General features: G+C 33.0%; 3 protein-coding genes and 1 non-coding gene across 4 annotated transcripts; 1 reads left to right on the forward strand and 3 right to left on the reverse strand.

Moving 5' to 3' along the window:
• Positions 1-10,770: 10,770 nt before the first annotated feature.
• Positions 10,771-12,642, forward strand: LOC122292791 (arogenate dehydratase 3-like). Its single transcript, XM_043101299.1, has one exon. The coding sequence runs from the start codon at positions 10,916-10,918 to the stop codon at positions 12,212-12,214; it is 1,299 nt and encodes a 432-aa protein (XP_042957233.1). The 5' UTR covers positions 10,771-10,915; the 3' UTR covers positions 12,215-12,642.
• Positions 12,643-24,646: 12,004 nt separating this feature from the next.
• On the reverse strand, positions 24,647-24,727 carry TRNAL-AAG. The gene has a single exon. It is a non-coding gene; the product is annotated as a tRNA-Leu (tRNA).
• A 9,004-nt stretch (positions 24,728-33,731) lies between these two features.
• LOC122291094 (protein FAR1-RELATED SEQUENCE 5-like) lies at positions 33,732-34,589 on the reverse strand. The gene has a single exon (XM_043098740.1). It carries the CDS (start codon positions 34,587-34,589, stop codon positions 33,732-33,734), a length of 858 nt encoding a protein of 285 aa, XP_042954674.1.
• A 54-nt stretch (positions 34,590-34,643) lies between these two features.
• Positions 34,644-36,906, reverse strand: LOC122291095 (putative protein FAR1-RELATED SEQUENCE 10). The gene is made up of 2 exons (XM_043098741.1): positions 36,814-36,906; positions 34,644-35,448 (listed from the first exon to the last, which is right to left on the reverse strand). The coding sequence occupies exon 2, from the start codon at positions 35,436-35,438 to the stop codon at positions 34,644-34,646; it is 795 nt and encodes a 264-aa protein (XP_042954675.1). The 5' UTR covers positions 35,439-35,448; positions 36,814-36,906.
• Between the last annotated feature and the right edge of the window lie 27,279 nt (positions 36,907-64,185).

Consider the following 64,185-nt stretch of genomic DNA (forward strand, 5'->3'; position numbering starts at 1 on the left):
GTGTATATATTTATATATCTTTTGTTTTGAATATATATATATATATATATATTTGTGTATATATTTTTAGTCTTAAATAATAATAGAAACATAAGCATTTTAAGAAATATTAATTTTGTAACTATGTGTTAAACAAAGAGATTTTTCTAAAATAACGATATCATGTTTCAACTTCTTTTAAAAAATGTCATCCATTTTAGATAAATAATAAAAGAGTACGTAGTACGAAAGTTTTAAATACCATAACGGTTAAGGCACTGGAATGAAATATTTCGATATCGGTACCGTTTCAGAATAGTCAATATATGAATAAATTATATATATAAATGTACATAAATTATATTTCAAAATAATATTTTATATATAAATAAATTATATATAAATACATATATAAAAATTATAAATAACTTAGTCTGAATTGGGAGTAAAAAAATGAGCTTAGAATTTGAAAAAATGAAAAAAAATAAAGGCCTAAATATCGGCTGGTACGGGCTAAAATATAGGCCGGTACAGGCTAAAAATATCAGCCGATATTTAAGGCGATACAAGACAGATATAATACTTGTACCGGACTAATGGCCGGCATGGAATAAACCGACCAGTACGGTACGGTATTTAAAATATTGCATAGTGCTGCTATTATATATATGCCGCTTAGATTTGATCACCGGATGTGCTCCTTAGTGCAAATTATATTTTTTTATTTTTTGTTTTCAATAATTTTTAAAAATCTTGAAACATTTTTTAATAAAAAACAATACACAAATAGTTATTTTCTTAACTATTAAGTAAAAAAAATTAAAAAAATAATTGTTAAGTGACATGGTATAATTTTTCTTAATAAAATAAAAAAATAAATTATATTATAACAAGAAATATTGCCTTATAATTGTCATTTTCCTTTAGTATGTACTCTTTCTTTTCGTAGGAATTTTCTACATCTAAGCCGCCTTTAAGGCCGGCGACTTTGATCGCTTTTAAGTCCCTAGAAACATGCATGCATGCATAGATCGATAAGTAAACTTTTTGACCCATTAATGATGACCGTTGATTAAATTTCATTCCTGAGTACTACAGGCGGCGCCCACCGACGTACTGAGAATTTCAACTTACCCCCTTGACATCTCTCTCTCTCTCTCAAAAGAAATACCTCATATGTGTATGCACGCGTGCGTTAGCCGTTAGGTGAGAGTGTACGTACATACATAGGTTATTGATCATCATGAGAACAGTTCGGAGACATTCATCTTCTTACATTAATCTTTCTTAATAACGTGGTCAACTAACTGCCAGACCAATGCCTCACACATGCTGCTGCTTCAATATGAAATTTTGAATGTTGGAAGGGAAGATATATAAAATGGAGAAGTGCGCATTGATTGAGTAACTAGGAATTAATATTACGAACAAGCCTGAGCATGTATGCAAGCTTTATAAATAATGGAGGGCGCGCGAACACATGCATGCATGAGGTAGGGCGCCGTCGTTGACTTGCAAGTATCGTGCATGCAGTCTTCATTTGTTAATATCTAACCCTTTTTGTTGACTAACTGTTCATTAATTAGTCAGCTTCCTAGCTCGTCTTCATAATCGCCTTATATCTCATCATCTCGATCTGCTTGTACGATATATACATCATGATGTGTGGCCATGCATGCAGCTGCGCGCCCTTTAATTATTATTGATGGGTCGAATTGAAACAACATATATACGAATTCTCAGAATAGTTGCCTTTTTTTTTGTCATAAAATATTATATATGTATGTGAGGAAACACACGCAGAGGCATATATTGCCTCTATTAGTGGTTTGCTGAAACCGGCCGCGCTTGTTCGAGGTTTTTCCTCGAGCTGCTTAGAAAAGATAGCAACGATGATGGAAGCTTGAGTAGAAAAGTTCAATATAAGAAGTTTTTCGATCTAGCATGTTCAAGTTCTTGTCGAAGATTTTTTATTTAAAATTTTGAACTAAATACTTTCAGAGATTTAAAAATATAAACACAATACATAGATTGGTTTGATGCAGGAATCAATTCACACTATTTTTACATAACATTCAGTTATGCAAGGTTTACAAATTAGATTAATTATATTTATATTGATCTAATGGTAGAAAGTGTTTGATTACAAAAAATAAAGCAAACGCGATCTCTCTTTTAATATTTTTTGCAATAATTTTTTTTTCCCATGATCCTCACACAATACATACCATGCACACTTATTTTTATTATTTTTAATTTTATTCTTCCTAAATTAATTAATTTTTTTTTTTTGGGTTTGTTATTCATCATGTTCATACACTATATACCATGCACACTCATTTTTATTATTTTTAATTTTATTCTTTCTTATTTCTATTATTTTTAATTTTATTCTTCCTAAACTAATTATATTCTTCTACTCATCATCCATACATTACACATTTAATAAAAGAAAAAAAATTATGCTTAGTATATAGTGTGAGGATGATAGCAAAATTTTTCATTTTTTTTTTTATTTGTGTCGTCGCACTAAATTAATCGACTATCCATCACTTTCTCATAATAATAAGACTTGAATGGATGTGCAACTTCATTTTACACCCACCAATCATAATAAGACATGACGAACTCTACCAAAATGAAAAATGGAGCTACGTGCAGTGAATCTGTCCCCCCCCAAACACTATAAGAAAAACGGACAATTGCGACTAATTTATAACAACGAATTGCCCATTTTTCTTGTAGTGAAAAAAAAAATCCGATCTTATTTCTGTTCCCCTCTCTCTCCTCCTCGCGCCCATCTCTCTCCTCCTCCCCCACTGTCGATCTCATTTTCTCCCCCGCTCCTCTAGTTGATTGGAGTGGCTAGTTTCACATCCTGATTAGGTTAACAACATCTTTGATTTTTCAGGATATGTAATTGCCTATTTTCAAGTGTACGGCAGAAAAGGAAAGCCATATGAATTTACACTCTCTAATGAGATACAATCACATTAGTTGTTTAATTTCATTACCATAAAAACAACTGCAGCGGAACATAAGCTTTTTGTCTAGCCTGTTTGCTCTCTCTCTCTCTCTCTCTCTCTCTCTCTCTCTCTCTCTCTCTCTCTCTCTCTCTCTCTCTCCATTTTGCCTGTCAGGAGTTACCCAAAAACATCCCAGGTTGTGATAAAAAGCTCTATTTTTGCTTAAAAAACACTACCGAAGAAAAAACTCCATTAATAAAATCCAGATTGTTTAATTGAAGAGTTAAATATATATCTTATATTTTTTTCTTTTTACATTAACATTCATATAGAATCACGTTTAAGAGAGAGAGAGAGACTAATATAGAATCAAGTTTAGGAGAGAGAGCTTTCGTGGAGAGAGAGTTTTATGAGAGTGAGGAGAGAGATGACTCAGGGAGAACAACACTTGTGTTATCGGTTCTACCGTATAACACTTGAGATTGCTGACATATCTCTCTCTAATTGGAGGATGTAAATCTAAATTTACATTCGTCATATCTTATGATTTTCTCAAAACGGAAAAGCAAGAAATATGAAGGTGCTATTTAAATAGTAAGTTGAGATAGAATGAGTTGAAATAAAATTTAAAAATTAAATAAAATATTATTAGAATATTATTTTTTAATATTATTATTATTTTAAAATTTAAAAATTTGAAAATTTTTTATTATATTTTATAAAAAAATTTAAAAAAATTATAATAATAAAATGATATAAAATAATTTTATTTTTCAAATAAAGCTAATTGCAAAAGAAGTAGACATTTGAAATTTCCATCGCTTCAACGAAAATCAGCTTTGAGACCAAACTTTCTTAGCTGACGTAGGAGACCTGCGAAATGGTGCACGTGCATTTAGTCAAAGTGGTTTTCGGAAAAATCAATGGGAAATAGACAAACACGTGCTCTTTGTAACGCACACAAGGTGTCGAGGAAGTGGCAGTTGGGAAGAAATTTCTCCAATATTTCCAAAAAGTAGAATTTTTTTTTTTTTTCAAAAAAGAAAAAGACGATAATTTCAAATTCTATTAATTATGTTTACTACCTCATACATAATATATATAAAGCTTTAACACTTACAAAAATCCAGAAACTGGAGCCTGGAAAAAAATCAACTTCAACTACAAATAATAATTAAAAATGAGTAACATTAATCTTGATTTTAAAGTTGAGCATTTTTCAATTATGTAAATTATTTTAAGGTATGATCATCAACCAATAGCTTGTCAACTTGACGCGTAAATAAATTAAGAAATTTTGTTGGATTTAATTATATATTAATGTTAAGGACACCACGAGGGTTTTTGCTCTGTGTTTTGCTTAATTATTCGATTTAACTGTTGTCATGATCATGATTTTGATCATTGCATGTTTCATGGTATTTGTAAAAATTTTAAATGCTAGTACATGTGTACGTAATTCACCAATACGAAAATAAAAATATAGAATTCTTTCCTTCCCCATTTTCATCACCAAAATAAAAATGTAGATGAGCATTTTAGTCTAACCAACTACATGAATTCATACGCCATAGTGATCCCTACACTTGCCATTTTATTATATATACATATATACACACACATTGTTGGGAGCAGTTGCCACATTAACAAAATTAGGATAGTGGAAAGTGTTCAATGCCACTATGAAGCCTATTGGGCTGACCTAGGTTACAAGTTGGGCCATTAATTTAGGGTCTTTTGAGAATTTGGTCTATTGTCAGAGTCCAATTCATCTTAATTATCGAGAGAATAATTATTTGAGAGTCTTCTCGATAAGGAAAGTTATCCGATCATTTGAATATAAATAAACTTTTCATTCTAAGACTAGAATTTCAAATAACGGATAAACTCATTATAATATAATAACAAAAGTCTCACGAGTTTTATATATACAAAAAATTCAAATACGTAAAGGCTATATGATTTGTTTGATAAAAAAATTTTTTTTACTGTGATTACTGATTTAGATTTGATATGCATTCTCAAAATTTTTAAATTACTCAATTTTTTAATTGTAGGTTATCGTATGTGAATAACAGTAAAACACGTACATAATAGATAGGGTCGAGATTCTTTGCAAGGTTGGCTTCTTCAAATTTAGCGTTGGAAGTGTCTCCCATTGGGACCACCTGACCTGACAATTGATTTATTCTTTGCAAGTAGGCGATTTGAACTGGCCAACGTTTTGAACCTGGCAGACGACAGGCCATGATATTGAATCAACATATACTATATAAATTGTATTATGAAGTAGTGATTTTGATTTGTCAAAAATACTTTATTATTTTGTCCTCGGCGAAAGGCTGTTTTTTTTTTTTTTTAATTGCAAATGAAACACCATGAATGGACAATCCCCAAAATATTTATGATCCCCAAAAAGATTTAAAAAAAAAAAAACTAAGAAATAAACTTCTTGTGTAACACAGAAATTTTTACTGTTATTATTTGAATGTCACATTTCTCCTCTTCATCTTATCCGAGACTTTAATGTTAAAAAAACAAAAAAAAGGGGTGTGAAATCTCCAATGATATAGTCTTTGTTTGGCAACCAACTAGTTTTTAAGACTTTTTAATATTTCTCAACTTTTTTCATAATTTCATTTTCAAATATTACTTAAATTTAAAAAATTATTTTATTTCAAATTTTATCTAATTATTACTCGAATAAAAAATTTGATATGAGAGAAGGCATCTCCCTCCCCCCAAACTTTCTTTCTACTAAAAAAATTAAGGATTCCAAATCTGATTTTTGCTAGAGGGCCTCCACCCCTCTCCTTCCTCCATCATGTTTATCAAAAAAACTTATTTTTTATTTATTTTTGCATAGTTTTATTTTGTTTTTTTAAGTAAAAAAATATAGATTTATAATTTTTCGACAACTCTCGAGAAACATGCACGATACAAGTAAATTCCTAGGTCGAAAATCGTTCGAATGAAAATGGTGGTTTTGCAAAAATTATCGTGTGTGATTCTCACACGCCATCACATCTACGCATGGTCCTCATGCGCTACCATTTTTTACAGCTCTTCTCGACACATGTGCCAAATTACTGAACTTGTCACTACTAGACATTTCAATATTGACATTTGTAATTGAAAAGATATAAGTGTTGCCTTAAATGGCCGTCACAGATTCCAAAATCTATCGGAATTGGCTCAAATTGTAATCCTTTCTTTTTTGCATCTATCTTATTACTTTCCTTTTGGTTTCATTATTGTTAATTAAAATAAAAAGAAGAGTTTGTCTTTCATATGTTTGTCTGTAGAGGTTGAATCATTTCTTTCTATGAAGACTGAAGTTGAATCTTTATTTAGATTGAGAGTATTGTCTATTAGATGTTTGTCTGTACAGATTGTTAGTAATAGTAAAGACCAAACTAGCCAAAAAAAGAAATGGTGTACTTGTTGAGCTTCAAATGCATTATTTTGATTTATGATATTATATTTCATATGTAGACATTCTAGAATATATCTGATCATATATGTAATTTCTTTTGAAGAATAAACGATGACAATTTAATTTTCTTAAAAAAAACATAAAAGTTAATATAATTTTTTACAAACTTAATAAAAAAATAATTAATATAATTTTTTTTTTAAACTTTATCTATCTGTCGGCCAAAATTCATAGGACGGCGGTTTAAAGTCCTAAGCTGAAACAATGTACCGGGCTATCCTAACAAGGAAGATGTCTCCGACACTCAACTTAGACATTGTCACCTTGCCTTTCGAGTTCTCATTCCTTGTCCGCTACATCAGTGTTCCCCGCCATTCAGTGACCCTACTTTCCTCGCCCATGGTGTTCGACTTAACCAATTGGGCTTGCACGCATGGCCTCCCATCACATATAGCGGCGGCCATTCGCCGTCCAGCTTTGACATTTGGGTGTGCCTAATACAAATTGTACTTTTTTTTAAGACATTTTTTAAGCATATTGAAACATTTTAAAAAAATAAAAAATACCAATATATTAATTTTCAATTTTTTAACTATTAAGTAAAAAAATTAAAAAAAAATACATGAAGAATCAAATTAAATGAATAAATTCAGGTGACATAGTGTCATTTTCTATAGCTAATTATAACATGCAAGGTCTCTATTACTGATATGCATATAAGACTTGTATTTGCATGAATCCTAAAATTAATTATCCAATCTCGTACATCTTATATCAGTTCCACAACATGTAGTATGTTTTACACGCCGATTTGATAGTGAATGACAAAACAACACGGATCCTAGGTACATAACATGTTATATAAAACCTTGTGTTGCATATACAATAACGAAGAAGCGTGTCAGTCTTCCAACAACCTTCGTTTTGTTCGTTTCCCACGCATACTTCATTTAAAAGGTTAGTCAACCCTCATGTTTCTTGGAAAGTCTATAAACACAGTTATTTCATTTTAATGCTTTCTTTTGGGGAATACACACATATATAACGTGTACAGTCGATCATTCTCATGCAGATGCAACAATCCAAATACGCAAAATGTTTTTGCTGTTGACAAGCAAATATTATTTTGAATTTTATTTCCATCGCATTAGATGTGTGGCATCAAGTATCGACACATTTCCCTTAAATTATTGTACGTTATGTGGTCTCTCATAATGTATAAAGTTTTAGAAAATTAGGGAAAGCTGCAAATAATACACGTGTATATCTAAAGCTCTAGGTAACGCTCCCAACACGCAATCGAAAGTAGTAGAATCGTCCAGTGAGTTTTACAATGTTTGTCACTACAAGATATGATGCAATAATAATAATAATAAGTTTTTTTTTTTTTTAATCCTATCATAATTATTTTGTCAATGAATTGTCACAGCACGAAAGTTTAATTTCCACAACAATTAATCCAACCTTTTAGGTTAAGTACCCTCTGTTCATCTCCCTGCAGTGTTGGCAAGTATTTCCTTACGGGTCAGGGTAACTTAACATGATCAATTACTTTGGTGTGAACATATCCAAATGGAAATAGTGGAGATATCCATTTAATATAAAATATGAGGTATTTTAATAGGAAATGATTTATATAGTCACAGAATGTGTAAATCTCGTACATGAGTTTCTTTGAACAAAATAGAGTATAATGTGTGAGACTTATATTTATATCATAACTGTATATAACTTTACTCTATTTTAATTATTGTATTTTGAAAAATGAAGTTAATTGAACGAAATGATTAACATGGATTTTTTATTTTTTATTTTTTATTTTACATCCTTTAGATATTTCTCCAAATGAGAAGCGTGGTGGTGCATGGAAACATAGAAGGTTCGAATTATAAAAGGTGTTTTCTTCAATGGATTCAAGTTCCTAACCATGGTGAATCTCGTGATTTTGTTAAGGAAAACATCAGCATTAAGAGTTTGGGTACTCGAGAGTCGAGTTGTCCAGTTTAGAATATGGTAACAAAAGTATAAACATAAATTTGTGGTGACTAATCAGCAAATGTTTATAAATTTTTTTAATGATTATGTTCTAAAATAAGAATATTTATGGAAAGTAATATTATTTTTATAAATTATTTATAGAAATATTTTTCATTTAATACATAATTATATAAATAATAAAAATGATGATATTTCTATAATTTTTCATAAAAATATTTACAAAAATTTTATAAAAATTCTGGATCAAGTAATGAAATCTTTAATACTATCGTATTATTAAAAGTAATATAAAATATAGTCTTAAACTGTACAAATCACGTATATTTTATTTAAAAAAATAAGATTTATTATTAAAAAATTAATTTTTATTTATAACTTTTATATTTATTCACATTTAAAAAAAATATATATACAAAACTTACCCCTCTAAAATTGCAATATCATTTCTTTATTACCAAACACATGCCTGAAAATGAAAGAAGCACAAGATCAGAAAAGGTATGGTTTGAGAGCCGAGATGTGGGGCCCTAAACAACAGAGGCTCCACTATGTTTGTGCCATGTGGCTCCAAAACAATGGATACGGCTCCCCAAAGTATGGGGGCTCAGGGCCATCTCCTGCTCTGCTCCTCATCCAACTTCTCCAATCAGCACTAGGGCTGCCCCTGCCTACACCCTGCTCCTTCTGTCCCTCGTGTCGGATCCCTCGCGTATCAAAAAAAGGAAAATACCGTTCCTCCTACCTAAAAAAGTCACGACAAAATCCATCAATTAGATTTTTTTTTCTTTTTTAAATAGATAGAACAAAATAATAAATCATATATTAATATATAATGTGAGAATAACAAACAACATTTATCAAATTCGGAATATTTTAGATACATATTATTCTTTAAACATTATTTAAACATAAAAAATTTTTAAAATTTTTGTTTGATTGGCGAGAAAATATTAGATAAGAAATTAAGTTAAAATTTTGGCTTGAATTTCTGAGTTCCCTACTTTACATCATAGGCTATATTTAATGTAAAGATGCAATATTTCTTTTAATGTTTTTGGCTGTAGCTTGTCCAATCAATTTATATGGGTTTTTTTTTAGCTTAACTGGTTAGCGAATTAGGTTGATGGTTGCAATCTTTTTTCATTAATATATGACTTGATGTGATTTGATGGCGCTCTATTTGATATTTTTTTTGGTTTAATTATTATCTAATAGTATTATTTTTCTAAATTTTTAAATAAAACATAAGAAAAATATAACTTTTTTTTTTAATTTTAAAATAAAAATAATATTCAAACTTTATATTTAAATAATTTTTTAAATTTATAATATTCTTATTTAATTTTTTCTTTCTTATTTTTTAAAATTTAATAAAATATTTTAACTCAAATTATTTTATTACTATTCACAAATATAAGATATTCTAAAGATCCAAACAGTCATTTCTAAGTTCTTTTAGAAATTGTGAGTGTATTATGGGATTATGTTAATAATAAAAAAAAAATTCAAATAAAAATGTATTGATATATGGAACTGAAAAAAAGAGAGAGATAAAAAAATTGTGAAAGTCATAAGGAATAAGCTTTAAATAAGACTAACTTCATGACGCTGAATTGTTATACTTTGGGACCATAAAGGAACGAAAGTCTAACGTTTGGCAATAGTCCAAAGATTTTAAAACATAAGTAGGTAGCCCTATTATTCTAATTACTACACCATTTACTTCCTAATTAAGCTTTAATCGGCCTTATCTACAAAGAAAAAACAAAGGTTGTGCAGTACATGAATGTAGACTATAAAAGAAATAAATAAGCTTTATGCCGTCCTCCTCGTTTTCCTTTTTTTTTTTTTTTGCCTTTTTTGTATTCATAGACCAAAAACGTAGAAGCAAGAATTGGACATATTAAACAAGAGAAATAATTTATACAATTTTTTTAAAATAATGTAAATTTCTACTAAAGTTTATTTCTTTTTAGAGAAAATAGACGAAAGTTTATATAAATCTTTATCTAATATTAATTAAAATTAAATAAAATAATTACGTATAAAATAATAAATTTTATTATATATAATTTTGTATACTTCTTGCACATTTTAATAATGTAATTGATTAAAATAATTATTTTATATTAAAAATTTATACCATCAATTGCATTAATAATTAATAAAGTGTAATAAAAATAAATAAAAACTATACTTATAATTTTTTATAAAATAATATATACGTAAATGGAGAAGAGACTAGAGGGAGAGAGGTGGTAGGTAGGCGCGAGATTGACCGAACCACCTCCGCACACGTACCATCCTCTCTCAAAAGCTTTATGCTTTTCTCTGCTCCTCATTTTCTCTATTACTCTAAAATTATTATTATTATTATTATATAAACCCCCACAAATCCCTCTCTTTTCTCAGCTTGACGTTTCTCAGAACGAGAACTCCAAGCTTTATACCCCCTTACCTACTCCCCGCCTTCTCTCCCTCTCTCTATAGCCTCTCTCCCTTTCTCTGTACAAAGATTCTTACGCACACTGTCGCCATGCATGCTATAGCTCCCCCTTCCTCTAATAATTTCAATTGCTTTACGGGTACCGGAACTCGTCCGACGCTTGCCCGTGTTCGGCGTCGTGTTATCCAGAGTGTTTACAGGTCCGATGCCCTTAACTTCCCCAATGGTGTCGGTTTGAGCAGAGCAGACTGGCAGAGCACATGTGCCATTCTCGCCAGCAAGGTCGTCTCCAAGGAGCAACCCACCGATAAACCCGACACTGGATCCGGTGGCGCCGACCATTTTCCCGCTGTAAATGGCCACAAGTCAGCAATTGATCTCGATCTCGTTCCCATCGAGACGGTTGACAACAGCATGAGCAGTACCAGCAACAACAAGCCGCAACCGAAGCCGCTCACCATAACGGATCTCTCCCCAGCTCCTATGCACGGCTCGCAGCTCCGCGTCGCTTACCAAGGCGTTCCCGCAGCTTACTCCGAAGCCGCCGCCGGAAAAGCATACCCGAACTGCGAAGCCATCCCTTGTGACCAGTTCGAAGTTGCTTTCCAGGCCGTGGAGCTTTGGATCGCGGATCGTGCCGTCCTCCCCATCGAGAACTCGCTCGGTGGCTCGATCCACCGGAACTACGACCTCTTACTCCGCCACCGGCTCCACATAGTTGGTGAGGTTCAATTACCGGTACACCACTGTCTCTTGGCCCTACCGGGAGTGCGGAAAGAATACTTGAACAGAGTGATATCCCACCCTCAAGCCCTTGCCCAGTGCGAGTTGACCCTCACCAAACTCGGCCTCAACGTGGCACGGGAGGCCGTAGACGACACTGCTGGAGCGGCAGAGTTCATCGCCGCCAACAACCTACGCGACACGGCTGCGATTGCGAGCGCACGCGCTGCCGACCTGTACGGCCTGAACATCCTGGAAGACGGGATCCAAGACGACTCGAGCAACGTGACCCGGTTCGTGATGCTGGCCCGAGAACCCATAATCCCAAGAACGGACCGGCCATTCAAGACGAGCATAGTGTTCGCGCACGGGAAGGGGACGTCAGTACTGTTCAAGGTGCTGTCTGCATTCGCGTTCCGCAACATAAGCCTGACTAAGATTGAGTCGAGGCCGCACCGGAACCGACCGATACGGTTGGTGGACGATGCAAACGTTGGGACAGCGAAGCACTTCGAGTACATGTTCTACGTGGACTTTGAGGCTTCGATGGCAGAGGTTAGGGCCCAGAACGCGCTGGCGGAGGTGCAGGAGTTCACGTCGTTCTTGAGGGTGCTCGGTAGTTATCCCATGGACATGACTCCTTGGTGCCCCTCCCGGGGAGAGTAGCCAAAACCTTTTTTTTTTTTTTTTTGGTTATATAAAAAAAACATAAATAATAATTTCTCTTTATTTTTATTTTTCAGTAAAATGTTAAATCCCATTAAATATTTTGCACAAGGGAAGGGATGGGAAGGGGTTTCATTTTACATAATTTTATTCTCTTGAATTGATGAATATGGATTGATGGATGGGAAAGCAGAGCAAAGAATTTGTTTGGTGGGTAGATATAAAGTACATGTGTGCATGTAAGGTGAACTGGTGGTGAAGGAAGATGTGGTTTGCCACTAAATTTGTGTGGTGGTTATGTGTAAGTGTCAATGCCATCACTCCAATCATTTCATTTATATGCAAAATGTTTGGGATATTGTTAAAAAACCATAAAAGAACTTCACATTAGCAAAAAAAAGGATATTAGATAAAGATTTGACATCTCACTCTCTATCTCTCTTTTTTCTTTTATTTTAATTGACAAGGAATATATTCTACTCTTTTTTCATTATTAATAAAAAAATATTTTACATTATTAAATTTTCTTATTTTTGTTCTATAAACTCGTTATCTTATATACAACTTATTAATAAAATATAAATTCGTTTAAGATTTTTCTAATTTTTGTTTCTTTTAATGTGTTTGAATTTTTTTAAAAAAATATTATTTTATAAAATAGTTGTTGTTTAGTTGTCATTGTATACTTGCTCGAATCCATAGCTCTCCTTTTGTTCTATTTTTCCCATTGCTTTTTAGATGCCATCATCTCCCATCGATGCTTGAGGGATGGGGACTCGTATTCCCTTTATCCTTCATGATGTCCATTTCGTGTAAGGGATATGGTTTTTATTTCTATTCTTCTTATAAGGACTACGTAGCTAGGCTTGCAATTGAAGTATATGCAACTTTCAACCCCGTTTCCTCACTATCAGCTCCATTTTTGGCTTTGCGGCCATTTATGTGCGTGGAGACTACCAGTCGAGTGGGGGCATCTGATCCCACTGACTTCATGATTGGGATCACTTCATGCCTCTCTATTAAGATACCTCCATTTATCTCAAACTAATTATAAATATTAATTTTTTTTTTTTAATTTTATAAAAAGTTAAAACATATGACAATCAACTTCATACATTCAAATACATCTCAATAGACCTACAAAATCTACTCAAACATCTTAACTCATTATTAATTATTTACAGGACAACTCAAATTATTTGAAATCATCTCAATACCAAAACGCAATCTTGAGATGCTTTTGTTGCAAATTATTTCAGCTCAATTCTTTTGTTTTCTTTAGGAGTCTTGGTGACAATTAAGTAATTTTTTTAATGGTAAACCTTTCCAATTTTGTTCATAGAACAATGTCTAATTGTATAGCTTCTTTTGCTAAGACATGAGTTAATGTGATTTTACTCCCATGTACATAATGCACATTCCACTCAGGCCAAACATGTAAGAAAGTCTTCATTTCTTCGACGATGTTTCCACAGTAAGTAAAATCTTCATTTGTGTCATTGATTGCATTAACAATAACCTATGCATCCACCTCTAGTATCACTCTGTTTTCCTCGGTGCAAAACTTTCTGCTATAGCTGGTTGATTGCTCCACATTGCCATAGCATACTACCATCCCCCTCTCATCTATAATAATAATCCCTATTCCCATCTTCCTTGACTTAACATAAAGTGTTGCATCCCGTTTAGCCTTTACACAGTTCTGTCTTGAGTCCTTATTCTCTATCTGCATCAACATTTCCATTTTACAAGTAACTTTCAAATTTTTGTTCACTTAGTTTGAACTTTCGGGTCATGCTTAAAAACTCTATAAACGACAATTTACACAATACGATGTGTTATTGACGATTAATGTGGTAGTCTCTATTTTCTCCACAAACATTTCCTTATAATATTTTCTTTCATCCCAATATTTTCGGATCGATCATTTGTTGAAAATAATAAAAAATATATATATAAAAGTCAGGACAAGGACAGACCCCCAAAAACTTCTTAAAAATTCACGAACATAACTTATCTGAAAAATGAAACACATCATAAATTTTATATAATTATGTTGGTATTTTTATGAAAGAACTTATGAAAATAAAATCTATTTATAAAAATATTTTCAATTTAAAACATAATTATATAAAATATTATAAAAAAGTTATACATGTATCATTATTCACTATTATTAAATGAGTTTTACTACTCATCTTTCACACACAACACACGATATTTATTTATTTATTTTTTCTAAACTAATTGATTTATTCTCCTTATTATTCATATGTCATACATTTAATAAAAAAAATAAAAAATAAAAAAATATATGTGATGTGCGGTACGAAAATTATAGTCAAATTTATCATTATTAAATTATTGATAACAATTCAAATAAGAAATACTTTTGAATCCAAATTTAGATGTCGAAGCAGTGTCTCGAATGTGTTTTTAGTGATATTGTAAATTTTTTTATTTTTTAAAAAATATTTAAGAATATAACAAAATAAATGACAAAAAATAAAAAAAAAAATTTAATTAGTTGGATGAGTTTTCAGACTACATCCGCGGATGGACGCAGCACCACTCAAATCAAGCGGGATGTTGTTGCCGCCAAGTTGGGTGCGTTATCAATGTAGGGTTGGTAGAGTCTTTTATGTGGTGCAGGTTGAACTTGTACCTGACAAAATTTATGATGTAATCCGTACATTTATATTTAAAAGGGACCTACCTTATGTAATAATAACAATAATAATAATTGTTTATGTAAATGTTAGGAAAATAGGATTAGCACAAAGTATTTTATTCAAATATCAAGACTGAGCTACGAAAAACTAATCATGATATAGGAGGAGATAACGAGATGTTGGTAGGTGGCAAAACCATATTTTAGGATTAAATACCGACGACTTTATTTATTTTATTTTTATAAAAACACCTTCTTAGGATCTCAAAATGATCATTTTACTCCTTGGAAATATTGACATTATCAAAAATGTTACTTGCACTCTACTCCTAACAAATAATCAATAAATAAATGAATTTGATTAAATAAACTTTCAAATTGATATAATTTTATGTGATTTATTATATCTATTTTAAAATTTTGCTACACATTATTTTATACTATACATTATTTATATTTTAATTTTTTTATTAAAATAAATAAATTATTCTATTTATTATCTATATATTATATATTTATTAAAAAAATAAAAATATTATACTTAGTATGTGTAAGGGTGAATTATTATAAAACTTGAAGTAGCGTTGCTCACCAACCAGGGGTGAAATAAATTTTTAATTTCAAATCCGGTTGCTGCAACCAAAAAGTCAAGCCTTATTTCTGTGTTTTTTTATTTTTTATTTAATGGCGAGACAAAGTCGAACAAGTCAAGCTGAAGACCCAAGACTGGGCTGTATAATACCTATTTATTCATTGAACTTTTTAATTTTACAACAACCATGCACAGCATGTTGAAAACCACAGCATTTTTGGCATATTTCAATGGCTTTCTACCGCCTAAAGACCCACCGAACTATATCAATATGTGTTTTATTACTCATCATTTTCGTATATTTATTATAATAAATAGTAATTTTTAAAGAGATTTTTTTCCCGAGATTTTTATTTGATAGCAAATAATTATTTTTTTACGGCGGGTGTAACTTTTTTGCAAAAAATTTTAATTTTGACATTTTTAAACTTTTATTTCTGACAAGTACAGGTAAAAAATTGTCGTTAAAAATTAAAAATTATGTATGATGTTGTAATGTGAGAAGATGACGTATACATATATTTTTTTTATAAATTTATATATATATTCTCATAAATGTCAAATCTACTATTCCGCATGTCATTTTCACCACCAACTTTTTTTCCCCAAAACATAACAAAAAGAGTAGTGGAACCCCCCATTTTTATCCCGTTTATACCTTTAATAACACCCAATTCACACACAAAACCATCAACCTTTCTCTCCTCCAATTTCACTAATTAATTAACAAAGTATTTGAAATTTAATGGCATCTTTATTAAAACTTTAGATTTAGATATATAATTATTTTTGAAAGATAAGTATTATTACTATCTCATTGATATAATTTTATTAGATACGATATCTTTTATTTTTTTGTCTTTTTGATTTGAATTTCTTCTCATTTTTCTTTTGACATGACATCCTAAATGGATTAGAGTTTTAGATCGATTGAGAAGTTGTTGGCCATCGACCACTCAAACTTAATTATTTATTAATACATGGAACACGTCACTAATCTAAAAACATGTTTTGCATCGATGTGGTACTGAATTATAATAAGAAATAGAAGTCTATGTAGAGACATGAATGAACTACACATAACAAAATGAATACATGAATAAAGAGTTTAATGGGGTATAGAGGAAGGGTTTTGGTGAGGAAGACATGGGGGGAGTGTGGTAGGTGAAAGACGTGCTTGTGAAGTGCTAGTCATGTTTGAAATTATAAGCTACCACACTAATTCGGCTAATATGACGACGCCGTTTCCCACCAAACGTAGTTATTTCCTGGCCGGCCCCTCATTCTTTTATCGCTAATCCTTCTCTTTTCTGTGCCCCCACACAGCTCATTCATTTGTCTCTAATCCTTCTCTTTTCTATACACCTTTCTCTAATCCTCTCTGCACCAATATATATTCTAATTCTCTGTCACTTTCCACACCCTTAATTTTATGCTCGGGATCCCACTCCTACCTCTCTTTTCTTACGCTAAAGGAAAACGAGTTCTTATTGTAGAATTAAACCAGTGTACAATAAGAAGTGAGTTAAATTCCACAAGAAATTCTGACACATCTAAATGGTAACATAAAATCATATCAATTTTCAAGGTTGATATTTTTACAAAAACAAGAAAATCCAACAATGGTAGAGTAATTAGAGGGTCTTAGACTCTTAAGTAGGGGTGAGCATCGGCCGGTCTGGACCGGCAAAACCGACCGGACCGGCACTGTTTGGGCCGGACCGGACCGGACCGAATTGGGTCCGGTCCGGTCCGGTCCCATTTTTAAGGAACCGAAAAGATTCGGTCTGGTCCCGGTCCGGGAGTTTTTCACCCCGGACCGGACCGAATAGAAATAAAAAAAAATATTATTTATATATATTATTTATATAATAGTTTTATATAATTAAATTATTAATTATATAATTATATATGGTATAAAAAAATATTAATAGTCTAATATAGACTATAGTTATACGAATATAGTTATACTAAATCACTATAACTAATACTTCAACAATAGCTATAGTGACATATACTAATAGTCTACTATTAATACTAATATACTATTATATAATTTATATAGTTATACTAATCACTATAATTAATACTATGTATAGCTATATAGTATATTTATCACTTTAATTAATATAATTTAAATATCACTATACTTATATTTAATGAATATATAAAAATCATTATAGTTAATACTTATATAGTTATACTAAAGTATTGATTTACCATAACTAATATTACTAATATATAGCTATATTAATGGTCTAATACTATTATAATTTGGGTAGTTATACTAATCATAATAAGTTAATAACTAAATCACTAGAAATATAACTATATATATTTAGTATGAATGTATTATTATATTATTTAATATATAACTATAATATATAGTACTAGTATATATTAATATATTATAAGAGTTATAGTATAAATATAATATACTAAATCACCATAATAGTAACTAATACTAATATATAGTTATACTAATAGTCTACTATTATATAATTATACTAATCACTATAATTAAAACTAATATATAGCTATACAATATACTTATATAGTTGTACTAATACTATTAGTCTATTATATACTCTAAAACTCAATTCTAATATAGGCTATATAGTTATAACTAATACTAATATTTATATTAATACTAATGATGTAGAATATAGTTATACTAACTAATTGATTCAACATAACTAATATTACTAATATAATATAGCCAAATTGAATTATTAATAGTCTAATACTAATACAATTATATAGTTATACTAATCATAAATTCTTAATAACTAAATCATTATACGTCTATAACTATATATATTTAGTATCAATGTATTACTATATTCTTTAATGTATAACTATTAACTATAATATATAGTACTAGTATAACCGATCAAAAATATATATATATATATATATATATAATACTAGTATATATATTAATGTATTAACATATTATAAAAGTTATAGAATAAATTATACTATATCATATATTTGTAAATTTATAATAGTATTAGTATAGTTAGCTTAATATATAATATGTTAGTATTAAATCACTATAACTACATAGAGTATTAGTAATAAGAGTATTACTATTATTTAATATAGTATTACATATAGTATTACTATCATTACATATAGTTATTAGTTATAGTATTAGTACTAGTATAGTTATTAATACTAGTATAGTTATTAGTACTAATAGACTAATAGTATTAGTTATTAGTATTACATATAGTTACATATATAGTTATCACTATTACTATTATTATATATAGTTATTAGTTATAGTATAGTTATTATTACATATATTTATTAGTTATAGTATTATTACTAATAGACTAATAGTATTAGCATATTACTAATATATATATATATTAAATATATTACAATATAATTACATAAATATTAAAAAAAATGTCATTAAATATTAGCATATTACATAAATATATAGTTATCACTATTACTATTATTACATATAGTTATTAGTTATAGTATAGTTATTATTACATATATTTATTAGTTATAGTATTATTACTAATAGACTAATAGTATTAGCATATTACTAATATATATATATATATAATACTATATGTATATATATTAAATATATTACAATATAATTACATAAATATTAAAAAAAATGTCATTAGATAAAAAAAAAAAAGTCAACCTTGGACCGAATGGACTGACCGAACTGGACCGGTCCTGATGGAGTTCGGTCCGGTCCAGGGTGGAAAAATCCTGAACTGAATAGGTCCGGTCCGGTCCACAAAACCTCTCCGGACCGGACCGAACTCACCCCTGCTCTTAAGTTACCCCCCACAACCTATAGGACCCAGATTACCTTTTGAAGTGCTATTAAGGCGGCATCCACTTCAATAGGCTTATTACTTCTAGCTAGGAAAATATTATAGACACAAAAATCCCACAAGGATATCCACAAACTGGTATTGTACCACGCCATTTTTTTTTTATTCACTTCCTCTTATCCCCAATCTCTCTCCCCCTTTCATTTCCCAGAGCCCCTCAATCAGAGCAGTGCCAAGTGCCAACCGCCACCATGGTTGAAAACCGAAGCTCTCTCTCTCTCTCTCTCTCTCTCTCTCTCTCTCTCTCTCTCTCTCTCTCATATTTAACCTCTCTTTCTTCTATCTCTAAATATTTATTAATTTAAAAGTTGTGAGTTTTACGTATAAATAAATATTGAGTTAAAAAATATTATGAGTCTCACTTATAAAAATGTTTTCAATTTAGATGAATTTAATAATTTAAGAATTAGGTATTTAAATATTAGATTTAATTGAGTCTAATTTTCAAATAGAGACTTAGAGGGCAAACTCTACAAGATCCAGAAAGCTACCTCTATGTTTAGGGCTTGTTACCCAGGGCAATTAGTCCAAAAGAACGGTGAAGTGGACAGGAACCGAGAAAGGAACAATGGAATTGAGTTTGGGGGGTTTGAGGAAGGGGGTAAGGGAGGAAGGACGGGGACAGAAAAAATGAAAAAAAAAAAAAAAAAACCTGACATGTCACGTCAGACTGTGGGATCGATCCTTTTGTGCTCTTAGCAAGACTCTTAGTTCTAATGGTGGAACTGGAGCATGAAGGGACTCAACGATAGAAGCATTGGATTGGGACATCAAGGTTTGGGCTTAAGAAGGGGAGCTTAGGTCTCTTGACCACTTATTGATTTTGTGAATGAGAGTACTAATAATTTAGTGTGACTATCTTCAAAAATTGCTTTATTTCTTGCTAGCCAAATCACTCAAACAATGAGAGATGACAGTAGCGAGAGACTAAATTAAGAGAGAAATAATAGTTACAGTCGTGAATACATAAGTGCCGTATAATCATTTAAAAAAATGAATAAATATGAAATATGAAAAAATAATTAATTTTTTAATAATAGATTCTATTATTTTTTAAAGCGACTGTATGACGTTTGTATATTTTATAATTGTACATAAAATTACTCAAATTAAGATGGTAAAAGAGACTCACTATCAGATAATATTATTCTTCCTACGTGCTAGAGGGAGCATGCCTATGGCCAAAGATAGAAGTAAAATGAATTCTCACCCTATTTTTAGTCTGAGATAAGGCCAAAAAGAAAATGGAGATTCTGGTATCCTCACCATTGCTCAACCTAATTAAACAAGGGTCGATCTGCATTAAAGGGTAGAGCCACTAACATGTACAGCAAACAAGATCTAGGCACAACCCTTGTTTTTATATATATAGTCTTAGATGAGGAAAAATAGAACAAGCAACAAAGGACATATGGAATTTGCTTGACATAAGCAATATTAATCACATTGCATGCTAAAACTCCCTTAAATGGAAAATACAATCCTTAAAAAACTTCAGTATTATAAGAAAAATGAGTATTTAAGATGAGTTATTTACAATAAAAATGATAATTTGTGACAAAAATAAACTCATTATAATAAAAAAAAAATAATGTTAATTAACAATAAATAAGCAATTTGCTTATAACAAATCATAGTATAAACTATAACCTACATTGGTTGACATTGTGCTTGTGTTATACAGGAGAGGATTCGCATTAATTACTAGCCATGTGGGCTTGTCTGCATCATACATCAAACACCTTGCATATCACCATCATCATAAGTGGGCCTCAAGTTGCACTATGCCCATATTCACCACCGTCAATTTGGGATTAGGGGTGTCAAATCGTATTAACGGATTGTATTTATGTCGTGTTAAAATATACATATTATATTATATAGATCAACCCTAACCTAACCCATTAAGTTTATCGTGTCAAAATTTCAAATCCTAACACAATCTATTAACAAAACAGGTCGTGTCGTGTCAATCCGTTTTGACCCATTAATGAATATTACGAAATAAATTAACCAGACACAATATGACCCGTTTCAAAATATTTATGTAAATGGATTCAATAGACTTGAAATTAACCTATTTGACCTGATTAAATTTAGTATAATTTTATATAAATATTAAAATCACAATATTTATAAAAATTATAAAACTAATTATAAGTCTAAAATTACAATCCAAATAATAAAAATATCGAAATTAAAATTCTAACAATTTTACTTTTAAGTATAAGGATATAATTGTAATTTTAACTTTCTTAACGCGTCATAGAGAGTTATAACGGGTCAAAATGGGTTGACCCGTTATCAACCCGTTAAGCAATCGTGTCTTAACGGGTCAATCCGTTTTGACCCAAATCCGTTAAAACTAAACCCTAAGCCGTTATTATCATGTCGTGTTCGTGTTGGGTTAACGGGTCGTGTAACATATTGCCATCCCTATTTGGGATATATGAATCAGTTGAGGGAAAAATTAATTAAGGGCTGGTTTAGTTATACAAAATTAAATTATCTTATATCAATTTATTATATATAATTATTGTAATTTTTTTAAAATTTTACAGAAAATATAATAAATAATTTAATTTTTTCAAATATGAAAATAAAATTAATATTAAAAAAATTATATTATAACAATATTTTATTTGACTTTCAATAAAACATCTCATCTCGTCTTAACTGTATAACCCAAACGAGGCCTAACATTTCGCACCTTGAAATTGAGGCAGTTTCAGTGAGATTATTATTTTAGCATATGGGTTTGGGACCAACTATGTATGCATCCTAAGATTATGCCGTCTTTTTAATGCGCAACTTTGATCAAGTTTTTACACTCAATTGTGTCAAAATAAAAAATGATAGAGACAACTTCTTTTACGATTTCATTTTAAATGGAGAGTATATTTATATAACTTAGTTGTAAGGGTATTAGTACTTTATAAAAATATCATTCATTTAGAAAAGAGTCATAAAAATGTTGTAAAAGAAAACAAGGAAATGTCGTGAAAAAATGTTTTAATATTCTTATTATTACTACTAATACTAAATAAGGAAATCGTCTTTCTGATAACTGTTGGATCGACTAGGATTAAGCACAAAGAAATTATTAAGCTCTTAGGGTTTTTGAGGCTCTCCACATACCCGCCAATGCCATTATCTTCATTAGCCCCACGTACTCTCCATTTCAAGCCACATATGTGCCCTAAGCTAAGCAATGTCTCCCCTTCACGACAACCCATCTTTGCCTCTTCCCTCCTCCCTACAACTCTACAACTTTCAAGCACCACACCCTTGTATTTCTCCTCTGCCAATCTCCCTGCTTGTCCATGGGTCCACACGTTTCGATAGCATTCAAGACATTTGTATTAAGAAAAATGAGAATTTGTGACTGTTTGCAATGAGAATAATTATTTATTAGTAAAACAGACTCATTTTAACAAGAAATATACATTTTTATATAAAATAACTGGTCACAAATAAATAATTTTCTTATAAAAACTTGGAATTGCACATCTATTTTGGTTTTAGTTTCATTTTTTTTTTTTTGGACTCCCTACCCTCTATTCTTTTAATTATTTCAAATTATCGATCCCATAACCAAAAGATTAATAGGAATATTTGAGAAATGAGATGAAATGATAAATTCATGAATAGTAATAAAATAATTTAAATTAAGATGTTTTATTGAGTTTTGGGAGAAAAGAGAGTAAAAGTTAGAATATAATTTTTTAATATTCTTTTGTTTTAAAATTTAAAAAAGTTATATTCTTTTTGGTGTTTTGTTTAAAAGTTTAGAAAATTTGTAATGATTAGGTAAAGATTAAATGAAAAAGTTAAAAATTTGAAATAGAAAAGTGTTTGTATTTGATTGATGTTTGGAAAAGAAATTTTGAGATAAGATGAAATGAGATAATTTGTGTTACCGAACAAGGGCTAAGTGAAAATATAATATTTTTTTATGAAGTTAATTTTTGTGATTAAAAGTGACATATTATAATATATTAAATTAGTGGTTTTGAGTTTGAAATTGACTTCATGAGATTGTTCGATAATTGTTGATCAAGTATTTTCCTTGTTTGTTATCAAAGAAAGGAGAAAAAGGAATAAAAAAATACTTATCATTTTATAAAATCCAAATTTTTATAGCTTTATCAATAAACAAAACATTAACATAGGCCCTTTCAGAATATTTCTTGCTCTTCAGGACAATTTGCCCTGGTCGAGTTCAGATTGGTTTTTTCTTTCTTGGGTCATGAGTGTTCAGTGGACATTATAATATTTTAGATTATTCTTTGACTTTTCATATGTAGATCTACATAGTAAGAATAATGCTATCGGGCCATCTGTTCTTGATGTGGCACCACTATGTAGTTTATTAAAAAAATACAAACATAAAAAGACTAGAGAGAACATAGGTTTTAGTCTTCATCTGTGATGCATGTGTTGTGGCACTTGCCTGCTACAAATGATGTTTGGGCTATGGCTTCGAATGCCATTCAGAAATAGACGATAGCAGAAGATGACCTACTGAAGTTATGAGAAGAGTTGATAAACCAAAGCTCAATAAGGCTGAAATGGAAGAAACAATAGAAATTATGAGAAGTTTATGGATCAAAAGGAATATGTTCGTTTTTTAGAAGAAGTTTCTTGGTCCCAGCAGTGTGATCAGATCAGCATGGGAATGATTGAATGAATATCAGTTAGCTCAACAACCTTTAAAGAGGTTTGAGAGACCAACTAATGCAGAAAGGGGTGAGCAACGTTGGAAAACACCAAGGCAGAACTTGGTAAAGGCAAATTGAGATGTAGCACTTGATGTAAAGACAGGGAAGACGGGGATGGGAAGCATCATTAGAGATGAGAAGTGGGAGGTGATGGTAGCAATTTGTGATCAAAGAAGCAATGTTGGGCAACCAGCCATAGCAGAAAGTTATGCACCAAGGAATACGATGGAAACTTGCAGTGATTTGAACTCCAGCGAAGTGATTTTGGAAGGGGATACACATTTTATAGTTAATGCAGTCAATGATGTAAATGAAGACCTTCTTACTATGGAAGCATCGTTGAGGACAAAGAAATTCTTACACGTTTGGTCTTAGTGGAAGGTGCAATTTGTACATAGGAGTGAAAACACAGTAACACATACCTTAGCAAAAGTAGCTATACACTAACATGTTGAGAAAGCTATTGTAATCGTTTGCTGGAAATATTATAATCGTTTTTTAATAAGGAAAGAAAAGCTTGAAAAAAGACTGAAAAATTTTCATATGAAAAAAAAAAAAGGGAAAAAAGAATAAGATTGTTGAGAGTGGGATTTGAACCCACGCCCTTTCGGACCAGAACCTTAATCTGGCGCCTTAGACCAACTCGGCCATCTCAACGTTGATGTTATCGATTTCTAAATTATACATAATAAACTAATTAGGAAGATTTCAGCACCCACTCCCTTACCATGACGTTCTGGTCCTTACTTTTAGATGCGATTTATGAATTTCCCGTAATTCGTAAAATTTGTACGGAATGATTTTTCTGATTTGATGCTTGATATCATATAAAATAGGGTATGTTGTAAATTTATTTTATTACGAAGTAAATTTAACCGACTATATAAAATCACGTCAGTTAATAAAATTACTTTTATATAATTTTTTTTTATGACCATAACAGTACTCATATTATATATAATTTTAGAGTGTACAACCTTCACGAAATAGGTTACTATTTTAAAAATAGTAAATAAAGGGAAAAATGATGGCAGACAATAAAAAATATATAAATAAAATTTTATGTATAATTATTTTTGTATATTTTTTTACATATTTTATTAATATGATTGATTATATATTTAAAAAATTAATTTAATTAATCATATTAATAAATATATAAAAAAATAGCTGTAAGTAATATTACTATGTATAAAAAGAAAGAAGAAAAGTGAGAATGAATATGGGTTACCAAATTAAGGTTGAATGGATTTCATAAATATATAAAAGCCTATAAAACCTAACAGCTAGGCCAAGGCCCAAGAGCGGTAAATTAAATTTTCCTGAGAATCCACGCGTACTGATTCTTTCGCACTAACTTTATAGAAAAGAAAAGATAAACAAACGAACAGTGATTTTATTGGCCATGAGCCTGTCTGTGCACACGGAATTAATCCATTTGGGTAGCATGCAGCAGCATGTCTCCAAACTTTTATTTCATGACTATTGAGCATCTATGTTCGAAGGACCAAAATCCCCTCACTGACCCGGTAGGTTTTTAATTATGCGGCCCATTGAGCTCCGGGCCCAGAAAGATGGGCCTAAAGCGAACGTCCCAAATATGTTGTGGAAGTTGGTAACGATTTACATCGCCCACGGGAGGAGATAGTATCAAATTCATACCAGCTAAAATCTTCCAACAACCTCTCAAGAACCAGACAAAGTCCAGATAACGAGAGATATTCAAATAATGCAACCAGACTTGATTTCAAATAAGAGATCAGATTGTTGCCAGGCTCAAAGAGGCCCCTGCTCACTCTATTCATACCCATCGATGTCCACCTACCAAGTACGCGAACATTACCTCTTATCTTTTATGGAAAGGATTGAGCAACTCATTGATTTAGATATCGAAAGCATTTTATTATCTTTCAAGCCATCTCATATTTTCAGTTGCAAGCTCGTGAACAGAATTGTGAAACACGTCCAAAACATACGTATAGTCTCCCTAGGTTTGACAACACATGAACTGAACCGAATTTTTATTAATTTGTTAAATGTGTTCCTAAAAATCTTCAATTCGATTATTTATTTTAGACTTGAAAAGTATCCGAGCCCTCTAAAGCGGTAATCCAAGCTTCGTCTCTGCACCTATAGAGTGGGAAACATGATCATGGAGACAAAAGTGCCCAATAAATTGAGTGTAAAACGATTTACGTAATTAACTTTCATAATTCTTCTGATATCTGAGTGCGCTAAAAAAAATCAATCAAAAACGATTTCAACCAATAGATGCATTAATGAATTGTAGGGTGAGATTAATTGCTACACAAATGATTGCATGTCATCAAAACTTGTACATCCATAAATTTAGAAGTTAATGTGTCTATAGGTTGATTTGAGTTTGAGACATTTTAATGTTGGGAGAGCATAAAACAAAATTTTTTTTTTTGAAGACTATTCGTATGGGTTCGGACCCGGCTACCTAGGTATACTTGGCTTGGAACCCAAGTTTAAAACTCGAGTTGGGTTCCAGACCAAAAATCGGTTAAATTTAAACTTTTAAAATTCGAAAATTCAAGTTTCGGACCGTTCTGGATTTTTTTTAAAACAAATTCCTTTTTTTGTTATTAATTTTTTGTCAAAAAAAAAAAAAAAGGTAATGTTGAAAGGCATAATATTTTTATTTTATTTTATCTAGAAGCCTATATTTCAAGAAATCATGTTAAAAATCATAATACTAATGCATCGAACATTGTCCATCATAATAAAAATATATCAAAATGAAAAACTAAATTTTATGTAAAAAATAACTAAAGTTAAAAACTAATTGCCATTATAACTAAATGCATGCAAAAGAAAATATATACAATATTTATCATGTAAAATGCATGTAATACACAATACAATTCACTATATATTATATTTTTCTGTATGTATACATTATATTATAAAACAAAAATAATGACAAAATTACAATATATGAATTATACAATCAGTAGCATGGTCTTCCTTCTCTCCCATCATCACTTTTATTGTAGTATTCGAACTCAGTGGCTATTTGTTAGGGTCCAGATCTGAATACAGATTAAAAAAAAAAAAAAACAAACTACTCTTTTTATTTATTTTTTATTAAGAAACAAGACATTTGATCCACAACCTTGTTTTATAAATGACAGTCAAGAGACACCTTATACGCCATGTGTGCCAATTATACCAGCTGTGCCGACAGTCCTCTTTCCTGGCCAAAATTAAGCAAAAAGTACATGAAAAAGATAAAGAAAAATGAACCTCCACAGATTTAACCAAAAGACTGGTCATTACAGTAAGGAAAAAAAATCCTACATTAGTCAAATAAGGATCAAATCAAGGACCATAAAGATGGAGAAAGAAAATCGTTGGTAGATTATGTCTTGCGTTATGGGTTTTGTTACTCATTATTCTCACATATTATATTTATTTTTTAAATTATTTTTAATATTATTCTTCTTAAATTAATTGAAATTTTTTACTCACTATTCACACATTACATATTTAATAAGAGAAAAAAAAAATTATTATATGTGGTATGTACGGTTGATGAGTATAATTTTTCTTTTGGTTCTGTTTGGTCTATCATAATTTTTCTTGTAACTTGCCATTTTTTCCTCACACACGCGCCATGCAACCTTATTCACTCCAATTTATATCTGGCTAAATTGTTACTAAAAAAAGATCAATATAATTATATTTTTCCTCACTCTTGTTTAAGAATATCTGTAATATTTAATTAAATAAGATGAACTAAAGATCTCTATTTTTTTTTGGCTATCATTTGATCATTTGAATTTTAACGTGTCTTGCTTTGCCTTTCAGGACTAATTTTTGACTGTTCATTTGATAACCAATAAAGATGTTTTAATTTCTCTGCAATTACATAAAGTAGTAGTTATAATCTTTAAATTGCTTGGTTATTTGGAAGAAAGAAATATATATATATATATATATTTATATATATAAGCACTGTGAGGCAAACCAGATTGTTGATTCTCTTGCTGATTAATTAAGCAGGGAACTGCAGCAAGTGGAGTTCCAAAGGTTTTCTGGTCTTCAATTACTAGTATTGCATTATTTACTCATGTCAATGAAAAAGAAAAGAAATTAAATCATGTAATTGGGTTTGATATCCAACAATCAACAGCCAAAGTGGGTTTGGTTATAACTTATCATACATGATGAGATGAATTTAATTAATTAATTAGCTGAGTTTTGGTGCTGTTTGTTTCCAGTTTGGTTTCCAACATAAGACCAAGGTTCTGGTCCTGCCCATTAATTTCAACATAGAGCAGAGGGCAAGGGTAATATGCTATTTTTCCCATTCCACTTCTTTTTATATATTCATTTGTTTTATGTATTTATAAATATAAGGCATTTTGTCTTTGCGTTTATTTGTCTATTTTTTGTGCTTAGAAAATGTTTATTTATTTTTCCTTTGTAACTAAACAGATCTAACCCATAAAAATACTCCTCAAACATTCAACCACAATAATAACAAATAATCTAAGCTAAACAAAAATCTAACAAATACCACCACACACCAATGTCACAAAGAATCCATGAGTTATAAAAGCTCAACAAAGAGAAAGATAGATATATATATATATATATAGAGAGAGAGAGAGAGAGAGAGAGAGAGAGAGAGAGAGAGAGAGAGAGAGAGAGAGAGAGAGAGAGAGAGAGAGAGAGAGAGAGAGAGAGAGAGAGAGAGAGAGAGAGAGAGAGAGAGAGAGAGAGATATGAAGAGTCTAAGGTGAAGAGTCTAAGGTCAGAAGGGTTTCGATGTAAGAGTAAAGGGTTTGGATGTATCATAACGATGCCGTTTTGATAAACCAGAACAACGCCATTTTGATAAACATATGTTTGGGTGTATTACTCGGGTTTCATTATGTGGTTACTGGCTCAACTTTAGATTCCAAACCAAGCTGGGAAAATATCCAATCCAGATGAACAATCCTACTTTTTGGGATGTGTTTTTTCTTAATATAGTTGTGAATATTGTTAATGAGCACCCCATATGGATTATTTATTTACAATATCTTTTATCAGAGACGTTCACAAGGAAATAAAATTAAAAAAAAAATATGTCACCAGTTTGCACTAGATGCAACCTTAAGTTTTGAATTAGCTAGAGTGCTAACTACCAAGTATGGATATTGATGCATGTTTCGGATATCAGATTGCAAAATGATATGATCTAGGAGATTAATTTCTACCCTTTTTGAAGGTCTAAAGCTTGAGATTATTGCACTAGACAGAAAGTATATCGGCTCGATGACGTACATTTACAAGCCCTAACATATGTAAATATATCTTGATGTTCATGTTAAACCACACCCCCACGCCCAAAAAAAAAAAAAAAAGGCGGAAAAGGGGGTGTCACTTTGCTTGGAAGGTGCACGTACGTACACAAAGTGGGACACAAAAGAAGCCATTATTTATTGAGAGGGAAAAGACAGTAAAAGCGCCAAGAGTCACAGAAACTAGTGGGCACTTAGATTTTTATTTTGAATAATTCTGGTTGCAAGCCCCGCCCCAGGGACTGGATTGCAAGCCTTAAATGAAACAGTGCGTTTCAGTTATATTAAATGAAACGCACTGTTTCAATTGAAAAAGAAAACATACAGATAGCAGCCCCCCAGCCCTCCCTAGCTGTTCCTTCTTCAGATTTATCACTGCCCATCAAACGAACCCCGGCCCCATCACGGCACTGGCCAGATTTCGCTCGTGGCCGTACGTCGGTTTCCGTTTGCTAAGGGTTTGAAAATACGGTAAATCCTTTCGGGTATCCCTTCCCATTCCTCTGATTTTGGTTTTGAATTTGAATCCGTGTGATACTATCCATTTGGTTTCAAAATAATTTCGAAATCTATGAGTATATTTAACCAATTTTGTAGATTTTGTGTATTGTTAAGCTATGCTATTCTAGAAACAGTTGGACATTGTTGTATAATGGGTGATTAGAGACTGCCGAAACAATGTAGCCCAAAATGTTACCCGTAATGCATGCCAAGTGTTTGTGTAAATGCTTAGTAGAGAGACTCTTTCTCAATCCAGCTGGGTTTGTTACAATGGAAGAGATATTGCTAATTAATGCATGCATGTGTACGTAAAGGATACATCTAGATCAAAAACGGTTAAAGTGTTTCTTAATGAGGAAAACAATTTAATACAGTTCATTGTAAATTTGTAATAGCTATTTATCAAGGAAACCTGCTAGGAAGAGCTCCATAAGCATGCTGCATTCGCCCAAGAAAGCCCTTAGATATAGTTGGTCCCCCAATACGAACATAAGGTGCCATCATACCAACCAAAGCAACACAAACCACCAACCCAACCGTGAGATCTGCAACATACAACTTAAATTCTGCCCAAAAGTCTTTGCCTCTCTTTTGAACTTCCGCAAAATTGGCACAACAAAAATCAATGACAATCTGCATCACACGAAACCATTGATGATATGTTTCTTATACCACTATCTGGAAATGTGAAAACCACATTAAAAATGCCATAAGCTATTACACAACTGGGGGCCCCCAAGTATGACTAGTTAAGAGTAAAACAGGAAGTTGGCCACAACTTTGAAAGTGCCTTCAGACTCAAAAGAACAGGATGGATACTTGGCAGTCTAAGGCTTAGTTTGGATAATGAGTTGATCTTAACTCATCTAATCATTACAACTTTCTCAAATTTCCAAACAAAATACAATAACCAATTCAACTTTTTCAAATCCCAAAACAAAAACAATATTCTAATAATATGTTATTAACTTTAAACTTTCATCTCATCTCATCTCAATATTTTATTCAAGTTACCTACTGCATAAATGCCTTATTAAGTACTTCTATACCTTGTAGTTACATACAATAATGGGTAATTTATTTCATGGCATCGACCAACTTAATGCATGAGTTATCTATTTATATTTTCCAGACACGAGTTGATTAGTAGTAGACATGGCGCAGAAGTATGTCTACCATTCAGTTACAAATACACTTGCATACAAATTAGAAGAAAATGAAGACTAACAAACCTCTGTTCCAACTTTAAAGAGAAAGGATGGATCAGCCAACATTCGATTTCGAAGCATAGAGCACGACTTCATATATGTATTTATCATTCCCATGAATATGTTTATATCTAATTACATTAATGTTGACTGGAAAGTGCCCTAGAGTAAAAAGTTCAATTAAAACCCTAGAGTAAAAAGTTCAATTAAAAGTACAGGGAGTAATTTTTTTTTTTTGATAAGTAAAAATTTTATTCATCAAATGCAATAGGCTAAGCCCATGTACATAGAATGTATATAAAAGAAATACCTAAATACATTCTAATACTAGAAAAACGAGAACAAAAACTCATGAACAACCCCTCCATTAAGAACAATAGCTGAAACCAACTAGCCTGAAATTAGAAAGTCAGTTTTTAAAAGCCAGATGACTCAAAGTGATATGAAACTGGTAACTATGCACAATTTCCTTGATTTGATAATTTGAAAGATTCTGTTTATGCAAACACTGCTTTATCCTTGATTTGATTCAACTAAAAGTTAACTGCACTTTGGTTGTGAAATAGTGCCTTCCTTTCTTTCAGAAGCTGATTATCTAATTAGTATACTTTGGTTGTGAACTTTTTTCTCTTAATGTAGATTTTCAAAGTTTTGATATGCAATGTCCTCATCACATGCTTCATCATCTTCGAACACCCCTCCAAAATGTTTATGGGGGAGATGACACGTCTAAAATTGTCGAACACCCCTAGAAATCCAAGGCTACCTTTTTATTCGTGTCCCAATTACAATAGAGAGGTAAATATTGTATATGTTTGTGCTATGTTTTTTCAAATATTGAACTTGATATTTTAATTCCCATAATTAATCATCATAAGTTGTTTGCTGCTGTAGGGAAGGCCATATTGCTAGTATTTTTTATGGGCAGATATCGAAGTGGAAAATGAAGCTAAAGTTTCCTGTGAAAGAGAACGTCACATCGAAGAGAAAAAAGAACAACTCCTAAAATGGGAGGAAGAACTCCAAAAAAGGGAAGAAGAACTCGTCTCCGATCAGGATGAGCTTCATGCTGTAATAAACAATGATAACAATCCATGCATGCGACCGTGCATGTATTGGGGACTTGCAATTATATTATTTTGTTGTTGGATAGGATCAAGAACAATTGAAGATTAAGTAAAGTGTAACAAAAAGTGTAATGTTGTTAAGTAGGTTGTAATAGATTGGTTTGTCACCTTTTTGAATCCGTGTACAAGGGACAAACCCATCAGTTATGTATGAAACTCGTCAGATTTTGTGTTATCTAATGTGAACGTCGCACTATGTATTTTGGATTACTATGTATTCAAGGGTAAAAATGTTTACCATGGTAAATAGTTCATGCCGAAATTTTGAAAATATCTGGTAATTGGTTCAAGTATCCAACGTCTATTTTATGCATTAAGTTGTCCCAGTATAAATATGAGTGCAAATCATAAAGCTAAAGAGACCATGAACTTTTGAACAACAAACAGACTTTGTGGAATCTAAGTCTTCAAATTTCATTAAATAAATCAAACCCATCAACAGTCTACAATGTAAATACACAATCCAAACCCATCAAATCTCATTAATACAAAAGTCTACATTGTCTTCTATAGCAGTCTACAATGTCTTCCATTAATCAACATGAGGGCCATGCATTTTGAAGTTCTCCTGCAAGAAGTTCATGCAATATTTAAAATCATGCAAATTATATAGAATGATTTGTTCAAAAGACAGATGCAATAGAGAGTATTAAGCTAAAGTTACCTGAGAAATAACACTTTGTTGTATACCAGGCAATTGCGATGGTACACTTTGTGGTGTACCAATTTGGTTTACTAAATTTGCGGCGTTTAGTACATCTTTCATATGTGATGTTGCCTACATTTAGATAGTCATTGGTTAAAATTCAGCATAACTTAAATGCTCTAAAACTATATCAAAATCGAAATATTTAAATCTTCTTACATTTTTTCTCTGTCGCTTGCCACCAACTTTATTCTTGGTTTACAACTTCTCTATGGTAGGTTGTTTCCTCTTTGATGGGGGCCTCCCTTTGCCTCTGACAACACGAGGACTCAACACTTTTTTCAAACTTCCAGTTTCAGCATCAGCGGAAATATGAGTGCTTGCAATAGTCACTTGGGACTTTGTTTTAGTATAAATCGAATTCATTGCCTTAAGCTTCTCTGTCATATCCAGGGAATTTTCTTCGCTTTCACATGCATTTGTAGCTACTTCATAACATATTTTTATCAATCCAGAGTACTGAGTAACAGCTGGTTTACCACTCAAGTCATCGTAACTGCTTCGAATGAGAACATATCTACGTTTAATGTCCTTCCTCCACCTCTCCATAATGTACTTCTCTGGCAACACTTGGACATCCCTTGCAGCGAATATTGAAAGCATGTGCCTACATATAATTCCTCTCATCTCAAATAACCCACACATGCACTTCGCCTCACACTCTTCTTCATTAAAGTACGCCTGCACAGTTGACTTCTTGATGCCGTCTTCAACCTCTCGACTATCATTAACTTGATACGTGGTAATAGCCCATTCTGTTTTTATGATAACACAGTGAGAGTAGATAATCCTCATTACCTCTGACTACACTTCCTTAAATTTTGAATTCGTGTACACTGCCTGAAATTTTTTCTCCAAGGGTAAATGAGATATACAAGGTACTGTGGCATTGAATGAGTGAAAATTCGCTGCCATCTCATTTTCTACTTTCTTCCTCAGTGCATTGTCGAATTGATCGACGAATTCTTTCAATGTAGTCCCTGAATGTACATATCCATCAAAGAAGGCATTCATGCTCTCACTCCTCTGAGTTGTGCTCATCTCGGCCCAAAATGTATTTTTCAGGTATACAGGAACCCAATACATTCGCTCATTATAGAGACTTTGAAGCCATGCATTTTCCTTCAAATTGTAGGTATCAGTAAATACCTCCCAAGACGTCTCAAACTCTTCAGAAGTCTGAGAATCATAAACACATCTCTGCAATCCACTTTTTAAACCAGACTTAAATTCAGCATATGAACCCAACTTCTCTTGTAATTTTCTCATTATGTGCCACAAACAATATCTATCTCGAGTATTTGGAAAGACTATTACTATAGCATTTTTCATGGCCCGGTCTTGATCAGTAATGATAGCTTTTGGCGCCCTCCCATCCATGCATTTCAACCAAGTGTCAAATAACCAAACAAATGTTTCAGTATTTTCACTTGATATCAAACTCGCTCCCAAAAGTATTGACTGACCATGGTGGTTAACACCAACAAACGGGGCAAATGGCATACCATATCTATTTGTTAGGTATGTTGTATCAAATGTCACAACATCCCCAAAATACTCATACGCTGCTCTGCTGCGTGCATCGGCCCATAAGACATTTTTTAATCGACCATCATCATCCAAATCCATCGATGAGTAAAACCCATCATTCTTATACTGCATTCTCTCAAAATAATCACGAAGTGCATCAGCACCTCCTTTGCCAAGTCTAAGGTGTCAAGCTTTGTCAATATAATTCCGGGCATCTTTTTCAATAAATGAAAGTTTCTCAAAACCACCAGCCTCGACAACCAATGCGTTAAAACTTTTGGATATACCTATGCCTGCCTTGTCGTTAATATCTATCTGCCTCTTTACGAAATCATCAATTGCATGATTACATCTAAAAAATCTTGCCTTTTGTGGACTTAACCCATGGTTATGTGCATTGCAGACAGTAGTTATACGTAAGACACCATCAGCCAAAACTGCATTAATTCTCGCCTTAAAATTAGTCTTTGTTGTTGGGCGGGGTTTAGAAATGTTGGTAATACATTTTCTTGCCTTACCACTACGAGCACAACCAAGTGTTACATATCTAACACTCCCATCATCTTCCCTTTTACTTCTTTGTGTCATTATGCCGAATCCAGCCTGTCTCCCATATTGCTTGTAGTAGTAAATGAGTTCTTTCTCAGTTTTAAAAAACATCCCCGGCGTTGGCTCTGAAACCCCACCATCACCATCATCATTTCCCAGTGTTGGACATGAAACCCCATCATCATCATTTCCCGGCGTTGGTTCTGAAACCCCATCAACATCATTTCCTGAGGTTGGCTCTGAAATACCATCATTATTATTTCCCGGTGTTGGCTCTAAAACCACCACATCATCATCATCATTCCCCAACACTACACCATGATTATCAATCACTACCTCATCATCCCCCGGCGTTGGCGTATCCATATAATTACTGTTTTCCACAAAAAATAACGGTCGCCTAGCAGAAGTGCATTCTTCCCCTTTCTCCATCAAGAACAATCTTCATATATTTAAGCACAACATGAAAATGAAAAAAAAAAAAAAAAATTAGAGTTCTCCACAACATTTAAAATCATTAGAATTCAAAAGGAAAATAAATGTATATTTTATGAACTTCATGACATATCATGACAACATATCCAATCTCATTAACCAAGCTTAATACACAATCATGTATACATAGTGTTTTTTGGATATTTTGACTTAACTCTGTTATGGCATCTTAATTAACCGGTTCACCCCACTTTTTCTTTTTTCTTTTTTTAAAAAGAAAATATGATCTCGGATCCCTTGTTGGATTTTCTCATTAACCAAATAGGGTGAAAGAAAATTACAATCATGAGCAGAGCATAAATGGTGGAACCCCACACCCTCAAAATGATGCTTCTGTTGTATCTCCATGCTCCAAACTCTCCAAATCACAGCCCACTATTGCCCCCACGAACCACCACCTTCAGGGGCTTCAAGTCTCTCTTAATCTCATATAACCCTGCACCCTCATAGCTTGAGGATGGAATCCCCCAAACCATCCATAGGCAAACAAAAACATGGTACATTGGACCATGGATCCTCATAATCAGCACCCCGAATAAAAGGGTTGAAGGTAGTGCCAAAATCAACCCAATATCCCACAAGCTATCTTTCAACCCTCAAACTATCTAAAACTTATTAATATCAATCTATTTGGAATGAACAATAAATGATGTGGGGTTTCAAATTTTGTGTATACACATGTAAAAGAATATATATAACACCCCTCAAAAAACTGCAGCAGTATAAGAATTGCAAAAACAACAAAGGAAGAAAAACACATAACCTACTATGCATTAGTAGAAATGAAGCAAATTTTTAGAATATGTCGTTATTGTGAAAAAATATAAGTAATTTGTTGCTTGCTCCTCCCATTATGCCAAATATATAAGCATAAAATTTCCTTTCTTCAAAGATGAGAATACACATCATCTATGTACAAACACTAGTACCGTAAGTTTGACAAACCAAGTATGAGACAATCAACTAGAAAAAGGGCAAATAGAAAGCCTATACAACATTCCTACTTTTTCATACATCTACCATTATCTTTAGGCTTCTGTTTTACCCAACCCATTAACCCAGCCACCACCCATACATACTCAACCACTACATTCAATAACCAAACGCAGATTCATGCAAACATTTAAGTTTTAAGAACCAAACTTCAGCCACTGCCTCCCACCCTCTCCCAAAAAAAATAAAAAATAAAAAAAATAAAAAGGAAGAAGAAGAAGAAAAAAGATGTTGAGAGTTTATGTTAGTAAAAAACATTACAAAAATGATAGAAGATTACAATGTAAATCAATGCTGCAGCAGAAAACTACATTTTTACCAAGGAAGTTATCGGCAAACGATGGTGGAGCAGGTGGTGGTTCCGTCGATGGTGTACTGCCTTCAACAAATGGGTCCAGATTCAGTCATGCACAGCAGGGGAGAGGGAAAGGGTCCAGAGTCAGTCACGCACACGTATTTCAAATGGCACTTTCAGATTTAGGTTGTAAGGGTAATATTGTAAATTTATGCTCAAAAGTGGGGATAATATGGCCATTTCCCATGCTGGGACTGCAATACAGTCCCCTTTAGGGGACTGTATGTAGCAGCACCCTTTTACTTTTCATGCAAAATCTTTGGTGGAGTTGTCATTTGCATTGGAGTTTGGAGGCATATTCCCTGTTGGTTTTTTTGGTGATTCTGACAAAGGTCAAAAGCAAAGCAAAAATCTTTGTACGTAGGAGCCAAGCTATCTTTAAAGTTTTCTCATCAATCAAAAACCAAAAAAGAGAGCTCCACTCAGTTGCCATGCGGCCATTTTACACTTTTCCTTGTTCGTTGTTTGCTATGTATAAATCATTGACATCATGAAAATTGAAACCTATATAACTCATCAAAACTATTATCCCAATTTCACTCCATAAAAGTTTTGCTTAAATGGGAATGATACATGCTTCAATTAGGCTCAAGTAAATAACGCAAAAAAAATATATTCATTCTTTATAAGATACTATAATATTCACGAGAGCAAGAGTTTTTTTGAAGGGAGAAGTTAGGGACATGATTAGGAGAATAAAGGGGGTTGAAGTGTTAGGTTGCACGTGAAGCCTAGTTTGTGAGAAGAAAAGAGCAAATAGAGAGTTTGCTCGATTGTCGCTCTACCTGGCACTCGAGCGAAGTTCACCTTGTGAATTTGCTCAAGGTGCATGCAATAGTGTGTTCGAGCGAAGCACTAACCCTAGTTTTTTTCCGAGGCGCCTCAACAAGCCACTCGAGCAAAGAATACGATTTTGCTGTTAAGGGTTTTTAGCGCCATTTTTCACTATATATAAATATATATATGTAATGTTTGTTCTTTTGTGAGCGTGTTCAGCAATTCATAGTGAAAAAAGAGGCAAAAGTGTGAGAGCATATTGAGAGAGTGAAAAACCCTAGAAAGTGAGAGTTGTGATTGTGTGAGTAGAGTGATACTCTTGTGACTCACTGTGTGATTGTAACCTCCTATTGAATAAAAACCCTTACCACTCTATAGACATAGACACACTGCCGAACCACGTATTTTGTGTCATGTAATTGTTTGATTGTTGCTTTTATTTTGATTTTCATCATTGGTTTCACGACAACTAGTATCAAGAACCAACGTTTAGTTCTGAGGGAGAATGATGGTTGTAGACAAATTGAAAGCACCTAGGATCAAGACGTTTGACGGCATTGACTTTGGGTACTGGAGGATTTAAATAGAGGACTACCTTTGTAGGAAGAGACTTCATCTTCCACTATTGGGAAAGAAGCCGAAGAGCATGGAGGATGTTGAGTGGAATCTGTTGGATCAACAGGTTTTGATGGTTATTCAGCTGACCCTATCTAGAACAGTGGCGCACAATGTTATTAAAGAGAGAACCACGACAGATCTCATGGTGGCTTTGTCGCGTATGTATGAAAAGCTGTCGATAAAGAATAAGGTGCATCACATGAAGAAGTTGTTCAATCTGAAGATGTCAAAAGGTATGTCTGTGACCCAACACTTGAATGACTTTAATACGATCATAAAGCAATTGTCTTCTATGGAGATTGAGTTTGATGATGAGGTCAGAACATTGATTCTCTTGGCATTGCTACCAAATAGTTGGGAGAACATGAGGATGGAAGTGATTAGTTCAACCGATAAGAAGAAACTGAATTACAATGACGTACGTGACATGATTCCTGTTGAGGAGGTACCCAAAAGAGACTCTGGTGAGTTATCGAGTTCGGGATTGGCCTTGAACGTTGACAATGGGGGCAGGAGACATGACAAGTCAAGCTCCAAGAACAGGGGCAGGAGCAAACAAGATTTGGGCAACAGATCACTTGCTAGAGTTGTGACAGGCTAGGCTACATCAAGAGAGATTGCCAGAATCAGGAAAGTGCTGAGAAGGACACTGTGAATGCAATGGCTGAAGAAATACATGACGCTCTAATTCTTGCAGTGCATAGTTCTTTGGGCAATTGGGTGTTGGATTTAGGGGCTTCATTCCATAGCACCTTACATCGAGAGATCATGCAAAACTAAGTAGATGGTAATTTTGGAAAGATGTACATAGCTGATGGAGAGACATTGGATGTAGTGGGAGTGGGTGATGTGTGCATCACACTTCCAAACAGGGTCGTGTGGGCTTTATAACAAGTCTGACACATTTCAGATTTGAAGAAAAACCTAATCTCTATGGGACAATCAATGACAGTGGTAATGCATTAGTATTTTTCGGAGGAGAGTGGAAGATCACTAAGGGTGCGTTGGTCTTAGCGTATGGTAAGAGATCTAACACTTTGTTAAAACATTAGGTTCAATGATGTGCAGGAAAATACAAAAGTGCAAAAAGGCTGGCTTAGTCAAGTGAATCAGATGAGGAAGCAAAATGGAGCCAGTTTTGCTATTCCTCATGTAAGCTTGGGGAGGTTGGCTAAGGTTGCCAAGGTTGGTTTGAGACTGGATAGTCCTAGTACAATGGGAGTTGTGAGTCGCCTAGTGGATGTGCTAACTGAGGGCAATGCACTTGAGAGATTGAATTTGGGCTCAACTTCAGTACATCTTCTAGCTTGAAGACAAGAGCTGTGAGCTGCAGAGGTGATAGAGCTTGTGCTAGAAACAATGGCTAGCATGTGGAGAACCAGTCTCCAAGTGGGAGGTTGTTGGGTTGGATGTGGAGCTTGGTTTGTGAGAAGAAAAGGTACAGACAGAGAGTTTTCTCAACTGTCGCTAGACCTGGCGCTTGAGTTCACTCAGATGTGCTTGACAGGCAGTTTGAGTCAATGTTTAATTAGCTATTCACTCGAGGCACGCTTGATAAGCTGCTCAAGCTAAGAATCCAGTTTTATCTTTTAGGGTTTCCAGCAACTTTTTTCACTGTATATGTGATGTTTGTTGTTTTGTGAGTGTGTTTAGCAATTCAAAGTGAACAAAAGAGGCAAAGGTGTGAGAGCATATTGAGAGAGTGAGACTTGAGATTGTGTGAATAGAGTGGTACTCTTGTGTGTCACTGTGTGATTATAACCTCCTCTTGAATAAAAACCCATGCAACTTTGTGGACATAGACACATTGCCAAACCATATAAATTTTATGTCGTGTGATTGTTTGATTGTTGCTTTTATTTTGATTGGCATCGTTAGTTTCACAACATGAAGCTTTAAGGGTCATCTCCCATATTGTATCATTGAGCTTTTTTAATTTTTTTTACTTAATAGTTATGGCTTGTAAAATAAAATATAGAATTGGGAAGTGATTGTACGTGCCTGTGTATTGGGAACCATGTTTAATGAAATCTAGTTGCCAGTATCTTTTGTACAATAGATACTAGCAGCTAGATTGTTCACCAATGGCTATTTATTTTTCGAACGAACTTGAAATTGTTCACAAACTACTTAGTTTTGACAAAATAGTCTATTTATATTATATCTAACAACTCTATCTTCACACTTTGACAAACTAATTTTGATTTAAGGGTTATAACAAAATGTTGTGTCTATCATTTTCCTTTGTTAAGTATCTTTAGTGTATATATATGATTATATTCTTAAGAATATAACAGCTCTTCTAGGTACAAGCAATTTTGTATACTCATTGTGCACCGAAGGATGACATGGCAGAGACACTTGTGTAATTGTAAAAAAAAGAAATGAAAAATACGAACTGAAGAAGAAGAAGAAGAAGAAGAAGAAGAAGAAGAAGAAGAAGAAGAAAGAACTAAACTACCATTTTCATCTTCCCTTCGTCTCCCCTCCCCTAAATTCCACCCTATTTTCACCATTTTCATCTTTGCTGCAGATTGGCTGATCTCCTTCGTGACCCACCTCCTAAGCAAGCTTGACTTGAGAGTTTTCCTTTATTCTATTTCTGTCTCTATCTTCCTCAACATGCACAAACTTTATGTTTTGCGCATACAAAACAGGTTTAGCTTCCCACATCACGAGCTCTTTCTCTCCATGTGTATTTTTGTCTGCCGCTCTTTCCTTGATTGCATTGTGTTATTGTTATGTGTGCTGTTGTAAGTTACATTGGGTTATTTTGGAAATAGCCAGGAGAAATTTTACTGCTCTATGTTATGATTGGCCATGTTTTGGATGTAAAACCTCTTCAAAGCATTCGATCTGGAGGGTTTGGATGTTGAATATTTGGTTTAAGTGAAAGTAGAAGAATTGAAACTCCTTGTAGCTCAGCAGTGACTGGCATGATTTGTTGGTGACTAGTAGATACAAGAATATTTTCTTTACATTACATTTGAATTTGTTTGTGGTTGCATTCCTACCCAACTTATAAAACAAAGACATAAAAATAGAATAGGTATGAAATATCTATTGTTGTAATTTCAACAAGGACACAATTAATATATAATTATTGATTTTTGAAAAATTTTAATCTTTTTGAGAGGAGAAATAAATTCAATTTGTTATGTTATATTTGGTGTTACATTAATAACTAGGTGTACAGTTTTTAATTTTTTTTTTCTAAAAATAAGATTTTTTTTAAATGTTTGGATAGTTAAGGGAGGGACAAAAATAATTAACAAGAAAGATACCATAAACAAAGTTTTTATCTTTTCAAAAAAGCTTAATACTTCCCAAGATATATTTGCAATCTCAGACCATTTGTTTCCTACTTCTGCATGCGCTTGAATGAGTACCTTGTCCTCCTCTTCACTCCACGTATCCTTTTGCAAAGTAACAAAAAAGAAGATGAAAACAATAAAATGAGGTATATATTGTGTACATGCACAAGTACTCCCTCATATTGGTGTGGTATTCTTTCTTTGATCAACCAAGATTTTGATCATTTTCATGCATGTGTTTGGTGTCCAATCAGTACATATGTATTCAATATTTTTATCAGAATTCAATTATATATATCCAAAAAGGAGATACATGGTCAGAAGATCAAATACTATACAAAACAAAAAATGAATAATTAAGAAACTTAAACCTTGATATCAGGACAAAGATGGTTATGCCATCTCTCTCTACACTGCTTTCCTATCCTCCCAGCTGGCAACATTTGAGCAATGTGAGACCATTTTCTCAGTCCATATTGTTGAACCAGTTGAATCAAGAGCCTAATATATATGGAGTAAACCAATCATGGAGTAGAATTGTATTGTGATTTTTTATGATTGCACTGTGATTGTACTTCAAGAGCCTGATCAAGTGAACTGTAGAAGAAAAATGATAAAATGTACTATGATTTTTTATAAGATGAAATGTATATGAACTAGGGAAGAGGATAAAATAGAATTTTGGAGTCGAATTGTGGCATCCCCTGAAGTACATGTCCCTTCTCTTACTTCTGCATTAATGTTTGAAATGTCAAATTGTTTGAGTGCAATTTGTGGGATTGGTAACGGAACAACAAAAAAGTGGTATGGCATAGAGAGATAGCCAAAGTAATTGTCTAAGTTAGCTAGTCAATAGAGAGTCTACTACTTTGTCAACAGAGAATTGTTTTTCCACAAAAAAAAAAAAAAAAAAAGCCTTGACCAAAACGGTCAGCAATTTGGGATGTTCATGAGTACTGTATCTGCAATTTTGCCCTTCAGCTTTCTTCATCTCTGAACAAAATAATATATATATAGAAATAATGGGTGGAAGCTCTTCTAATATTCTAATGGCATGAACTATCTAATGTAGTCTTTATTAATATTATTCGACCTAAATGGGGCAGCTTCTCATTGGGAGTTTTAAGGGATGATCTGATCTGCATAAGCAATATTTATATATTCTAGTTTTGTTTTCCTTGCCTTTAAGTCATTGTTGTAATTGATTCAACTTAATTCTTCTTTAAGGCCCACATGCATTAATATAATAAATTAACAGGTAGTAGCAGCAGTGATGAAAAGAGATTAGATAAAAAAAAAACTAGTCTTGGCAACAGGCAAATCTCAGCTCGGTGTAGTGAATGATATCCTTCCTTCTTTGATCAGCTGGCTTTTGTGCCTCTATAGATGTAAAGCTCGCATGGAGGGTATCTTTGAAAACATGGGGCAGGTGTGGTTTAAAGTCAAAACTTTCTTATCTCAAATCCTTCACAATAGAATGACTAAACCTTTTATCAAGTGCTCAGAAGGTGCTTTTTAAAACAACTTGGATTGATGGAAATGCCTGTCAAGCAAAAAACGACTCAGATTTTGAAATGGATGCAAACATCTCAGGGATATGCCAAACTTAATGTTGATGGAAATAGCCTCGCGAATACTAGAAGGAGTGGAGGCAAAGGTGTCTTCAGAAATGTGGATGGTCAAATGATTTTTACTTTTGCCAGGATTTATGGTATAAACTCCAATAATAATGCTAAGATCAGGGCCTTCTCCGATGACCTTAATTTTTGTGTTCAGAGGAATATTACACATATCGAAGTTGAAACTGATTCTAAGCTAGTGGTCAAGTGGTGGGAGTAAGATGACCAAGTCCTTTGAAAGAGTCACATGTATTGGCATGAAGCTAAGTTAAAGGCTAGTTTGCTGGTGATGAGGATCTCCCATTCTTATAGGGAAACGAATCACATAGTTGATAGATTAGTCAAGTTGGGAACTGATGGTAATGACATTTTCTTTGCAAATAAACAGTCTCCTGAAATACATCTTGGGAACTATTCAAATGGACCAAGTTGGATTACACATTATTCGATGCAGATAGTAGCTTCCCACAGGTTTACTGTCCTCTTACTTTGTCCTATCTTTACCTTAACCGAGTTGTTTAGTTTTGTATGCAGGTAGTTTTTCTTTATTTTGCTCTGCTTCGTCTTATTGAGGTTTTACTTTGTCATTGTCTTGGTGTGATAATTAGTCTGATTTTAATACTGGTTTTAATACTTGGCTTTTTTTTATGATTATTTGTAATCGCCAGGTGTTCTGGTTGTAACCACGGTATTCTTTCCCCACAAGTAAGGCTTATAAATAAAATTGGGATACCATTCTATTCCTTAAAAAAAAAAATGGCAAATCCTTGTGGTTATAGGTTATTAAGTCCAGGTTATATTTTTTTTCCACTTGTGGTTTGTAAGATGCAATTCTAAATTTTATAGCTTCTATTGTATAGCTAGCTTCTCTTGTATTATATAGGCATAGTGCATGATTGATCTATGTTGGAGTGGACAGACTGTCTATTTTGCTTAAAATTCAGACACTGTGGACGTGAAAAATTATAAATTTGTCATGTAGTTAATTATTAGTTGTAACAAGAATTTGTATCCACTTCACAAGTTTCATACTTGGGTGAAGGTTGCACATGATGTATATTGGAGGTTTTATTTTTGAGCAAGTTCAACCTTGTCAATAGTCACCCAAATCCACAATCTTGGGGTAAGAAGGAAGGAAGCTGTTTTTTCGTTAGAGAAAAAATCATACTAGGTTTTTTGAGACCTGTAATATTTGTTTGGATAATGATACTCTTACATTTCCTTTACTACTGCTTTATTACTCAATTATTGTTTTTTTCTCTTTTTGCTATTTGATCGGGATTACAAACCCCAGAACCTGAACTTCTTGCGTAATCTACAAAAAAATAAATCTGGTCAATTTTTTATAAAATTTATTTTATTTTTAATTAAATTACATAATTACATTGGTTGATTGAAATTTTTTTCTTCTAGATTATGCAAGAAGATCATTTCTAGCTTCAGATTTTCAATCCAAATTCAAAGTGCAAAAGAAAAAAAAATAACTAGAAGTAAAAACAATAGTAAATGAAATATAAGGATATCATTATCCTATTTGTTTACTTGTATTTCATTTGCTGTAATATTTGTCAGTTATGAACTCAATTCAAAAACTATTGTTTCTCATTTCAATGGAATCTCTCCAAAACCATGTGCATGAGTTGTTTTCAATACAAAGGTCAATTTAATGTACCAGATACCCCTTTCGTACATCATAACCAAAACACTTGTGAAGTACCATTACAATTGATACATTTTAAAATGATTTACATTATACAACATGCTATTGACATACAATTTATTCGAACTAAGCCAAAATTATTACAAATGTGACAATTTGGTACAAACACAATAATTGTCAAAAGTTCAAAAAGCAATTCCAATTATTGAAATATATAATAAACCTTATGTACATGTATAAGGATTTATCAAGACATTCAGGCTACATCATATGATTCACCGAAAGAAGATATGCAAACTAATTGATCTAAATCTTACCTAAAGCATAAATCAAAGATTTGCAATTCTGCCACCTACACCATTGTCTATGCAACAATTGATATTGAAATTCCCAATGTACTCCTGTAAAATTACGAAATTGTCTACCAATTTTCTTGAACAAATTGGTTAGATCTCAATATTATGATTATTAAACGAATCAAATATTTAAAGAAAAAAATCAAACTTGTAAGAAATAATGATTGGTTACGAAGAGAAACCCTTTAAAGAACTTTTTAAAGGTAAAACCCTACGGGGCATCCAAATCCAGGAAAGTCAATCTTATTATTTAAAAATTAATTACAAGTAATTCTGAATTACAAAACCTTCATAACTTGACTCTCTTAGTTGTCCAAACAAATGACCTATTTGTCTTCTACCGCAATAGCAGCCAGAACATCTGACGATCTTCAAACTATTGACTTTCCTCCTAGAACTCCAGTGGCTGAAATCCAATCAATGATCCTTCACACTTGAAGCATGATCACACACAATGAGATATCACAAATATGAAAATTCATTAAGAAATTTTCTCACCAAAATATGCATTACAAAGTGCTCTAAAAAATCTGTAGATTTGAATTTCTACAGATCCTAACCAATATGATCTCTTAAATAGACAATCTGGAAAGAGTTCTAGTTGAAATAGGATTCTGCTAACGGATAGAATCTATAGCGAGAACGTCTCCTGACGAATTGTTGACATTTCGCGATAACACTCTTCTGCAGTGACTGATCTCTGTTCAGCTTCTGTTCTAGATAAATGCAGATCCTCATGGACTCAATTTTTACCTCAATGACTTATCTAAACAACTTCCTAGACTTCTAGATAGACTCAATATTGTTTAAAGATAAATCAATAATTATTTTACATTCATCCAACAATTTCAAATATAATGATAAGATAAGCCTTATCATATAGTCATCTAATCCTAGCCAATTTTTGTCTTTACAGATATGAAGTGTGGTCGCTTTCAAAGTTACCCATCCAAACTATACAGATATTTCTTATTCTCAGGAAATCAATCACAAAACCTATGGACTTCCAGACTCTATTCATGAAGAAAAAATATAGAGCAAACTACAACTAGCCCCCTCAAACTACCACTCATTTTGCAATATGATCACAAACTACCAACGTCGTCACTTTAACCCCGCTTTAATTCATTTCGTGCAGCCAAGTTTTATCTTACTCGTGATAATTAGAACAAGTTTATTAGGAAATGTATTCGTCAATTATTAGGAAATCTAATAGAAATTAACATAGGCTTTGATAATTGTAGGTTTTTTAGTTATATTATTTTTTACATGTGCCAAAAAAACAAGAATTTAAATAGATACTTGTAAAATAAGTTAATACTATAGATATTATATTATATTGAAGAGAAAGGAAACTTATTGCGGTGAACCATTTGAAATGTATGGTTTCATTGTGTCTAAGGATTGTAGTTACTAGCAGACTTTTTTCTTCAAGCAACACAAACCAACAAAGCTAGCTAGAAAGGATGAGCATTTCCCAAGAAAAAATGGGTCTTGATGATTATGGACAAATATTATTGCTTAAATTAAAGTATATATGGCTTTGGAGCACATGGGTTCTTACAAGTATTGCCAATATGAAATTGCTAACATACAGTGTCCCTGCTTCTGAATATTACAAAATGAAAAGATAACAAAAGTCCAAACTTTGTGTTTCGTTATTTGAAAAGATGCATTGCATTTATAATTCAATTGGTGACTTGTGCAGGTCTTGCTGTTGATGATAAACCTCATTGTTAACTTACTAGCCTTGATTTTGAGCCAATTGTAAGTCTTTTTCATTCTTTCAATGATCATGACTTTGTGGTCATATCTCTCTCTTTCTAGTTATGCGTTTACATCTCATGTCTCTCAAGTAGATTTTGGTTTAAATTCTCAGACCCCACTTTTCCTTTAGAATTTAGTCTATCTGCAGAGTTGTGTGTTTTTAGATGGAAACTAATAAATAAGTGCAATTGCTCCCAAGACATATTCCAAATCAACAAATCAACTTCATTTGACGTCTGGTTCCATGCCTTCCCTCTACGGGTGCAACCAAGTGTGATATATCTAAGAGTTTGATCCTTATAAGCTCTTACTACTTTGCGTACTTACCCCAAAACTACATTGTTTCTCATATTTCTTGTAATAAGAATGTAATTCTTCTTTGGATTTAAACATCATCCCCAACTTGGGCTCCTCAATGCTATCATCCGCCTCAGTATACATTGTATTCTATCTCCCAAACTCATTGTTATCTTTGGATTCAACAATATTAAGAACAGTGGGCGTAGACAAACTTTAAACCTCCCTAGAGTCAGGTGTGGCACTTTGAATTTCTTCCACATTGCTTGAACTTGCGAAGTGTAAACCAATAGAAGGTTTAACTGATGAGTGAAATGGAGGTATTAGATTTTCTTGCAGTTTACACCCATAAAACAAATCCATGTTTTAAATCGATTAGAAACATGGTGAAAAATAAGTGCACTACTTAATGAATAAACTTATCACCTAAGTAGTCCATGTAGATGTGTTGGAATTAGGATGAAGAACAAAGGGTGGTAACCACGCATGTGGCATCGATGGATGGCAACCATGTGTTCTAGTCAAATGAACTTGATTTAATATTCAAAATACTTGGGTTGCTATATTGGTTGATGGATTTCCTGTAGGAGGTGTTAAGAAATGTTGATAGAATGGTCTTGGTATCACTTAAGGAACAAAACCAATCAGAATAATGAACAAAAACTGAATTTTAACTTTAATTGATGAATACTTGAGTTGATGGATTTGCAGTAGGAGGTATTATAGGAGATGCTTGCTCCTTCCCTTTCTCCATCCATCTAGAGAATAGTTATTATTTTATAACATTAAAAATCATCTTAAATCAACCAGAAAAAATTCAAAAGAAAAAAATATAGTTCCAGGAAGAACAAGAAGCATTTGTTTTTCAAGTAAAACAAGAAACATAAAGTAAGAACATTTTAGATCATAGATCTCGATACAAAAGATTTAACCTTGTCTAACAAAACCATGTAAGGAGAATCTAGTAAGCTCATGGGCCATTGTCCCTCATCATGAAAGTGAAACCCAAATAAATTTTAGATGCAAAATTGAATACAAGTAAAAAAATTGTATAGGTATTAGCTTTGAAAGTCCAAATTTATTTGAGAATGCACATAGTAAGTAGGGTTCACTTAAGACATTAGTCACGTACTTGGCTGGATCAAGCCTTCATTATTCATACAAGTTTCAGAAATGCAAATTACAAATTTGCAAGTCTCCTGGAGAGATCGGCTTGCTCCCTGGTTCTTCTCCTCCTTTTTCTATATGCGCCCTCCACTCCTTCTCCAACCATGTAGGTTGAGTCATTTGATGAAGGCTAGCCTTGGCTTCATTTAAGGTGTATACCTAACCCTCCTTGGTTGTTTCCTCCTCCTCTGAAGCTTTACCATCTTAATGGGTTGGGGGGTGCTCCATGTGTACCTCACCAGCTCTTAGTTTTAACTCCTGCATGTAGAATTCCCACGTCAGGACCTGTTCTCCTTGGGTTTCTCCCACTCCCAGAGAGGTCAGAAACTTCATCATTAGATGGTAGGTAGAGGTGATTGCTTTTAGGTTGTTAAGGGTCAGTTGGCCAATTATGGCGTTGTAAGATGATGGGGCCTTAACAACTAGGAAGCCCACCATGACAGAGGCCGTGTAGGGAGTGCTACCCGCCAAGACTGAGATAATGATGGTCTCGACTGGCTGAACTATCTCCCTAGAGAAGCCCTTGAGCTGCATTAGAGGTGGTTGGAGTCGGGTAGCATCTATTCCCTTGCGAGTGAATGCTTCCCAAAATAGGATGTCCATTGAGCTTCCATTATCGATAAAGATCGTCCTTATGATGAAGTTGGTGACTAGCATGGTTATCACCAAGGCATCGTCTTGCAGGTAAAGGACCCCTTCTTCATTGCCTTCCCTGAAAGAGATTATGGGGGTCCAGGCTTGCTCCTTCTGTACTTGGCCAAGCGGTACGCCGTCGAGTACACTTCTCGGTATCAGGCATATCCCTAGCGTGTGCCTTTCTCCCAGACGAGGTCACTCCCTGCCCTTGCTTGATGGTAAGGAGGTAAGCCACGAGCCGTCTTCTTCTCTTGCTTGCCATGAACTATGTGAGGAATAGTTGGCCTTGTTCCCTGAAAATATCTATGGAGACAGATGCCAAGGACTTGAGCCACACTCTAGCTGGTCCCTTCCAAATCAGTGGGAAGGGTCTATAGGCCACCTCCCTAGGCAAACCATGCAAGGTCTCATCATACATTTCCATTTGGGGGACCTGAAACTTCAGTGGTAAGGGTACCGCCATCACCTCTTCGCTATAAGGAAGGCTCCTGCTGATAAGTAGCTAGCCCACCAACGATGAGGTGCTCATGTTCCTTGACATCTCCTCATACTTTCCTTTGAGGTTACGAAGATTATTCTGCATATTCCTCCTCTCATTTTCTACGACACCTTCTCCTCTAGCATTTTTGGACCCAACATGCTCATTGTTGTTAGGTTCTGCATTGTGCCCTAGATCGTCGGAAGTTTCTTTGAGGGACTTGTTTTCCTCTTGAGGGACTCCTACCTCAACAGTCAATCTTTCTACCAGTTGCTCCATCGCTGCTAATCTAGCTTCCATGCTCGTTGATATTGCTTCCTCCTGTTCTAGAGTTGTCTGAGAACGAGTTCTCATAAGCATGCAAAGGACACGTGAAGTCTATAGGGATCCCACAAATGGTGACACTGTTAATATTGTGTTTTGCACGCCTTTGGGCAATGCTCTTAGCAACTTGGGTTTTCGGTTTTGGACCTACGGACACAAAGATAACACCGTGAAATGGGGGTCGTGGTGGTGGCCAAGGAGTTTCCGATGCTAAAGTCAGTATCGCTGTAGAGTAAAGTGTAAGTAAGTAAAAGGCTCAGAGAGTCTAGAGAGGGTTCCTAATACTTGGGAGTTGCCTTTTATACCTAATCCCTGGGATCAGACAATGGTGCTCTATGTTAGGGAGAGGTGTCCCCTCTGTAGTTCCTTTCACCATGCTTTTTTAATGAGGCATAGCTCTCTGAGGATGTATTTAATGTGGCGTGGCTCTCTGCCCTGTTTTGCCAAAGGATACGCGTCGTCAGGCTCTTCCTTCTCCTTCCATTAGAGGATCAAGGGCTTCTCATAATTTGTGCTCACTTGTCCACTCAAGGTTATTTAGGATTCAGTTCCGACAAAGTGGTGTGCTCCTCCTTTCTTTGAGCCAGGGTGGACTTCCCACACTTTCAAGGTTGTAGACCGACTTCTGCTTAGGGCCAAGAACCCTTTAGTTGGGTCGGTGGATTATTCGATCAGCCTGGGCCCCTCATGGTATTGGGCTCAGACTTTGGGCCTTTGGCCCAGGGGAAAAGCTCCCTAACAATGATGATGATGAGTATGATAATGATCTAATGAGATGGATGATTATTTTGAAGATGAGGATCTAATGGGATCATGATGATATGAAAAGATAGTGAGATGATGAACTATATGAGAAGTTGATGAGTAAGATAATGATATGATAAGATGGATCGCGATGGTTATGAAGATGAGGAGGTGTTGAGATCATGATTATAGGAAAAGATGATGGGACGATAAATGATATGAAAGTTGATGAGATGATAAATGATGAGCTAAGCCAGGTAAATAGATATGGGTGATTCCCTTTCCTTCCAACCTTTCAGCCCTCAATGGCCACTATCCTAATTTTTCTATCCTTTCTCTTCTCCTTTGTCTACTGTCACAACTCACGGCCAAGGCATAGTCTATAGTTGTATGATCTCAACTTGGTCTTGGGTCTCTAAGATCCAAGAACACAGTCCTCAAGGTGGATCTGTAAGTTAGAGAACCATGACTTAGACCGAGGTTACTTATATCTTATATCTCTTATCAGTTAACTCTTATCTCTTATCGCTTATTGCTTATCTTTTATCTAATGTCTCTTATCGCTTATCACTTATCCATTATCCCTTATCACTTATCCATTATCGCTTATCGCTTATCTCTTATTTCTTATTGCTTATCTCATATAGCTTATCGAGTATCACTTACTGCTTATCGCTTATCTCTTATCGCTTATTGCTTGTCACTTATCACTTATCATTTATCTTTTATCGCTTATCGCTTAATGTTTATCTCTTATCGCTTATCGTTCATCTCTTATAGCTTATCGCTTAACGCTTATCTTTTATCGCTTATCTCTTATAGCTTATCACTTATCTCTTATCGCTTATCTTTTATCCCTTATTGCTTATCACTTATCGCTTATCTCTTATCATTTCTCGCTTATCTCTTATTGCTTCACTTATTACTTATCACTAATCTTTTATCCCTTATTGCTTATCACTTATCGCTTATATCTTATCATTTCTCGCTTATCTCTTATTGCTTCACTTATTACTTATCACTAATCTTTTATCGCTTACCGCTTATCGTGCATCGCTTATCTAATATCTCTTATTTGCTTCGCTTATTACTTATCACTTATCTCTTATCGCTTATCTCTTATCGCTTATCGTTTATCTCTTATCGCTTGGTGTTTATCTCTTATCTCTTATCGCTTATTGCTTATCGCTTATCTCTTATCGCTTATCGCTTTCCCTATCTCTTATCGCTTATTGCTTTGTGCTTATCACTTATCGCTTATCTCATATTTCTTCACTTATCGCTTATCTCATATCTCATAGCTCTTATCTCTTATAGCTTATCACTTATCTCTTATGCCTTATCGCTTATCTCTTATTGCTTAGCACTTATCGCTTATTATTTATCTCTTATCAATTATCGCTTATTGCTTATCTCATATCGTCTATTGAGTATCACTTATCGCTTATCTCTTATCACTTATCACTTATCTCTTATCGCTTATCACTTATCTCTTATCACTTATCTATTATTGCTTATCGCTTATCTCTTAAGGCTTATCGTTTAATACTTATCGCTTATCTCTTATCTCTTATCATTTATCGTTTATCGCTTATAGTTTATCATTTATCTCTTATCTCTAATCGCTTATCGCTTATCTCTTATCGCTTATTTTTTTATAGCTTATCAATTATCGCTTTTTTTTTCTTTTTTTTATTTTTATTTTTTTTATTTTTATCACTTGTCTCTTATTGCTTATCATCACTTATCGCTTATCTCTTATCGCTTATCTTTTATTACTTATCCCTTATCTCGTATAGCTTATCGAGTATCACTTACCACTTATTGCTTATCTCTTATCGCTTATCGCAAATCGCTTATCATTTATCACTTATGTTTTATCCCTTATCACTTATCTCTTATCGTGTATCACTTATCTCTTATTGCTTCACTTATCGCTTATCTCTTATAGCTTATCGTTTATCTCTTATCGCTTATCTTTTATGTCTTATCGCTTATTGCTTATCTCTTATCTCTTACTGCTCATCACGTTTCACTTATCGCTTATCTCTTATCTCTTATGGCTTATCGTTTATCGCTTATCACTTATCTCTTATCACTTATCGCTTATCGTTTATCAATTATTGCTTATCACTTTTCTATTATCGCTTATTGCTTATCGCTTATCTCATTTCGCTTATCACTTATCGCTCTTATATCTTAACGCTTATCATTTATCACTTATCTCTTTTTGTTTATCTTTTATCACTTATCGGTTATCACTTAGCACTTATCGTTTATCTCTTATCGCTTATCTATTATTACTTATTGCTAATCTCTTATATCTTAAGTCTTATCACTTAATACTTATCGCTTATTGCTTATCATTGCTTATCGTTTATCGCTTATCGTTTATCTCTTATCTCTTATCACTTATTACTTATTTTTGTTTGCTTATCACTTAATGCTTATCGCTGATCTCTTTTATCTCTTATCGCTTGTCCCTTATCTCTTATCCCTTATCACTTATCGTGTATCGCTTATCGCTAATCTATCTTATCGCTTATCACGTATCGCATATCACTTGCACCGCTTATCTCTTATTTATCTCCTATGATCTATTATCGCTTATTGATTATATCTCTTAAGGGTCTTATTTTCCTCTGGACTGACACCCACCTCAACAATCAATCTTTCTACCAGTCGCTCCATCGCTACTAATATAGGTTCCATGCTCGTTGATGTTGCTTCCAACTGTTCTTCAACTGTCTGAGAACAGGTTCTCGTAGGCATGTGAATGACACATGAAGTCTATATAGGGATCCCACAGATGACGCTATTGTTAAGTCATGTATTGCACACCTTTGGGCAGGTCTCTTAGCAACTCGGATCTTCAGCCTTGAGCCTACAGGCAAAAAGAAAATACCACGACACGGGACCACAGTGGTGGCCAGGGAGTCTCTGATGCCAAAGTTAGTATCGCTGTAGAGTAGAGAGTGTAAGTAAGTAAAAAGTTCAAAGAGTCTAGAGAGGGTTCCGGATACCTGGGAGTTGCCTTTTATACATGATCTCTTGGATTAGACGCTCGTGCTCTGTGTTAGGGAGAGGTGTCCCCTCTGTAGTTCCTTCTATCCTCCTTCTTTAATGCGACATAGCTCTCTAGGCATTTAATGCGCCGTGGTTCTCTGGAATGTGTATGTTTGAAGTAGTGGAAATTAAAATATGTGAATTCTTTTGTTAAGTCCATGAAAAGCTAAGTACACAAATATTAGAGAAATGAAAATGAGACTACTATATATGAGATGAGAGTGATGAGATGAGATGAGAGATGATGATATATGAGATGAGATGAAATATGAGATATGTGTTGAGATGAGATGAGAGATGACATGAGATATGATATGATATGAGATGAAAGATAAGATATGAAATAATATGATATCAAATGAGATTAGAAATGGGATGATGAGATGAGACGAGATAAGAGATGATATATGAGATGAGATGAAATATGAGATATGAGATAAGATGAAATGAGGTGAGAGATGATATGAGATGAGTTCAAAGATGATATATGAGTTGCTGTGATGAGATGAGAAATGAAATATAAAACATGAGATATGAGAGGAGACATGCGACGCGAGAGGAGAGATGGGATGCGATGTTAGATGAGAGACGCGTTGCGATGCGAGATGAGATATGTGATGTGATGCGATGCGATGAGATGAGAGATGAGATTATGTTGCCTAGATGACTAATACAAGACGGGGTGAATTGAGTTGTATTTAAAAAAATAACAATTATAAATCAAATATACAATATAAAATATAAACAAAATACAAAACAATAATAAATATAAAAAGTAAGGATAAGAGAGAAGCAAACTCAGTATGTTAACGAGGTTCGGCCCCACTGCCTATGTCCACGCCTCAAGCTACCCCTTGAGTATCTCTAAATTCACTATTCAACCTCATTTAGGTGGAGATAGAAACATACTACACCTTTGAACAATACTGCTACAAAGGATCCGTGTAGAACACCCTCTACACTTGCAATCACCTTACACGTGGTGATTCAACTATTCCTTGTGTAGAACACTTTTTACACGCACAAGGGTTATACATACCCTTTTACTGATACAAGAGCTAATAGTGGGTAGGTTATTAGAAACCAATCATTAATGAATGAAATAAGAACAATACAGTGCAAACTATATTTCTCTCAAAATAAACAAAGATTAAGGCTCAATGCTTAGAGAATAGAGAATGAAAGTTTTGAATCAATGTTGTATGCTTTTAATGTTGTAAATGTGAAACTCTCAAATGATCTATTTACAGGCATATGAGACTTCATATTCAAATTTAAAAAGATTCACACGTCAAAGACAACATCATTCACTTTTTCAAAAAATTCAAATAAAATGTTATTATTTTTCAATTGTCAAAGACAACATCATTCATTTCAAAAATCTCAAACATAATCTTTTACTTTTGGTATATGACAAAAGGCGCACACTTTACTTTAAAAAAATTATTCCTAATCTTTTTACTTTTTGCATATGACAAAATAAGCACACTTTACTTTTCAAAAATTTCAAACATAATATTTTTACTTTTTACATATGACAAAAGGAGCACAATTTACTTTTCAAAATTTTCAAACAAAAACATCAACCTCATCAATCACTTTTGAAAATATTCAAATAAAACATGCACATGTGAAAAATGACAATCAATCATCTTTAATATTTTCAAAGTGCAAACCTTTAATCATGTCATGTACATGTGAAATATGACAATCAATCATCTTTCAAAATTTTCAAATTTAATTTTCAAAATATTCATGCACCTGTGGAAAATGTATTTTAATGCTTTATGATAAAATATTAATTTTGAGCCTTAATCCTAATTTTAAAATTTTAAGAGATTTACAACATTACTCTATGACTTTAATGTAAACTTGCTCCCTTCTTGTTCATGCTTGTTTCCTTGATGTGCTTGACTCTATTGTGTAGATAACTTGAGTTTGAGACTCCTTTATTTTTTAAATTCATTTGTTATCATCAAAATCCATTTGTAGATATATAATTACACAAAGTTTGAAATCTTGGATTCAACAATCTCCCCCTTTTTATGATGACAAATATTTGATAGAACCTGAAGCCTGTATTAATACTTAAACTCCCCATGAGAATGTGCGTTAGTTTTTCAAGAAAAAATATAAATATAATTCTAAGCATATATAACAAGTTTAGTCAAACACTTCTCCCTATTTTGGCATCATTAAAAAGGATCCGCAGCAAGTAAATGGACTAAAAAAACGGTGCGTTAGTAGAAACTGTAGATAGTTGAAAAAATGGATCCGTCCGTGACCCGACAAGTGTAGCTGGAGATTTGAAAAAATCGCCTGATGTTGTTGACAAACGAGATTGAGAGCTCCGAGTTTCTAAAAAAAAATGATCAATTTCACCCATCTGATATGCTATAAAATCAGTCTTAAGGTTCATCCAATTCGTATTAAATCTTATTCTCATCTCTATAACTCATCTGCATTCCTTCAACATTCTCACTTTAAGCTTTCAATTCTTTTCTCAATGGCTCATTCTTCTAATATTTCTCTATATTCATCCATGATGTATTATGCATCTCAACCTCCTGTCCTTTCTGCAGCTGCCATTAGTGCCATGTTGTAGCAAGAAAATAATAATTTAGCTAATAAGTTAGATTCCGATACTATTTATAACTTGATGAGTCTTGGGACTCGCTACTCCTCCTCTATTGTTGCTTTTTCCCAGCGGCTACAAGTCAGAAACCATGAGGTTGAAAAACTTAAAGAACAAATTGTTGTACTTTAACGAATTGTTCAAGAGTCTCATACAAGGAAAGAAATCATTCGGCAAAAGAATAAACAGTTGAAATCTCTATTAGATTCTTCATTCCACTTGTCAGTTCCTATGGATAGGAATGACATAATATTATATGAAGAAAATGAGCGTCTCAAGCATGAGGTTAAAAAACTCAAGTTTATGTAAAAATATTTAAAAAATCTCTCTCTATTTTTATTGACTTTGGTATATCTTTTAAGATATATTCATAGCATGCATCATACCTATTTCTCTTCTAATTATACATAATCTATCATCTGGTAAAGGTTTTATGAAAATATCTACTAACTGATCGTGTGTGTTTGTGAACTCTAGTACTATATCGCATTTCTGTACATGATCTCGAAGAAAATGATATCTTATTTCAATATACTTAGTTCTAGAATATTGTATTGGGTTCTTTGAAAGATTTATAGCACTTGTATTATCACATTTGATTAGAATGTGATTATATATGAGTTTAAAATCTTCAAGTTGTTGCTTCATGTAAAGAACTTAAGCACAAAAAATACCCGCATCAACATATTCTGCCTCAACAGTAGATAGTACAACAGAATTTTATTTTTACTAAACCAGGAAATTAATGCATGACCTAATAAATGGCATGTTCCACTAGTACTTTTTCAATCTATTTTACAACTAGCATAATTAGCATTTGTATAGCTGATTAGATCGAAAGATGTGTATTTATGGTACATAACTCTAGGTTAATTGTACCACTAAGATATCTAAAAATGCACTTAATGGCAATTAAATGAGATTCTTTTGGAGATGATTGAAAGTGTGCACATAAGCACACACTAAACATAATGTTTGATCTATTGGCTATCAAATATAATAAGCTACCAATCATACCTCGATATACGTTCGAGTCAGCTAGTTTACCAATTTCATCTTTATCAAATTTAGTTTATGGGCTCATTGGTTATCCAATTTCCCTAACACCTTCCATCTCAAACTTTTTCAGTAATTCCTTAATATATTTTGATTGGTTGATGAATGTCCCGCTTTTTGCTTGCTTAATTTGTAATCCGAGAAAGAATGTAAGTTTTCCCATCATGCTCATTTCAAATTCTTCCTGCATAGTTTTAACAAAAATTTAGTATATATTTTCATTAGTAGCACCGAATATTATATCATCAACATAAATCTGAATAAAAAAGAATATCATCATTTTCATATTTAATGAAAAGAGTTTTGTCGATTTTTCCTCTTGAAAAACATTTTTCAATCAAGAAACTACTGAGTCTCTCATACCAAATTCTAGGAGTTTGTTTGAGTCCATATAGTGCTTTTGTAAATTTGAAAATATGATTTGGGGAAATATGATTTTCAAAACCTGGAGGTTGCTCAACATATACCTCTTCATTTATAAAACTATTTAACAAATCACTTTTAACATCTATTTGAAAAATTTTGAAATCTTTATAACAAGCATATGCAAATAGGATTCGAATAGCTTTTAATCTTGAGATTGGTGCATATGTCTCATCATAATCGATTCATTCTTTTTTATTGAAACCTTGGGCTACAAGTCAAGTCTTATTTCTAGTAATGACTCCAAACTCATCTTTCTTGTTTCTAAACATCCATTCTGTTCCAATAATAATATGATTTTTTGGTTTAGGAATAAGTGTCGAAACATCATTTCTTTCAAATTGATTCAACTCTTCTTGCATAGTTATAATCCAAGATTCATCAAGAAGTACTTCATCAATATTTTTGGGTTCAATCTGAGATAGAAAAGCAGTATGATTGCAAATATTTCTAAGAGATGATCAAGTACTTACACCTCGTGAAGGTTCTCCCAAAATTTATTCTACTGGATGATCTTTCACAAATTTTCACTGTTTGGTTGCATCTTGTATTAAATTTTGATGATATTTCCTAATGTCTCCATATTGGGCTTCCTCTATTGTGTTCTCTTTGTTGAGATTGAGACGTTCCGTGTTATTTATACCTCATGTTTCTTCATCAACGGATTTATTGGAATGTAGAGAATTAGATTTATCAAATACTACATGCATAGATTCTTGTATAGTCAAAGTCCTTTTATTGAATACTCTATAAACTTTAATATTAATAGAATACTCGAGAAAGATACATTCATCAGATTTTGCATCAAACTTGCCTAAATTATCCCTGTCATTCAAAATAAAACATTTGCATCCAAATACATGAAAGTAACCAATGTTGGATTTTTTCTCATTCCAAAGCTCATAAGGGTTTTATCTAGCTTAGACTTTAGTATAATTCTATTTATAACATAATATTCAGTATTTACTGTTTCGGCCCAAAAATAACTAGGCAAGTTGTTCTCATTGAGTATTGTTCTTGCCATCTCTTGAAAAAATCTATTTTTCCTCTCTACTACCCCATTTTGTTAAGGAGTTCGAGGAGTAGAAAAATTATGCACAAAACTATTTTTATTACAAAATGTTTCAATATTTTTATTAACAAACTATTTTCTCCTATCACTTCGGATACTTGAAATAGTATATCGCTTTTCATTTTGAATTCTCTTACATAACTTGGTAAAGGAATTATGTGCCTCATCTTTATAAGTAAGAAAGATGACCCAAGTATATCTAGAAAAATCATCAACAGTAACAAATGCATAATATTTTCCTCCTAAATTTGCAACTCGATTTGGTTCAAAAAGATCCATGTGTATCAGTTGCAATGGTCTTATAGTGGAAATATGTTTCTTGGTTTTAAAAGAAGTTTTTGTTTGTTTATCAAATTAGCATGCATTACAAATTTTGTCTTTAAGAAAATTTGTTTTTAGTAAACCTCTCACAAGATCCTTTTTTGAAAGTTTGAAAATAACTTCCATGTTGGCATAACCTATTCTTCTCTGCCATAGCCAACTAGTTTCATTTTGAGCTGAAAAACAAATAGCATCTTGTGAGGTAATTTCTTCAAAATCGATTGTATAAATATTGTTACTTCTAAAAGTAATAAAACAAATATTATAATCATGATCATTCAAAATAATGCACTTATCTATTTTGAAAATAACTGTAAATCTTTTATCACATAATTGACTTATGTTCAAAAGATTATGTTTTAGACCTTCAACAAGTAGAACATCTTCAATTATGAGAGAAGATTCATTATCAATTTTACCTATTCCCACGATCTTTCCATTCGAGTTGTCTCCAAATGTCACGTATCCTTCTTTTTTAGATCTAAGATCAAAACACTTGGTCCTGTCTCCCGTCATGTGTCTTGAACATCCACTATCTAAAAATCATTTGTTTTTGTTTGTGGAGGACTTCATACATACCTATAAAAACAATTAAAATAATTTTTCTTATTACCCAAGTTCTTTGGATCCTTTATTTATTAGTATTAGAATAAACAAGATTTTTAGATACCCATATAGCCCTAATAGTCATTGTATGATTTCTTCTAATAGGACAACCATGATAATTATGACCATTTCTATTACAAAAATTACAATCAGCATGTGGCATATATGAAGAACTTGAGTGATTATAATAGCATTTTTTTTTTTTGACAAAATTATTTTTATGAAAAGAATTTTGAATATTGGACTTTGATGTAGAAGGATTATCAAAGAAGTTTTTATAAGGTTTGTATTTTTGTTTTGGCATATATCCCAAGTCTGCCTTGTCAAAAACACATCTTTGACTAGTAAGCAGTTTTTCAAAATTTTTTTTTCCATTTGTAAAGTTTTAAACAATATTTTCTAAATCAGTTTTCTTCTTCTTCAACTCAAAATTTTCATCTTTCAAAATGATACTTTCTTTTTTTAAAATATCAATTTCGTTTATTAAAAAAGAATTTTTCTTTTTCAAAGTAGTATACTTGATACCCAATTTTTCAAGTTCCTCATATACCTATTTTAAAACATTTTGCAATTCTTCATATGAAGGATTTTCAATATTATCAAGATTTGTTACCTCAATGTCATCTTTAACCATAAGACAAAGATTTGTTGATTCTCCATTGCTTACTTCACTATCTGAGCTACTTGAATCATCATCCCATGTAACTTTCATTGCTTTCTTGCCTTTGTTCCGATCTTCCTTTAGCAGAGGACAATCTGACTTGATATGACTAAACTTATTGTATTTATAACAAATTAAAGTGTTATTTTTACCTGAATCTTTCTTGGAAAACTTTTTGAAGGATTTCCTCGGAAGAGTTTTATTTTCCTTTAGAAACCCCTGAATTATTCTTGTTATCATCGTAACTTCTTCATTTTTGTCGTTATTTTCCTCATCTTCATCACTTTCACTTTCATAAGGAACAGCTTTAAGTGCCAAGCTCTTCTTTGGCTTTCATTATTCTTCTCCTATTTTCAATGTGTACTCATGGGTGATAAGTGATCCGATGAGTTCATTCACTTCAAGTTTCTTGAGGTCTCTAGCTTTAAGAATCTCTGTTACTTTTGATTCCCAACATTTTGGTAGAGAGTTGAGAATTTTTCTTACTATCTCCACCTTGGAATAAATTTTGCCAAGAGCTGTCAAACTATTTATGATATTAATAAAACGAGTGTGCATACTAGAAATAGATTCATCATCATTCATCTTAAACATTTCATATTCATGAGTAAGAATATAAATTTTTGATTTCTTGACTTGCGAAGTTCCTTCATAAGTAACTTCTAAGTTATCCCAAATTTCCTTTGCCGTAACGCAAGTCATTATTCTGTTATACTCATTTCCATTGAGAGCATTAAATAATAAATTCATAATAGTTAAATTCAAAGTATAAAATCTATCGTTTTTACGATCAAACTCTTTTTTTTTTCTTTTTTAACCTTTACTCCATCAACCACTTTTGTTGGAATATAAGATCCATTTACAATGCATTTCCAGATTTCTCGACCTTGAGCCTGAAGGAATATTCTCATTCTAACTTTCTATTTACAAAAGAGTGGAGGCCAACTGCTAGATTGACATTCACCAAATGAAACTGTAATGTTAGCCATAAGATTTTAACTCAAAAGATAGTTAATCTTATAACAAAGCCCTTGCTCTGATACCAATTGTTACTGATCATAGGCAGCACCTATGTCACCTAACAATTGTACCTACCAGACTAGCCGGCCACCGTCTCTATTGGTGCACCATCACCCATGGTCGGAGAGTCTTGCTTCGGTGACATAGTCACAAGCGAGAGTTCCCATAAGTGATCTGCCTGTATGAACAGTACAGGTCAACTAGCTTTGATACTAATTGTTGCCCAGATGACTAACACAAGAGGGGGGATGAATTTAGTTGTATTTAAAAAAATAACAATTATAAATCAAATATACAATATAAAATATAAACAAAATACGAAACAACAATAAATATAAAAAGTAAGGGTAAGAGAGAAGCAAACTCAGTATGTTAACGAGGTTCGGTCTCACTGCCTACGTCCTCGCCTCAGGCTACCCCTTGAGGATCCCCAAATTCACTATTTAACCTCCTTCAGGTAGAGATAGAAACCTATTACACCTTTAAACAACACCGATACAAAGGATCTGTGTAGAACACCTTCTACACTTGCAATCACCTTACACGTGGTGATTCAACTATTCCCTGTGTAGAACACTTTCTACACGCACAAAAGTTTATACACACCCTTTTACTGATACAAGAGCTGATAGTGGGTAGGCTATCAGAAAACACTCCTCAATGAGTGAAATAAGAACAATACAGTGCAAACTATATTTCTCTCAAAATGAACAAGGATTAAGGCTCAATGCTTAGAGAAGAGAGAATGAAAGTTTTGAATGAATGTTGTATGCTCTTAATGTTGTAAATGTGAAGCTCTCAAATGATTTATTTATAGGCATATGAGATTTCATATTCAAATTTAAAAATATTCACATGTCAAAGACAAAATCATTCACTTTTTTAAAAAAATTCAAATAAAAGGTTCTTCATTTTTAATTGTCAAAGACAACATCATTCATTTTTCAAAAACTACAAACCTAATTTTTTACTTTTGGCATATGAAAAAAGGAGCACACTTTACTTTTCAAAAAATTCAAACCTAGTCTTTTTACTTTTTGCATATGACAAATGGAGCACACTTTACTTTTCAAAAATTTCAAATATAATATTTTTACTTTTTACATATGACAAAATGAGCACACTTTACTTTTCAAATTTTTCAAACAAAAACATCTACTTTTTTCATAAGTCAAAAAAGCATTAATCACTTTTGAAAATATTCAAATAAAACATACACATGTGAAAGATTACAATCAATCATCTTTAATATTTTTAAAGTTCAAACTTTTAATCATGTCATGCACATGTGAAAGATAACGAAATCATCTTTCAAAATTTTCAAAATATTCAAGCACATGTGAAAAATGTATTTTAATACCTTATGATAAAATATTAATTTTGAGCCGTAATCCTAATTTCAAATTTTTAAGAGATTTACAACATTACTCTATGACTTTAATGTGAACTTTTTCCCTTCTTGCTCATGCTTGTTTTCTTGATGTGCTTGACTCCATTGTGTAGACAACTTGAACTTGAGACTCCTTTATTATTTGAATTCATTTGTTATCATCAAAATCCATTTGTAAATATATAATTACACAAATCTTGAAATCTTGGATTCAACAGATTATATGAGATATGATGATATGAGATAAGATGGAAATGAGATATGAGATAATATGATATGAGATGAGATTAAAAATGGGATGATGAGATGAGACGAGATAAGAGATGATATATGAGATGAGATGAAATATGAGATATGAGAGAAGATGAGATGAGGTGAGAGATGATATGAGATGAGTTGAAATATGAGATATTACCTGCTGTGATGAGATGAGATATGAAATATAATATGAGATCAAATTAGAGATGGGATGATGAGATGAGATATGAGATATAAGAGGAGACATGCGATGCGAGACGAGAGATGAGATGCGATGCTAGATGAGAGACGCGTTGTGATGCGAGATGAGAGATGTGATGTGATGTGATGCGATGCGATGAGATGAGATGAGATGAGAGGTGAGATTATATGAGATATGATATGAGATAAGATGGAAATGAGATATGAGATAATATGAGATGAAATTAGAAATAGGATGATGAGATGAGACGGGATAAGAGATGATATATCAGATGAGATGAAATATGAGATATAAGATAAGATGAGATGAGGTGAGAGATGAGTTGAAAGATGAGATATGACCTGCTGTGATGAGATGAGATATGAAATATGATATGAGATCAAATTAGAGATGGGATGATGAGATGAAATATGAAACATGAGATATGAGAGGAGACATGCGATGCGAGACGAGAGATGGGATGCGATGCTAGATGAGAGACGCGTTGTGATGCGAGATGTGATGTGATGTGATGCGATGCGATGCGATGAGATGAGATAAAAGGTGAGATTATATGAGATATGATATGATATGATATGAGATAAGATGGAAATGAGATATGAGATAATATGATATGAGATGAGATTAGAAATTGGATGATGAGATGAGACGAGATAAGAGATGATATATGAGATGAGATTAAATATGAGATATGAGATAAGATGAGATGAGGTGAGAGATGATATGAGATGAGGTGAAAGATGAGATATGACCTACTATGATGAGATGAGATATGAAATATGATATGAGATCAAATTAGAGATGGGATGATGAGATGAGATATGAAACATGAGATATGAGAGGAGACATGCGATGCGAGACGAGAGATG

Source organism: Carya illinoinensis, chromosome 13 (genome assembly GCF_018687715.1).
Source record: "Carya illinoinensis cultivar Pawnee chromosome 13, C.illinoinensisPawnee_v1, whole genome shotgun sequence".
Classification (NCBI taxonomy): Eukaryota; Viridiplantae; Streptophyta; class Magnoliopsida; order Fagales; family Juglandaceae; genus Carya; species Carya illinoinensis.

Bases quoted from the DNA above. Each gene is read 5' to 3' on its own strand.
- LOC122291094 (XM_043098740.1), bottom strand. From the start codon at position 34,589: ATGCAGTATAAGAATGATGGGTTTTACTCATCGATGGATTTGGATGAT.
- LOC122291095 (XM_043098741.1), bottom strand. From the start codon at position 35,438: ATGGAGAAAGGGGAAGAATGCACTTCTGCTAGGCGACCGTTATTTTTT.
- LOC122292791 (XM_043101299.1), top strand. From the start codon at position 10,916: ATGCATGCTATAGCTCCCCCTTCCTCTAATAATTTCAATTGCTTTACG.